We start from the raw sequence: 72089 nt of genomic DNA, 5'->3' as shown, positions 1-72089 counted from the left end.
ATATCAATAATGCCCTCAACATCAATAGAAGCATCTAGAATAACTGCCAAACAATACTCCGCTCTCAAATTAAAGAGTCTTTGGATGTTAGACAATAGTGAGCACACCTTGTCTTTGATTAGAAAGGTGGGCAAACAAGGTATAATAAGGCTCGAGGATGACTCAAATATTTCAAAGACTTTAGTACTACTTTCTTCAATAATAATCTCCACTTTGAAATAAGCAACATCTAGATTCTTTGCAATAGATGCCTCCATTTGAGGATCAACTTGCTCCTCCACATCCTTGCCAACCTCTATGTCCTTGAGTAGACAATACCTAGATGATCTCACTGTCTCCGCCTATTGCTCATCAAAACTCACTAAATACTTCACAAGGGAATAGAAAATGAATGCAATAGACTTCAACATAACCCTACATTTTCCTAAATGCAGAGAGCACACAACATCTGAATCACAAAACTTCTCCAAAGAATGCATTGTACGCCTTTTTGTGAATAATACCTTCTCTATGGGTGACTTGCCACAATAGGTATATGTACAAGAACCTTTGAGTCCACTGACACATTTGGGCCTACTAATTTTCAAACTCTGTATAGTCCTCTGTGCAAAATTCTTTGCAGTAATTAACCACTTGATCAAGATGCCATTAAGGATTGAACATGTATTTGGCAAATGGAAAAATGACAATTCAATGTTATTCTAAATAAGGAAATCCAAAAGCCTCTTGGAGGGGGTTATTTCTATGATTTAAGTGAGGCCTAGGGTCCTCAATGGCGATTTTCCTTCACTTGATGAAGTCCTCCTTGAATTTTCTACACTTCCTATGCAAACCCTCGAGAGTTGCCAAAAAGAACATTAGGGACAAGGCATGTCTTTCTCTTTACTAACTCCTTGGATGCTGTGGAGTAGACACCCCTTTTCCTTTTTAGACTCACAACCTTAGTAGTTGAAATAGGGAGGGAACTTGACTCTTCATACATGCTTCAAGGTTGCCAAAATGGAAAATCAAGAGGAGAGGTAATACTCCGCAATAGCACGAGGAGTGGTAGTGCAAGATCTAATCAATGTACTACTTGTACCATAATGGAATAAAGAGGATTGCTAGAGGGAACAACCACGAAAACAAAAAATGCTAAATCAAGAATAGCAATACATAGAGCAAAAAAGCTAGACAAAAGATTCATGTATGTATTTATAGCCACTTGTATTCATTAGCAAAAAACTAGCCATTTGAAACCCTAGCTCATCCCACGAATAGAAGCTTGACATGTGGCACACAAGGTGGAAAAGTATATGAGGTGGGATTTTTTCATTCTATCATTCACACTCCTCTCCTAGCTTGACATTGTTAACTCCCTCCCTCGTAGCCTCTGGTATCCTCAATCGTCCCTCATAAGAGAGGTGTATTGAGGTAATTTTGTAGTATTGAGGTAATTTTGTATAGCACAATCACACCTGTGGACCCTGACTATCCTCTTTCTCCTAAATCTTCAAAGGGCAAAACCAAGCAACAAGTGAAAGCTACAAGTAGTAAGGGCACTATCCAGGCAACTACCAAAAAGCCTTATGCTAGCTCTACAAAGAATGGTAAGGGCACAACCAAGTCAACCACCAAAAATACTTATGTTGCCTCCACAAAGAAGGTATGCCAAAGCTCTCTCCTGAAGTTGATCCATCTCCTCTAAAGCCTCAAGAGAAGAGGGTACCCACAAAAATCAAATTCTTCTAATAACAAAGAAAATAGCTTGCAGTAGGAAACTAGTGATGATGAACAAAAGTGATGAAGATGATCCCATACCAAAAGGGAAAAGTTCAAAGAAAGGAGAAACTAAAGATAAAAAGAGCGACTAGCCTTGTATTGTTGCTTTGTATATTTGCACCACAGATACATTGCCTTTGTACATTTGTACTTCAATCTTATAACTCACACATAATGGATTTTTTGGATCTTTCTCACACGAGTTCTTCACAACGCTTATGAGTATCATTTGAAAAATACATTTGGAAATAATGTTTGTGAGATAAAACAAGTTTCAAACTTTTTTATATATTCATAGTTCAAAATTCAAAATGACAGAAGGAAAACACCTCATACAAAAGAAAGTGCGTTATATAAGGTGTCTCTTGCATCCTTTAGACTCTAGTTAGAAGCTACATTAACCTCCTTTGCTTCTTGTCCAATTACTAGCACCTTCAATTTTATTGGAATACATTCAACATCAGATAGTAAAGGAACCCAAGTACCATATCTAAGTTTGTACCTCCTATAATCAAAACCCATGACAAGATATTTTTGAGAGATACTGTAAGATATAGCCAAATATTCAGGGCATGCATTGCATCGTATAAAATCACCCTTGTGATCACATTCCGAAAATTTCCAAGATAGTCCTAGAACATTGTCCAAATCTGCCTCTGAAATCTTTCTACCTAGCTATGAAACCTTCATCCTTTGTAAATTCACTTATTTAAAACAAACTATAAATATGTGCAAGCGTACAAACCACGACAAGTTTTTGAAGCTCTTTACTATTACTTCATCACAAGAGTCTCCCAAATTCAAGGATGTAAGGTTTGGTAATGGTAAATACTCAATGTGTCCATATACATCTTTGATAGAACCATACATTGTGCACAATATAGAAAAATCCTACCTTCACTAAAAAAACCTGTGGTTTGATCAACATAGATGATGTTTGCAAATTCTTTATGAATTGCATAGAACATGCTACTAAGATTCTCCATAGGCTGCCATTCAAAACTTGTCAATGGAAAGATATCTAACACCAATAATCCATTGTTTACTTAGTGCTTTAACGGAAAAATATATTTGCATACAAGATTCAACTCAAAACCAAACTTACAATGGCTTTGCTGAGGAAAATGTTTATTTGAAGGCAAATACATTTCCTTCACCATGTAAACACATTGCACCCTAGCAAACCACCCATGCGCTGTGATTTTGAAATTAGTGATACATCCCTTCCAATGATACTTGATATCCTCTTATTCCGTTTTCATCACCTTGTGAAAGCCCTTGCAAGATGGCAACCTCGTAACCCAATCATTTATACTAAACATTATTAGCTCCCATTTTTCATCTACACTTTTGTTAAAGATGGCGCAAGAGTTTCTAGAATGAGAAGCATACTTTGTCGAATCCATGGAAAAAAGGAAGCATAGCCAATGTGCAATGAAGGAAACTCAGAGAGAAAAGGTTGATGAACCCAAAACAAATGTCAACAAGGCTAATGAAAATACACTCGCCACCAAGAAGAATATTCAAATGTGACTCGAAAGTTACAAAATCGATAGTATTAGTTGCATATTGTTTTTATATCATCTTTTGTTAGTGTTTACTAGCTTTATGAGCTTTAAAACTACCAAAAGATATCAAATCTCAAAGATTTCGGCCAAAAAAGAGGAGACAACAATACCATATTTTTGCACATATAGCAAACTCTCATTGGTTCTTTTCTTAATCCAATAATTAACAAAAGTGCCATTTTTGACATATTTTGGCCCTAATGCCTCCTTTGAGCTTTGTCAAGAACTTGAAATAGATGGTGAAGATTTGCAATATGTATATAATTGTAGGTCTTAGCTAGCATATTGGGGCTATCATCTTTCTTGCTAGCTTCCTTTGTATGTGACTCTTCACCCCCATTCATGTTGCATCAAAATAATAGGATGTAGATTTAGTATACCCTCTCCCATCTTGGGATTCCCTCTTGCCCCTGAACACTTGTCATCAAACATGAAGCCCTTGTTTGGTTGTTGGTGTTGTCAAATCCACAGAGAGAGAGAGAGAGAGAGAGAGAGAGAGAGAGAGGAGACCAAAATATAGATTTTTACTAATTAAAGAGAAGGAAAGATTTCAAAGATTGATCATTTGAATCTTTGGTGTACACATAGATCATTTTCTTCACCTGGTCTACATGTATCAGGTCCCTTGCACCCTAAACTGCCTGTCTACTACCCTAGGGTGCCCATCCTAATTACCTGTTTGGGCTATTACCTATGAGTAGCCTATTTTTTCATCGCCTACATTGCATCTAAACCAAAGGCCCCCCACCACACACTTGCTAAGGAGGAGGAGGAGGAGGAGGAGGAGAGGAGGAGGAGGAGGAGGAGGAAGAGGAAGAAGAAGAAGAAGAAGAAGAAGAAGAAGAAGAAGAAGAAGAAGAAGAAGAAGAAGAAGAAGAAGAAGAAGAAGAAGAAGAAGAAGAAGAAGAAGGGGGAGAGAGAGAGAGAGAGAGAGAGAGAGAAGGGGACAAAGAAAGTAAGAAGAAGAAGAAGAAGAAGAAGAAGAAGGAGAGAGAGAGAGAGAGAGAGGGAGAAGAGAAGAAGAAGATGATGATGATGATGATGATGATGATGATGATGAAGGGGACAGAGAAGCAAGAGGAGAAAGAGGAGGAGGAGGAGGAGGAAGAAGAATAAGAAGAAGCAAGAAGAAGAGAAGAAGGGTCTAATGAGGCTTGGTCCGAGTGGGGAGGAAGAAGAAGAAGAGAAAAAGGGGTCTGATAAATCATGTTCCAAGTGGAGAGGAAGGAGATGAAGATGAGGTAGTTTTAAAGAAAAATGAAAGCATTTATTTTATTTTTTATTTGATAAAATTCTCTCTTTATTAATTTTGAAATATTTATTTTGCACATAAATAGAAAAATTGTGAGCCTCTCTTCATAGTCAAAATGAAAAATGGAGCTTTGGTGGGTAAAGGTCTTTGGTTCGAAATCACCAAGCCAAACCTTTAAATAATATATAGAAAAGATTGATACTAGTGACGTTATCACACAGTTGATACAAGTTAGTTCAAGGATGCAAAGGATCAACCCACATTTCATTTTTTATCTCTTGTAGTTTGGGGCTTGTGCCCCTATGTTCAAACCACCTCCTTGATCAAACTCTTGCTTGGACTACAACACCTTTCTTAGATTAATAATTATGCCAAAGATCTGATCTAATAACCCACATTTCATATTCTATCTCTTGTAGTTTGGGGCTTGTGCCCCTATGTTCAAACCACCTCCTTGATCAAACTCTTGCTTGGACTACAACACCTTTCTTAGATTAATAATTATGCCAAAGATCTGATCTAATAACCATACTTTTGGGACTAAGGTTATATTGGTGGCATGATAGTGGATCCTATTGCTATTAGCTAACATATAATGTTCTAAAGTAACATTCTTCACGTTTGTTGGTGTATCATGGTTGTATCATATTCTTTGGGAAGGCTTAAATTTAACATGGCTATTCTAAATTTTTTGTGGTATCGTGGCATCAACACCATCCAAATGGGTAATTATGCTTCTTGTTTGATTTTTTAATTCATCTAGGCAATCCTTACAAGCATGGTGGATTAAAGTGAAGTGCAAGTTGTAGAACAATAGTCAATGTTCATCCCGTTCTTTCTAAATTCGAGCAATCATATTTGGTTATTCTTGGATGAAAACTTCTCGTACTTTTTATATATTTGTAGGAATGTGACTTGTTTTATGCAAAATTTATGGTCAAAAGAAGGCAAAAAGTATGAAAAGAAATAGTGAAAAGTAGGCATAAACTGCTATAAATGTTATGAATAGAGTTCTAAGCCATTATAATAGGTCTAGGAAAATAAACAAGTGATTTACTATTGTGATTAACGGGGCTAAAGTAAAACATAAGTGATTCTATCTCTTGACAAGTACATTTAGCCTAGAAAGGCATGCTTGTAAGAGGTTATTTCTTGGACAGATCTAAAGATATCTTTATCTACTACTATAGGTGAGAATTGAAAGTGTTTGTGTGGCTATAATAGAAGTGACCTCATGGGGTTTTACCAAAGAAAGAGGGTTGTGAATCCTGGGGAGGTCAATCATAAATATATAGATATCTATCATGTGGGTAAAACATAAGGAATTTTTAAGATTCAATTTTTACACATTTTTTATATATAGAAGGGTCCCATATAAAGGGGTTACTTATAAATTGAATAGAAAAGGGTTATGTTTTATTAAGGAAAAATTCATAGATATAAGGATATTTATAAATAGGCCTTGAACACACGTGATATAGAGGGTATACATATAATGAATTACCCAGTGAGGTTGAAGTAGCTTAGGGTTGTGTTATGCATATCTAGGCTATTTTGATAAGGTATGCTACAATATTTCACAGTGTGTCCTCTGTATTTATTATTATAATTTCTTTTGGGTTAAAAGAGTAGTGTTGAGATATCGTCTCAAACAGAGTTTTCTTAAGTTATCATCTTAGACATAGTGTATTTAGCTTAAAGGGATTTATTGCAGTAGTACATAGTTTCTAAACGTTCTTTGTTTCTGTGTTCTACATTATATTCATGAGTTTGTATTCCAATATCTCTTTCTTCCATCTTTCTTCTTTTTCCCTTGATCCCTAGTAGATTTAGGCCTAGACCTTTCAAACCCCCAACATTTGGTGAACGTAACGTAAAAGGCCTACCTTAAGTCTATAACATCGAAGAACCAGGTGAAATTGTTGTCAAAACAATAGCTATTAGAGATTTCATGGTGACTTATGAATTCATTAAATATAAGGATGTGGTTTGAAGGCTTTGTAATAAGAAGTGATTACAAAGATGAAGAAGTATGAAAACAAAAATATTTCCATGTTTCTTCGCTTCTATACAGAGAAACCAAAGCCAGCCATGTACATAGATGATATGTCAAGATAATTTACGAAGGTTGTTTCTTATCAAATCGAGAGCCAAATAGCATCCATCTACATATATTATGGAAATACATGGATTAGTTTTAAGAGAGTCCTAAAAGAGGAGTATTTCATAGAGAATGTAAACAGGGTAACCAAACAATTTTCTTGATTGGATTCATAAACTTACAAAGGGTCCTTTCACTCAAGAACTACAAAGAGAGTTTGAGATGAAGTTTGATCTATTGGATAGTGTAGAGCAACTATCTTTGCTTATAGAGAAAGTTATTTTGTTCTTACAAGTAGCAAACCCTCCATTGCAACTAACGCTAGAGAAACTGTTACAGGATGATACTACAGAGAGTAGGATATAAAGACTAAATGGAAAGACTTGTTGGATGTTGTATCTAAACTAGTAAGGAGACATAGAAGAAGAAAGTTATTGGCCATGCTTAGGCCTATGCCCAGTTAGTCACGGGTGTTAGAGCTAGTGATGATGTAATTGCCTCACATGCCTTTTGTAGATTCTTCAAAAGATAGTGCCATGGATGAAATTATAAAAAATGTATGGGATTTGCAAATAATAGAATCATGATATTCAAGAGAAGAGAATCAAAGGAATATGAAGAGCTAGAGCTTGAAGATGAAGAGAGAAAGCAAGATATTGAAGAAGAAGAAGAAGATTCATAGCTTATGGAAGATGATGAAGATCTATAGAAGAGTAAGTGGCACATGCTAGAGGATGTGCGGCTTTAGAGTGGGTGGATGTCGAGACATTATGTCTAAAGTATGAAAACAAATAGGTTCTTCAATGTTACACAATTGCATTGTGTGTCTATGGGCTGTGTTATTCAATGATTTATGTGACTTATCAAGATTAAGTTAGTGAATCAGTGTGCAATACCACTTCTTATGACATATAAATTATCAAAATTAAGTGTCAAAGACCATTATCAATATGCTAGGGCTTATTTTGAGTGGTATATCTTCCAAGCTGAAAAATATTTAAAAATGATGTGTTTACAACAAAGTTGCATTTTTAGCTATCTTGAGAGGATTTTTGCACTACACAAAATTACATACATACACTTGTCTACCCTTACACAACCTCCATTCCTTCTCATTATATCTAGGCACACCTAGACGTCTTGTTTTGTCTACCTTTTCACAATAGCCTCTAGAAATCTTGTATTTGCGTCTTGCATTAGGTTGGTCTTGATATTTTTCCTTATTTGTCATGAAAGTGTGGCTTTGTGGAATTGCTTGCACAAGTGCACTTTGAATTTTCAAGGGAAGAAAGCCTAATTTTGCATACCTCACTCTTGTGAGTTTTTGAATCAAAGTGTTGCAAAGTGCCTTGATAACTTGTAGGTTTTGAAGTTAAGCACTTGAAGTAAATATCTTAATGACTTAAAAACTCAACAAGGAGCTTGTTAAACTAAGTAACCACCTCATCATATTGCAAGGACCTATCACACATTACACTTAGCACCTAGAGAACCTTGGCAACACACATTGGGCTAAGTACTTGATGACCCTATTCTGAGTTCATAAGTGAAAGTTATAGTCAAAACAAGTTTTAGCCAAGTACAAAAGAAAATGAATTCAAGAAAAGCACTAAAGAAAATAACAAGAGTTTGGAAGGTTAAAAGCATAAAAAGAAACTGTGAAATGTAGGCTTGAACTATTGCAAACATTTATAAATAGAGATCTGAGCCATTGTAATAGGTCTAGGCAAATAAACAAGTGGTGTACTATTGTGATTAATAAGGCTGAAGTAAATGACAAGTGATTATACCTCTCTATGGGGGTGCCTTTAATCCAAAAAGGCTTGCCTATAAGAGATTAATTTTTAGAACAAATATAAGGATATCATTATCTACTACTATAGGTGAGAACTGAGAGTGTTTGTGTGGTTGCAATTGAAGAGATCTCATAGGGTTTTGCAAAAGAAAGAGGGACGAAGTAGTTTCAAGTTGTGTTTTGCACATCTGGGCTCTTTGGCAAGGTATTCTACAATATTTCAAATATTTCTAAGTGTTTCCTTTGTATTTTCTATTACAATTACTTTTAGACTTAAAGAGTGATGTTGAGCTATCATCTCAAATAGAGTTTGTCTAAGCTACCATCTTAAGCACTGTGTATTCAATTTGAAGAGATTTATTGCAGTAGTCTAAGAGTAATATAGTTTCTTGTTGTGTTTTCTCTATTTCTTGTGATCTATAGTATATTTAAGAGTTCTTGTTCCAGTATCTCTTTCTTCCATCTGTCTTCTCTTTCCCTTGATCTTAAAGTCTAGACCTTTCCAACACTCGATAATGGCAAAATATATAAATTTTGTAATAAATAAAATAAAATCAACTTATTTTCATATTGAGTTTTAGTAAAATGCCATGATTAATATAATTTCATAACATTTTCTAGGGTCTAAAATGCAAGTGTTCCTAGTTGATAAAACAAAGAAAACTGTAATGGTGGCTAACCTTATGCTAATTCCACCTCATGTGATGAATGCAAACCTTCCTATGGAATAACATTCCATGGATTTTACATAAAATGCTATCCCATATGGAAAATCTATGCCCATGGGATACCTAACGTGCATATGAGTAGTAGGCATTCGTTAGATTGTCATAAGTAGAGCTAGCCCTGATTTTTGAATCTACCGAGATTCTTCCATAGAATGATTTCTATACTTTACTAGATGCTTATAATACTAATTTTTTATTCTACTTATGTTTTGGTCATGGTCAAGGATTATTTCATGAGTTAAAATTTATGTATCTAACAAAGGAGGGTCATCTACAACATGTGTAATTGAAGGAGTTCCCTTAAAAGGTTTCAAAAAACTAATATGAAAAGAATTATGAATTTGCAAATGAGGAGGAATGCCCAATCTAAATTTATTCTAATCAATATTGTGGAAAATATGGAATATGCCATAATATCTTGATGCTAATTTAAGTTTTGGATGCCTTTCAATGGATTTTAACCTCCTCTTTTCAATGTAAAATTCTAGTGAATCGTCTAAAACTTGTGGACCATTACTCGATTTTAATAACGATATTCTAGACATGGGCTAAAAGACAAAAATAGTATTTGTTCAATAAGGTTGTCTAGATTAATAAGTTTCACGAAACGATTGGCTAATCAAGTAGGAAACCCTAGAATAATAATGATTGGGCAACAATAGTAAGCTTTGGAATAGGGAAGTTTTTACCATGTCTTTTATAAAATGTGCTTTGCTTAGTATCTAAATAGACACATAATTACAACTAGATGCCTAGTTACTTAGACATCTATACACTTAAATATGAAGACACCTTAACTAAACCAAGGACTATTCTCTTTATTTTTTTAAAAAGTCAAAACTTAGAACACGATTCCTCGATCAAAGATAATTGATCTACTCTTCTAACAAGGTTTTAGTGGAAGATCATAGTAGTAATTAACTAGCAAACACAACAAGAATGCATACTTTAAGTAGCACAAACATGGAGAATGACATTTGATGCAACAATAAACTACATAAGGGAACTTGTTTTTCACAAAATGTAATATGAAGACAAAATAAAAAATATGTGCTAGAGAATAAAAAGAATCACTAAGAGCCAATCTCACAATGCTTTTTTTAAATAATAAGATTTGTCAACTAAAGAAAAGAGAGAGAAAACCAAAATCATGAACCAATGTGTAAAACTTGTCCACTAGACCATAGGATGCTCCTTGTTGGGGATAATGAAGATTACATTAAAGCCTTCAAGATGGATGTATGCATTCCTCCTTGTTGTGGACAAGTTGATCAATCCTGCACTCTGATATCAATGTTGATAACCTTCATCATAGAATAGACAAAAATTGAAAGAAAATAGAACATGAACACATTGTAAGAGAAAAGAGAAATCCTATAAGCTTTCATGACACAATATGGGATACAATCTCACCCCATGCATGCATGAACATCTCCCCCATGAATGTATTTATTGATTGTAACAAGATTTTGTGCTCAAAATATATTAAAGGCATATTTATGTCTTCTTGCTTAAATTATTTTTCTTGCACGAATTGATTTTGGTAGAGTAAATCCAACACAACCTATTCTAAATAGCTTTACATTCAAAAATAATATTGTAGCATTTCTAGATTTTTATAATAAATACATCCAAAACAAATGAATTACACATATGCGCATGCAAAGTCCTTAGAATTATGAGCACCTACAAAAATAAAATATTTTCACACTATGCAGTGCACAATTTCCAATAATATTTTCACACTATAAAGTGTATAATTTTCATGCATTAAAATGCATATCCCAAAATCTTAATTTTGCTTCACTCTATCAAATAATATACTCACACAACACAACGCATATAAGTATCCTTCTATTTATAATTTGATCAATATCACACATGCACACTTGTGCAATAAGTCATGAACCATGTGGCAAATATATAAAATCCACAATAAATAAAATAAATTCAACTTATTTTCATAGTGAGTTTTGATAAAATATTGTGATCAATATAATTCCATAACAGTTGTCTTGGATAGAGTCATAGAGGTGCAAATTTCACCACCCATAGTCATCAATCCATGTTTGAGGTGACATCAAAGGATATAGATATGTCAACATGCCAGCGAGTAACTAATCTTAGCTTTAGCATGCCTATGTTGGATGTGTGTTGGATAGATCCATAAGAGACATCATTCAATGATGTTAGCCCTTTTCTAACTTTATAGCTTGTTGATTTGGCCATCCATAATCCATTCTTATTTAGTGTTGTCATGTTTGTAGATGTATCAAATTTTGAGTTTTTGTTTATCCTAGCTATTTGCTATTTCCTAGTTAGATGTTTTTTTTCGATTATACTTTATTTACTCTACTCAATAAACATGATAGTTTTGAGTTTCAAATATATCTAGTTTTTTTCCATAGGACAATTTGACATCTTATAGACATCATCTCTCTCTTTCTTCCTTTTGTGCAAATCAACATGAATGATGAAAAAAACCATACATCTCTATTTCCAATCCATGTAAATAAAAAAAACCTAAAGAATTGTTTGCTTTATAACAAAAAAAAGCATACTTTTGGTAAATGAAGCCTGCTCAATGGTATAGAAATATATACCTTACAAATACTCCCTTCTTCTCTAAAGCAAGGGCTACTCTTATTATGATAAGATGATGAACTATGAATCATTGACAATTTGACCTTATAAAATCTCCCTTTGTTCCCAAAAACAAGGTCTACTTCTTATATCTTGAAATGATGAAACTTATTTCTTGCTTTCCCAAAAGTAAGGGTTGCCTTCCTCTCCCACACAAAATTTGCAAAACAACGAAAAAACCAACTTTTCTCAAACGCTCACATATGGCCTCTTAACTTAAGTAAACCAAAGGATTCAATAGGTATATCAAGAAGGATTTTTCATTAAGGATGTGAGAAGTCCAATATAAAAGCATATGACATTATGGGCAATGGTAATAGACATGTGCTGAAGCATTCTATTTTCATTCATTCCATCTCTTTGTTTAAGTTTCAAAAAGAAAAATGCAAAAGCACATGGGAGCATTGCCCTTTCTTTCTTTCTTTCTTGGATAGCTTAGTTTTTCTTGATTTTGCAATGACCATTTTGTGTAATCATTTACATACAAATAGTAAACCTTAATGAAAAAAAAAATTGTTATTACAATTTTACTCCAAAGTCTTAATAATCTAGCAATGTATATGGTATTCATGGTCTTGATATATGGTTTATTTGTTCTCAACAAAGAAAATCGGGTGGCATTCTCTACACAAGCACAAGGAAATCCACCTTTTTCTTCAGGTACCAACAACTCTAGGAAGTGTGCTAAGATGTAGGTGACAATTGCAATCATTCACATAGGGTACTTCATAATCCTAGATGATCTAGTATACCGCTATAAGAATAACAATAATAATTTGCCTATAACGATTTGTACATATGCCTTTGTAACATGGATTGAAGGAAACATGTAGATCTATTTTTATAGTTATAGTTCAATATTACAAAGGGAATTTATATTGGCCAAGCAAAGATGTGTCTCCTTATGATAGTAGGCATCCCTAGGCATGTAAAAGCTTAGCTATAAATAAAATAGTACTTGAGTAGTTTAACAATATTGATTGGATACAAATAGTAACCCTAGTCGTTCTGGCATTTAGAGTGATGCATGGAGGATTCATGATGCAGTAAATAATGTAAGCATTTGCTTTACCTTTAATGATGCAATTTGAGAGTTTCATTGATGATATCTATGAATTTTACTATCCTATTGTGATTTCCATGAAAATTTTACTCACATGTTGAGCATTTATTGAAAATAATAGATAGATGCACAATGGTTGGAATATATTAATCGAAATGGATACTTTGAACTATGCTTGATTTAGAAGTTGATACGGTGCCCAAATAGGCTATAGAACCAATGTTGTTACACCCATCTCTAATTTCACACTTGCCACCATTTCTTTAAAATAGTGTATCTAAACCATTTCTGCTGCTCCTCCAATAATAGTAAGAACTTGACCCTAGCCTACATCCCATCGTAATAGCAAGAAACCCTCTCTACACCTTGGTAGAAATTTTTTGCCATAAAATATGAGGAGTTTTTAATGTGATCCACAAGATAAAAGAAGAGTTTGAGTTCTGGGAAATAATGTTTGGGAGGATTAAGAATTTTTTCTCCAAGAAAATCAAGAAAGTAAGGTCTTTGTCTTGTGCCACACAACTATCCATTTGGGTGGCAAGCTTAGCCATGTGGCGCAAGAATGTTGTTTCACCAAGTGGCCATTTACCATGCACTCTCCTCCCCTAGCTGAGCCTCTTCCTCAAGACCCCCCCCCCCCCTTCAAAGTGACCAATCCTTGTATGCAACTATGTTCACTAATGTGAGTCTCGGTCTATATGTAAGAAAATCTCTTCTCATCGCTCCCTCATCTTTTTACCATTGTGATGTAGCTCTATCTGCACTAGTGACTTTTTGGGTCAACCCCCATTAGACTTGTGCCCCCCTCCCCCAAAAAAATAGTCCCCCCATCTCTCCATGATGGCCAAGGAATCTATTATTCTATGCCTAGACTCCCTGCTAAGTCTCATGATGCCCTTCATGTTATGCAAAGTGATTGTTCTCTCCCCTCCCTCAAGTTTCTACAAACGAACTTGCTTTACCCTCAATCCCCTGTTTTTCCCAATGCAAGCCCCTAATGGCTTCATCTTCAGCTCCCACTATGCACCCCTCCCCCTTCAAGTCTAGCAATCATTTCTACCCCTACAGATTCTCTTGCAACACCTATTGTTGGCATGCATGGACAATATTTTGGATTGGTGTCAAAAAGTATTCCAATAGGAGGAAAAGTGCAAGAAATCCAAAGGCAAGTGAGGATGAGCGAGGCCCTATTGGAGAAACTTCAAGTGGCAATGTTGCAAGGACTGGAGGGGGAATTTCCAAAAAGGCTTCTGCATCCAAAAGAAACTACTAACCAAGATGAAGCCAAGGTAATTGTACCCATTTTTTATGAATATCAATCTAGGGCTTTAGTTGGTCTATGCCAAGGTTCATGTCCTCGCACACGAGTCCTTCGACCCTACATTAGGGACAACTTGAATCCATTAGGTATCAAGGTTCAGTCAGGTAGTACCTCCCTAACAATGACTTTGTCTTTCTATTTGAGAATAAATACATGGCCATCAATATGATGTCCTATAGTAAGTGTGGATGCTCAAAAATTCTCCAGTACTGTTATTCAAGTTGTGCTTTGACTTTTCCCTCTATGGCCCCAAGCCAATTGAGATCGTTGTCTGGGTTGAGTTTCTTGACCTTCTAGACCCCTATCATCACTATCTAGGCTTTATTGCTTTTTCTTTAGGGAAAGTGCTCAGATAACATCTGCAAACAGACATAAACCTTGGGTGGCATCCAGAATTACTCATAGAGCTCGATGTCACTAGGAAATTGAAAGAAAGAGTCGTAATCTGGAATTTTGGAGGTGAAATCCTTATCAATTAGCCAATGTCTACAAGAACCTTCCCAACAACTATTTTAAATGTCTCGTGCAAGGCCACTTCATCACAGATTGTCCTACGTGGGGACTATTAAATAAGAAACAAGAAACTAAAAATGAATCTCCCTCAACTCAAACAATAGTGGATGATCAAGGCTTCCAAAAAGTTCAATTAGGCCTCCAACAAAAAATTAAATGCCTCAAAGATCAAGAATGGGAATCGATATGTAGCCCTCTTGATCAATATTGAGGACACCCCAACTAGTTCTAGGAAGGAATGCAAACTACCCACCTCAATAGTGAATGAGAAGAGGCCGAGGAAGAGGAATTTGTAAGTGGTATGCAACTTTTTTAGGACCTGAATGGATGAAGTTGGCTATGAAAAGGATATTAATGATTACGATCTCAATAAGCCACTTGACAAGGATGTAGAGTACTTAGAAGCCATGGATGTGGGCTAGATGCAAAAACTACTCCCCAATATCATTTAGAGGGAAAGAAAAATATTGATCTTTGGGTGTACAATTCCTTTTATCCCAATGATCCTAGCACTGGGCTAAATCCACCTTTCAATTCCACTTCTTCATTGCTTACATTTGTTGAGGATGGTGAAAAATGTCTACTAGGTTATTACAAACAATTAGATGGAAATATTCATATGCATCAATATCATTAATCAATGTTATATAGCACTCATCAATCTTTGTTACAATCCCAAGGTTCTTTAAAAGTATTGCAAAAATCCCTACAAGATCAACAAATCAAAGTGTAAAGATAAGGGACAAGACATGGCAATGGGCACGCAAAGAAATTCAACATTGGAGGAGAAGAATGCTTCATTAAAATTGCTTTTGAAGAAAATGGAGAAGGATAAGAACATTTCATAAGCAAATTTGCAAAGGTGCAAGCAAACTCCAATGGGTTATAAGGAAAGAAAACATCGATTACTTCTAATGCTATCACTATCCTTGAATGGTGGAGCACGAAAAAGACATGTGCAAGCATTAAGGTTCATCATTTTTTATCCAAGGACAATCTGAATCTACTTTATTCCCTAAAAATATCTATTTTTTGTTAGGAGCTTTTTCGATGATAGTGGAGGCCAAGGTGAGAGCTTGCAAATGGAGCTTCTAAAGGCATTCTTAAAACGCAAGCATTTGATTGCAATTTTGAGAGACCCTTGATATTGAGCCTTCTAGCTTGCTTCTTGAATGAGGTTCTTATAGATGTTCCTAATATTTTATCTGTAGAAGAAGTTCAAATAGCATGTGACAAAGCCGGGATTAGTCAATAAGGCTATGAGGCCATATACGGTATGATAGCAACGACTGCATTGGCTTATAGCAAAATAAAGTACATGATTTTGCCGTCCATTTCGATCGAGAGCTATAAGACGAGCATGAAATATATCCATTATTGATTTAATATGATTTTTTTTAATCACATGAAAAATGGAAGTGGAGGGAGCTAAAGCTCGAAAGATTTCTTATGACTATGATAACTTCAATAATATTTTTGTTGACCTAGTTAAGTTGCAATGTGCCACGGCTCATTTCTACAAGGTGCAATGCTCGAAAGGTATTGACTTATCCTAATCCAACATTATGGATTCAATATAATATACTTATTTCTCCTAAGTTTGTACCAACTATGATTGCTAGGTTTTGTTTCAACCTTGAATTTTGTTATCAAGCTTGACAAATGCCAATCGTAAAGGGACACAAGCTAGAGAGGGTGGGCCTTACATTGATGAATTGCACCGTGGCCTATGCAAAAAATAGCATGCTTGTCCACCATTTAGTGTGTGCAATCAAACAAGGAAATTTGGTGTCTACCAACAACAGTAGCAAAAATGCCCAAGGAGACCCATAAATTCTTTCTTGGATCTTTCAACACACTCCATATCTGAATATAATTTCCAAGAAAATAAGTGGGGAGAAGCTCTACATGGAAGGAGTCAGAGAACTCAAGCTGAAGTGTATATTCAATTGTGACACAAGCATCATCATCGTTGCCTTGTCCATTTTGCATGAAAACAAATAATTTTCTTGAGGCCATAAATAACGTTGTGTGGAAGGGAGGATCATAGGCTTGCAATAGAAAGGCACCAGCAAAAGGTCACATCTTGATGAGAATTGGAAAGCCTTATTTTCAATTAACATTGAGAATGCCCATTTTTGCACTTAGGATTTCCTCATGCATATATTTGACAAGTTATTGAAGTTTCATATCAATTATGTATACACAATGAAGCCTCCCTCCAGACATGAAGCAACTATTGAGAAAGTTGAGGATTTATTAAATTCATTAGGTGTACATGAAGGCAAGGTAAAGATTAAAAAGGACCAGAAAACATCAAGCCTAACTCATGATGTAGCACAGAAAATATCAATGAGTGGAATGAAGGCAAAAATATTTCTAAGCAACATGACTAACAAGTCATCAAAGTTAAAGTGGGAGCTATGGAAAGATTTATGCAAATACAATGCAGATTTGGAAAGATACCCTAGTCTAAAGAATGCCCTGGCATTCTTTTGATAAGCTAGTGTGTGTAATGCTAAAACCATCAACAGAATGTTCTACTTAAGTTGACTTTCATACAATGGTCAATGATTTTACAAAGCTGGTTGTCAATGCATGGGGAGAACCCACTACATGGTACACCTTCAACTCTACTACTTGCATGTTCTTTAATATTTGGATACATTGATGCTCCATGCTTTTGTAGCACATATCATATGCTCATGGATCATGTTTTTTGGATAAATATGGGTCTTTGGAAATGTGGAACACCCGAGGTATGAAAAAGTCTCATTACTTGGCTCATGATGCATATTTCAACGCCACTTATCATGGAGGTGGTCATGTCAAGGAAAGCTATCTTGTAGAAATACTCGATTGATTCTATAGATACACCTTTGATCGCTCCATCACATTGAAGAATGTTCAGGCATGTAGCATATGGCGCATCGCAAGATGAAGGGAAGGGTCAAAATGGGTACATATATAAAACCACGTGTAAACTCCCTTTAAACCCTAATACTTAGTTTCATATAAATAGAGCTCTTTTAGTTCATTTCCTACTTCATACTTCTATTATTGTCTTCTCTTTTTCTCTTCTACTCCACCTCATGGCCTACACCAAGAAAATTGTGTAACAACATCCACTACCAAGCCAAGGCCAAGGACAAGTTTTCAATTCTCCACCATGGCAAGGCAAAGAGATCCCCAATTTCACCTAACGGGATGACTCTAATACTTGTCATCTTTGTGTCCTTCCCCCTCTTTCCCCCCCCCCCCCCCCCTCACCCATCCATCTAAAGGCTTGAAGACTTGCCTCAATCGGCCTTAGAGTCTTTGAAAAGAGCTCATGAGCAAGAAGATTATTCCAAAGAGGAAGAAGCGAGGATGTGGAAGCTCACGACAATGAGACAGAGAACAATGAGGGTGACTCCTCTATATATGAGGAAGGTGGAAATAATGATGATGAGGGTAACATTGATTACAACATCAAGAATCCCCAGGACAAGATAGATGGCCAGAGGCTACCGGAGATGCAACCAAGGAATGCTCAACAGGATGCACGCCCCAAGCTAAAAACAAAGTGAGCCAAACAACTTCCTCCTTCTCCTTTGTACCCTTTCTCCCCGCTTTAGAACCAAGCCCTACCGAACAACCCCCACCGGAGCCCAAACCCCTACCCAACAAGCACAAGGATAGAAACCATGGTGAGGCCCAACAAGACGAGTCCTAGGGCAAAGGCTAAAACTGAGAAAAGAACTATCACCTAGCAACTCTTAGGGAGATCCACAAGTACCAGAAGAGCACGAATCTACTAATCAGAAAAGTTTCCTTCACACACTTAGTGGAGAACATCCTTCACTCTTATTGCAGTGGAGGCTATCTACAAAACTATAAAAGTGTACCTTGTTGCCCTTTTTGAGGACGTATATCTTTGTGCAATTCATGTCAAGCAGATGACCACCATGCAGAGAGACACAGTTAGCTCGACAGATAAGAGGGAAGAGAGATTAGAGATGCGAAGGGTCTACACTTTTTGTAACACACTGCAATGCAATGTACTTTGTGAACTTCGACATGTAATGAAAAACCTTTGCTTTTTTTGGTGTCTCGAATGTCTCATATTGTATTTATGCATGATAGTGTAATGATTAAATTTGCAACGCCAATTGAGAACTCAACAATTAAGTAGAATGAAAAATCGATTATCAAGCCAACAATCTTGTTAACCTTTTTACTTTGTTGAATGATAAGTTAGCATGCATCATACAAGCGACGAAGTACAAGAAAATTTTTAAAAATTTATCCGTTAAAAATTTGTGGTTCGATAGGCCAATCAACTTAGTTTTGGTCCAAAATGATTAAAAAATGCCATCAAAAATTTGATTTGAGCTGTCCAAAAAGCCCTAAATGCTATGGCGTGTGAATGGACAAGACGGTAGTCAAAAATTGATGTAAGGTGTTCAAAAAGCCCTGGACACTATGGCACCATGAGCAGGATGGCAATTATTTTGGATCAAAACTAAGCCAATTGGCTTGTCAAACGATAAATTTTTTATCGATAAAATTTTAATTGTATTTTTATGCATTTGTGGTACTCTGAAAATATGCACACTGATATCACATAACGTTGGTTCGTAAAATCCTTCAATACTATTTACAGTTGAACCCTAAAAAAAGAAAATATGATTGAGAGATAGATTGCAATATAAAAATATATTTGTATTATACTACAAAGTACAAAGGGCTTTTCCTTAACATGACTATGCTTAATCCTAGAGCTCAATACAAGTTTCAAGCCATCTTTAGGTGCTTGACTTTCTAATGGACCTACTTCTGTCTCTTCTTGGCCTATGGCATAACAACCCTACCTTGATGCTCTCTTGCATGGCGGTCTGGCTAGCTCCTATGGCTTTGCCAATCTCCATGGCAACCAACTCCTTCTTAACAAGAATGATCTTGTGCACATTTGAGGTAATGGTGGTTGCACATAGCACTTTTGATAGGGCCTTCATGATGATAGAGAGTTGAGCCCATCCATCTAGGGTGAAGGTGGCATGGACAATGGTTATGTCACCAATGGGGATCTTGCCAATGTAGTGCCATATGGAGGTATCCTTCCTGAATACTCCCTAATCCTTCTCACGACTTACAAAATCATCGATGTTGAGCACAACCTACATTGACATGAAATTAGCTCAAAATACTATACATAGTAAAATAAAGTATCTAGATAGATTATTGATGCACTTACTTTTTGCTTAGAATTAGCAGCAATCTCCGAGGTTTTAATCAAGTCCACACTTGACTTGGACTCGTCGATTGAGGGGGCTTGCTATGGCACCTATCCTACCACCAAGCTAGCATGCACTACCTCAAACACTTGGGTGCCAACTATGCCATGCTCCGCTATGAGTGTGGCATCTATGTCTTCTAGCTTCGGGTTGTTGTACTCCATAAGCAGATCATCAGACACGAGGGGCAAGTCATTAGGAATTGCCAACATCGGCAATGCCTCATCCTCCCTCACTCCAAAAAATTTCTCCACATCATGGAAAAACACAATTTCTTTGTCATCGATGAAGACTTCGCTCATGTTATCCATGCAATAGTTTGCATCAATGGTAGAGATGACAGCTTCCTACTCACTTGAGCCACCTCCCAAGGTGTTATCCACAACAATTATAGCTCTATCAACCATAAGGTCTAGAGCTTTTTCCTCTTCTACAACCTTTGCTTCCTCTCTAGCATTGTCTATTGGTGAAGGCTTTGAATCAGGGACATCCTTCAGTAAGCCTCCCACATGCTCTCCAGTATCCACTATGACTGCAAGTAGATCCCCACCTTCATTGAGTAACAAAATGAAAGTACCATTCCATGAGAGGTAGTCATTCAATGCCATGCTGATCAAAGTTGTATTCCCTAGCTTGTCGAGGAGTGAGGTGCTTGAAGTAGGCGGGGGTGAGATTTGCACAAAAATGACCTAGTCATTTTCGAAATGCCTCCCTGCCTTTGATATACTTCAAGGGATTGCATGGCACCCATTTCTCATCAGAATCCTGGAACCCGATGGTAGATTCTCGTAAGTATGTATTCATGTACTTGATAGGGCATTGTAGGCTTCGACCATGCCACAATACCATATCATAGTACTTGATATCGGGACAAAAGATCTTGTAAAGATGTGATCCCCAACGAATTTCGTGCCGTCCTGAAGGAATTGTATGAAGCTATTAAGAGTGTGATCCATCGTGAAAGAAGGGGTGAAGGAGGCAAGTCCAAGGGTGCTTGGGAGAGAAGAAGTGGTTAGAGAGTTGGAAAATGAAAATGAGACCAAGTGACTTGTTTTTATACGCCATAGACTTAGAGTTTTAGTTTTTTAAACCACCATTAAATTCTATTAATACAATTTTGAAAAGTTTAAAGTTTAAAAAAATAAAATCACCATTAAATTCTATTAATACAATTTTGAAAAGTTTAAAAAAATAAAATCACCAAACAATCTAAAATATGGAATGTTAGAGAATCTAAAATATGTATAAAGCATTAAAAAATAAAATCCCATTGTGTATTCATCACTAATTTTTTATACATCATTTTATACATAGATTTTGACATGTTATAAGGCACTCGGTAGCATATAATTCTTCTCCATTATTTTGCCCATCTAAAAGAAAAAAATCAATTAAGATTCAAACTATTATGTCCCAACCAAAACAAAAAATTTCCTATATTAAATAATCTCACATTTCTTCCAACACCTTTCTACCACCAACACAGAAGATGAAGCTCTTCGTATATGAACACTTCCCATTGAGACTAGATGCTCCTGCAAATTTAGGAAACTCCAACAATCACTCATTGTGATTGACAGGATCATTCCACCATGCATATGAATTCGAATATCAAATGCTTGTCCCATGTCTTCAATGGACTCCAAGGGAATCCATTAGCTTACTTTCTTCATCCAACTTCGGTAATAGAAGCGCATGTACAATGATGAACATGTAATCAAGTAATGAAATGTAACACTAGAAACCATCACTCTACATGAAAAGATGTCACCTTTGTGCACCCCATCCACCTCATTTTATCCTACTTCAAAATTGAAATTTAAAAATTCCCTTGTTATATTCTTACAAATGAACATGAAGGAACGTTGATGTGCATTAGTACTTTTCAATATATATGTAAAAATATGAATCGGTACAAACCATGAAAGGAATACTGATCTTGAAGCTCCCTCGAGTCTCAACGAGCTATGAATGTCATGTACGATCTTCATTTTTAATGTCTAAAGCATCCACTCATCCGAAATAGGCCATTCCAAAGAATTGAGAGATAGATAATGAAGTAATTAAAGAGAACCGTATGAATCAATTGATATAGGCACTCTGCCCTTTCATTGACTTTGTAGTACACCGCAACGACGAGCTCGATGAGGCCCTATTGCTAAAGGTTGCATGTAGACCCATGAATCCTTCTTGAACAATGTTCCTTCCTATTTGCCATGTTCATCCTTTGTATTGTGTACATAGATAGTAAATATGAAATCATGGGATCACATTTGCTAACATATAGATGACATTGGAATGGTAATGAAAGTAACGAGGGATGTGTGGCTATGGTTGTATGAGCACAGAAAGATGAGAAATTTTGTGGAATTGAAGAAATAATATTACCATGGAAGAAAGAGAAGAAGTTGGGTGCTAGGTGGCTATGGCTAGGAGAATATAGGGGCTTTGTGGCTATGGCTATGCTTAGAAGAAAGAGAGAGGTTGGGTGCTATGTGGCTATGGTGGCTAGGAGAAGCTGGGGGTTGTGAGGCTATGGCTATGTTAGGATAGAAAGATAAGAAGATTTGTGGAATGGGGGTAAGAGAATGACCATGGAAGAAGGAGAGAAGCTAGGTGTTGCGTGGCTATGGCTAAGAGAAGCTGGGAGTAAAGAAAGCTAAGAAGATTTGTGGAATGGAGGTAAGAGAATGACCAAACAGAAAGCATGTCTTATAGAAAGACACCAAAAAATTCATTTTTTAACTATACATGTCATAAGAAAGGTTTGGTGGGAGAAAAAACCATTTTAGGAGGGGGTGGGGAGGAGGATTTTCAAATTTTGGGTCACCTTTTTGGGTGCCCAATGGGACCCACCTGACATGGGGTGGTATAAGTGTGTGTGTGTGTGTGTGTGTGTGTGTGTGGGTGGGGGGGGGGGGGGGGGGGGGGGGGCGAGGAGGGGGGAAGGGGGGAGAAGGGGAGGGGGAGGGGACATGGGGGGACAAGCCTATAAGTGGTAGGGAAAAGGGGAAAAAGGGAACGAATAAAATGTGCACACCATATCCTCTCCTATTGGTCCATCTCAAATCTCTTATCATTTGGAGAGTCATTAACTCTTAAAGGACCCTTTTTGAGTCCATACTCCCCTAATGCTATGGAGAAAACTCCAATCAATCTCGAAAGACCACTTCTAGGCACACAACAATCATGATAGTGGTAGTATAGAAGCAATGATAGGGATCCACAATAGGTTTAAAGCACCAAATGTAGATTTCTAACTAGCGCAAACCACAAGTGGGTAGCTGCATTGCTCAAGTTGAAAGAAGAAATTGTGTTTTGGTCTCGGTTTATGCCACTAGCTCAACACAGTCCCGCTCCAAAATTCAAGAGTCCCTCACAATCATTGAGTGCCCAATCATTCTGATAAGAGACTTCGATATGGTTGAGTCTCTCAATGATTGCTTTGAGGAAAGACGAATGGCCTTAGGAGGAAAAGAATGAAAGCATACCATGCCTTGGTAGATGCCTCCCCCTACACAAGATTTACATTGGCTAATAATCAGAACCTGTTGTAGAGCTATGTAAAGTCAAACTAGATCACTACTACATCTTAGCAAGGCTATTAGGTAACTACTTAGATTGTCATCAAGAGGTCCTATAAACAATTTTACTTTTCGACCACAAGCCCATCCTCACCACATTAAGCCAGACCTGTAATCTAATTGTAGGACCCATTTGGTTCTATACATGCCATGCCCTTTTTAAAGTTCAATACATTCAAAAATCTATTGCTACAATCTAGAATCAATATTTCCCCTCTTCAAGAAGTCCTACACAATTGTAGATGACAACCATTAAGGATTCTTATGAACTCGTTAGGAAAGCCAAGTATACCCTAACCTACATGTAGCAAAGGAGAAGAGCTAAAACCTACCAAGAGGTTATCAGTTAGAAGCTAGGTTTGATCTATGTGAAACTCATCTTCGAGAAAAACTCCTTTCAACCAAAGCAAACATACTGAATAAGGAAAAATTCAAGATGATCAAGCAAAAACAAAGTAAAGAACTTATCCCTCTCCTTAGAAAAGAGGAGGAACCCTAGCCTAACAATCGTAGGAAGAAAATTTGGCAGTTGTCCATGAACACTACTTTAACATCTTAGTGTTATCAACCCTCCAACACTTCTTCAAATTGAGACCAAGGCTAAACTCTTTATGTGCAGAAACAAAGCAATTCCATATAAACTAGCCTCTCTCCTAGACTCTGATATATAAAGCTATCAAATTTAAGGATACCATCACGTCCTTGGATAAGGGCAAATTGCATCACCTAAACCACCTACCTAATGAGTTTTTTCAATAGTTTAAGGGCATACTTATCCTATTATAGAATTATATTTATCACGATATTTTACTCAAATTCACTATGAAAATAAGTTGCTTTTATTTTTATTTTTTTTAATCGTATGATATATGACTTATTGAATAAGGTACACACGAGATATTAATCACATTATGTTTGGTAAACAAACGAAAGGATACTAATGTGTTTTGTGTTTTGGTGAGCTAATTATTAAATGGAGTTATACTGAATTATTGTTTTTGGGATGTGCATTTTGATGTGTAGAAATTATATGCTTCACAGCATGGAAATATTGTATTTTGTAGGACTTTTCATTAGTATATGTACAATGTTATTTTGGATATATTTAGAAGAGAGAGAATATTGTTTTTTATTGTAAAGCTATTAGAATATGGCATGTTTGATTTATTTACACAAAAGCAAGTCGTGTAAGAAAATGAAAAGCAAGAATTCAAAAAGAATGCTTTCAATGTATTTCTAGCACAAAAGCTTAGCGGAATATTATAAATACACAAAAACAAGTTGTGTAAGGAAAGGATAAGCAAGAACTCGAAAAGGATGCTTTCAATGTATTTTGAGAATAAAATCTTAGTTTGATTTATTTACATAAAATCATGTCGTGTAAGGAAAGAAAAAATAAGAACTTGAAAATGATACTTTCAATGTATTTTGAGCACAAAAGCTTAGTTGAATATTATAAATACATGCATGGGGCAAGTACTCATCCAAGCATGGGGGAGATTACACCCAATCTTGTGATGTGCAAGTTTTGTGGATTTATCTTCTCTTGCAATCTCTTCTCTTCATATTTTCTCTCATTTTTTGTCTATTATATGATGAATGCTAGCAACATATCCCACCCCTTCTTGATATTTGGAAGGAGATAGTCTGCTTTGGGACTCTCCTCTCCTTCATCAATGACGGTGTTGTCAAACTTATTCATAAGAGGATGATAAAATTGCTAGGTAATTTGAGATCAATTACTTGTTTGAACATAGTCTATAATTTTTTTGCCAAAACAGTGGCTAGAAGGCTCACCACCCACTTAGACAAATGGATCAAGGAGCAAAAAGGGTTTCTAAAGAGCATATGTATCTTGGATGCTATTATAAACCCATCGGAATGGTTTCACTATGCTCAAATGAATAACCATGACTATGTGTTTGTGGAAATAGACTCTAACAAAGCCTATGGCAAGCTAGGTTGGGATTTCATTCTCCAATCCCTTTTGGACATGGGACTAGGTAGGAGACTCATAAAATTTGTGTATTCTTTTTGGGAATGCCTCGATGAGGATAACAATCAATGGGGATCTCACTCCCCCATTCCTTCTTAAAAGATTCATCAAGCAAGGATGCCCTCTTATTTCTCTTGTTTGCTATTTCAATTGATGGCCTTGGATGGCTAATAGAGAATCAATAGAAAAAAGGGAATATTAAAGGTATCAAATTACCTTAGGGAGCCAAAGACATGATTTTGAACCTATTTGTGGATGACATTGACTCTACATTAAACAATGACCCTCTATCCATTTCCTCCTAAGCATGCCTTGAGACCTTCTCCCTTGCCTCTTGGCTCGAAGATCAACTACTCCAATACAAGGGTTTAAACCCTCCTTAAGGATCTTCCCCCATGGCTATTGGAGGCTAGGTGTAAGCCCATCAAAAAAGGCATTATATTTTGTTTCTTGGGGATCCCCATGGGGTTTGGGGTCACAATGAAATAGAGATGGCAATGGGTGATGGATAGATTTCAAAACAAGCTCAATAAGTGAAATGCCCTCAAGTAGGGCTTTGCATTAAGAGTAGTCATTCTCAATAACATCATCCTACCTTCTTGTGTCTACTTCCTCGCTAGTTGACACTCTCCAAAATCTAGCCTTTTGCAATTGGAGGCCGTATGCAAAATTATCTCTAGGGCAATGTCTCAAATTTCAAAACACCCAAAGTAACATGGAAAACATGTACTTTGCCCAAGAAGCTAGGACTTGGAACCATCAACATACACTCTCTAGCAAATAAACTAACAAGCAAGTGGATGCTAGGAAGTATGACCCATCCCTAGGAGGATTGGGCAATTCTTTTATACCATTCTTTATCTAGATTCAAAGCTTTAGATTACCCAAGGTTTACCAACCTCCCCCCTCACACTGTGATGTTTGCAGACTTTAAATTTTCTCCCACAGGTGCTACTCCATTGGTCAAATAGTTGTGGGCTGCATAGCCAAGATTCAAATTCCTCTTACAACTACATCCTAAACCTAAAACAATGTGCTAGTCTGACATTTATTCAATATGGCTCAATTGACTATTGTTTTGAGCCTGTCAAATCACCTAAAGCAACCAGCCTAACTCAACCAAAAAGGCATATTAGTGCGGAAGGACCTGTGGAATTTCCCCTCTAAAAATTGGTAGGACAGCGGAACACTACAACAAAGGTACATGCTTAACAGGCTGGATATAGACCTCATTACAGAAAGAAAAGCGAGTTGGAATGTTAGTACTACATTGTTCATTTAGCTTGATGTTAAGTTTAATACTGTTTCTTTGGGTGGGAAGATGCAAACTCATCATTATATCTATTGGATACGCAGGAAGGCTAACACGGCTTCCACGCATTTATTACGACAGGGATAGTATTAGTTAAAAGTCATCATTGGGCCTATCTAATAGGAATGGAATGGATATCCCTCTTAGGTTGCCTAAAACTTTATCAGACAGCATCGTTTGGACCCTGAAAGGTCGAGTAAAGAGGGAAACAAACGTTGCATCTATGTGGTATGATGATATATGATTTGAAATGCCAGGATTAAAACCTTAAATTGGCAGGTCGACGTTAGTGGTGAAATGGATGTCGCAGCAGCTACATGTACATGATCAGGTTTGGCAACGCCATCATGCTATCTATCGGATGCCATCATCTCAAATGCTGGACCTCTCTCTCTCTCTCTCTCTCTCTCTCTGGGGCCTTTTGAGACCATCAGTCACTCATCTACTGGCGGAATATTATTCTTCGAAATCCTCCATTTTAGCCCCAACAGGATTAGATAATAGCGCTCAAGCAGTATGCGGTCCATTTGGAAGCGATACAGGTGGTAACGTGAAGAAGCTCTAAATGTTGCCAGTAGTACAAAGACTCAAATGGATTCGATTCATACATAATACAAAAGCTGTGGACTGACGTCCTGCAGACCTTCCAAGACTTCGCAGATGTCCATCATTGAACAATAAATAGAATACAATTAAAAAATCAAGCAGAGGGTATTTGCCCATAAGTGGAAATTTGTACAAAACAAAATTTGAGGCCACCTTGATCTTTAACCTGAAAGACACGTTAGTCTCAATTAAGCCGCATAAGTTCGATATCTCAACCACTGTATCGCAGAAGGATTCCATTGTTCCCGAGCACAAATCCCTTCTTGTCATCTATAAACCTGCACAGCAGCGCTATGATACATCAAAACGGCAACACCGCCTAGCATCTTTGCATTTCTTTCAAGGAGTTGAACTTACTTCACTGAGTACAAGTTTCCTGCGATATTATCTGCTGCCTTGTCACGGATCCAAGATTTACCCCCATCAGAAGTCCTGAGCAAAATGCCACTTCCTCCAGCAGCCCAGGCCTCATCCTGCCAAAAGGACACAAAACGTTCGCACCGAAGGGCAAAAGAAGTGATCGTCGTCACCATACCTTGTGCACATCAACCACTTACAGCATTTTCTCCTTTTTCCATTAACAGCAGGAACCAGAGCATTGCATGATTGAGTTTACTAAAGATTGCTTGGATTATCGGAATCACAGTTTCAACGGTAATTATCAGTTGTACCCTTGAACGCCTGCGAACATGATTATTCGGGAAGTGAAGGTAACAACGTTTGGTGCTCACCTTGGATCGGTATCCTACATCCAAAATGCCAAATCCTCGGCTTGAAATTTGAGCTTCCTCGAAGTCTTCCGTCACCTAGCCAACAATTGGACAAGTGTGCATCTATGAGAAACCAAGCTAATATTCAAAAGCATATCAACATGTAAGGGTCCATCCTTGTTGAGACAACAAAAGGAAAGAAGAATTAAAGTACCCCAGTGCCTTTGCTAAGGTAAAGTCCTCCTCCACGTACAACAAGCCATAAACCCCCGTCAGCACGCCAGCCCATGTTCTGAATCCTTCGGGCACTCGTCCGATTGTGCGGTTGCCAATAGGGCTACAAAGTTTTGCAAAGATAACTCTCTCTCTCTCTCTCTCTCTCTCTCTCTCTCTCTCTCTCGGGATGGTCTTTAAAGCATGCATAACACCTTATTGCAGAAGAGAAAATCTGATGTACACGTATCAGTTCAGAAATTTGTAAATTCTATTTGTGAACTAGATAATTTAACAACGGGCAAACCCGTGGGTTGAATGATTTTGCATGATATGACGAAATCGTTTCTGAGGATGGAGCAACAGGGTTTGAGAGTTTTTCAACGAACCTTGAAAAATAAGTTTTTGTTAGGACAGCTACGAAAGTTAGTGTGTGGGATTAATGAAAAAGTCTGTTAAGGATCAATCAGTATCACAACACTCCAAGAGATCGCATCGTCAAAGTTTTTGGGTAGGAAACGAGGCCATTATTGTGGAATGTCAGGTAGACAGGCTGATTTTCATGCTGAGAGGTTGGCATTTAAGGTTCTATATCTGCAAATTTGTCTTGTTACTCGTGTTAGTCCTCTAAACCATGCATTTGCAACCAAATACTTGTGTTTTGGGATATGGTCAACCTGGAACATGGACAAGGAATTCGAACTTTTCATTTGCTTCTCTGAGAGCTTCCAAGTAAAGATATACTTCAAGCTATGGTGATCTGGTTTTTTGTAAATTTTGCTTCAAAAACTAATTTCTCCATTTGGTAAGGCCATGAATTTACAGCAAGAAATTTTTCTTTCATAGATCTCAAAATTTAACATGGCTGAAGCTAAGCCTCTTGGGGTGCCCTTAACCTCCATATCTTAAGCTTAGTAAAGCCAACAGCCCAAAAGATGACATGGAAGCCAATGCTATGAAGAGAGCCCCTTATGCATCAGCTTGTGGCTCTCTTATGCATGCTATGGTCGCTACTCGTCCAGACATTGCTCATGCAGTGGGAGTTGTCAGCAAGTTTATATCAAATCCTGGCAAACCACATTCGGATGTCAAGTGTATTCTTAGATATCTAAAGGGTGCACAAAGAAAGTGTATTTGCTATGGATAGGGTGCACTTAGTCTGCAGGATTATTGTGATGCAGACATGGCAAGTGACTTGGACACTCGCAGGTCCACTAGTGGGTATGTGTTTACAATTGTTGGTGGGGCTGTTTGTTAGTGCTCCAGATTGCAAAACATCGTAGCATTGAGTACTACTGAAGCTGAATACATATCAGCTATTGAAGCTTCTAAGCTATATGGTTGAGCAAACTTGCAGAGGATCTCGGCATGTCTATGAGTACTCCAGTGTTGGGATGTGATAGCTAGAGTGCTATGTATCTGGCTAAGAATGCCATGTATCATTCACGCACAAAGCATATAGATGTGCGATATCACTTTATCAAACAGATTTTGGAAGATGGTCTAATCACATTGACCAATATCAAAACACAGGACAACCCTGCAAATGTTCTCACTAAAAGTTTAAGCAAGGCTCAGCATGAGCATTGCATACCACTAGTGGGAGTTGGTTAAAGGTTTACTTCGGACCTTTAAGTGGGAGGTTGTTGGGATGTAAAGGTCTTTTATTCACCTCCATGTATTGTACACATGTATTATTATGTTGTACATGTGAATGCACCCTTACGAGCCCCAAGTATAAATACATTTTATTCTTTGTGTACCAACACATTTTGTTGGTACACCCATATCAGATCATACTCTCTCTCTCTTTTATTTTTTACTTTTTTCATAAAAGGATTCTCTCTCTCTCTCTCTCTCTCTCTCTCTCTCTCTCTCTCTCTCTCTCTCTCTCACCTGCACACTTCTCCTACTGCAAATCTTCACGCTTGCTCTATCTGCGCACTCAACAACTGGTCTGCAAACCTTCATACTTACTCTATTCGTGCACTGTGCGTAAATAGGGCAAGCGTGAAGATTTGCAGCAGAGGTGTGCAAGTGAGTGAGAGCGACAGAGAGAGAGAGAGAGAGAGAGTACGATCTGATTTGGGTGTACCAACAAAATGTGTTGATACACAAAGAATAAAATGAATTTATACTTAGGCTCGTAAGGGTCATTCACATGTACAACATAATAGTGCACATGTACAATACACGGAGGTGAATAAAGGACCTTTACATCCCAATAGCTTCCAGGTGCATCTCCTTAGTTTCCATAGGATATCCATTGTCTTAGTCATTAAAATAGGAGGTTCTACCATACTCCAAGGAGGTGGTGACAAATGCTGTTAAGTTTTATATGAGAAAATTGATCTGTTAGGCCTATCTATCCAGAGAAGAGGTATGGCACAAAATTCCAACTTTGATGGCAAAGGTTATGGAGCAATAAAATCCTTACCCTTTTCCCTAATTGAGAACCACCCGCAAGTTTCAAGAGAAGGGAGGGCAAAATTTCTTTTATCTTTCCTTCAAGGAAGAGGAGAAATCCCCCTTGTTGGTAGCTTTTTAAGCGATCATAATCACAAGGGGAATGTCAAACAACTCATCTACATAGCTGATTTGTCTACTCCCCATAGGTAGGTATTGGCAAGAGATGAGCTAGTTCCCAACATTTACTCTTCTATTAGTTGTCTAGAAGGCCCTACTGAGATTGACAATAGAAGATTCAGCCATCATCCACAAATACAAGGAGAGGTTTTTATTGAGGTTGCAAAAGGGCCCTGTTAGGAGTACATACGTACTTCCCTCCATCTTTGTCAACCTTCCTTCATCATTTAGATTGTTGTCCCCTGTCTGGTAGCTGCCACCCATCCATGTGGTGTTCTTTCTTCTCTCCTCTTAGTAGACCACATTTTGTGCACATGATAATTTGGTGCTTACAAAGCAAGTGGCCCAACTACTATCCTCCACATATTCCTCCATCTTCCTTCTTTCCTCAAGACATAATAGCAACAAGTGCACATCAGTTAGGGCATTAAACTAGTGACTAGTGAGAATGTATTCATCTCAGCTAGGCCCAATGACAAGTTTGAATAGTCCTTTGTATTTAGACAATCTAAAACCCCTATCTCTTTCTTGTTTCTGTCCAACAAAACCTGCTAGTGTGGGAGTATGCACTGCAGTGACTGAGAGGAGGGAGGCCTGGCCATAACAATCATGAGCAGGTCAGCCAGCATCTGGAGCCACCATAAAATCAGATCAGCCAAAAATGAAGTGACCAGGCGGCCAAAATCTAGTGCCAAAAGTACAATGACCACATCATATTGAATAAGAAATGTGCCTACCCCACTAGAACATGCATAAGCTCACTCATGAACTAATTATATATGCTAACACCACTCAATCCATTTGCACCATTGGACTAATAATGCATACTTCACTAACTTAGTTGAACCTCATGCAAGAAGTGCTGGAGTCCCAGCATATTTGAATCCTAATCATTGGTCTAGACAGTCGATCTAGTCTGTCAACAAAAGGCTTGTAATGCTCAATGAATGACGAGTTAATGCACTGGGCTATTGCTGTTTCACCCACAGTTACAATTTACAACACCTTTCCCTACAATCTGATCATTGAGGTTATCTTATTGCGACCACTAAGCAGCAAAATATTGAGCTTGACACTGTTGGGAATAAAGGGTTGCCGTGCCTTTTATTGTGTTCGGGTGTGAACGCAACCTTACACTTTGTACTTTATATATATTCAAAACCCAAAATGTGGTACGCTAGTCATTTGCACCGAACATCAAGTGTCATGCTCACTTTCTCACTCTCTACTACTCTCAACTCTTCGCATCTACACTCTCAGCTCAGCTCACGACGGACTCGTTGACTACAAACTGATATCAGAGCACACAGGTTGTGCACGTTTCCCAAAGCTAGTGATGGGCGTCAGGCCGCGTGACAAGCGAGCAAGAACTTCAGGCATCAACTGTCAATGTTCGATACGTGCAGAAGAGGCAGGCGGACTAGACATGCATCAGCCGTCAGTGTTCGACATGTGCAGAAGAGACAGACAGACAAGACGGGCGGCAGGTCGCAAACGTTGCAGGCGACATGGTGCATGCTGCAGGCGACCAGCCCAAGCGACACGACGACAAGGCTGCAAACATGATGGGCAAACACGACGACCAGACAAGCTATCTCATGTGGCAGGCGGTGACCTATTGGACGAGTCACGCTGGTCACGAACTTGACCTATTAGTTATCATTATTTTTTATTTTCCTTAACTTTTGCAGTCATTTTACCGAGTGTTCACACGCAAAGAGACAAAGTCAAATTTTGACCAAGAAAATTGGGGCTTTTCTCGAATCTGGGGATTTTAATGCAAAATGGACAATCTGACTCAGAAATTGTGAAATCAGTGCAGAATTGCCCGTGAAATTTTGGGGCTTTTTCACATTTCGGTGAAATTTCTTCAATTTCAATGAAATTTGTGCACACCAAACCCGAAAAATTTGGGGCTTTTGCAGAATTTCATCAATTTATGCAAGAATTGCTTGCTATATGCATTTCGGTACTCAAATTGATGCGATTTGAACTGATTATCTTCATAAAATTTGGGGCTTTTGACCCAAATTGTCAAATATGTGCTCAGGAATGCCTTTGGAGCAGAAATTGCAGTGAAATTTTGGGGATTTCACATGTAACCGGTGGCTTGGTCTCTAATTGTGTCAAAAATTGCTTGAAGAGTGCAGCAAACCACTTTTTTTTTAATTCTGAAAATTCATTTGCAAATCTGAAAATTTCTGCAATCTTGGGATTTTCATTGCTGGTTGGTACTCTTGTGCATTGAGGTCACTTGTGTCATATTTGGACTTGCCTTTGGTGACTAGTTAGTCAAATTGGGGCTGCAAATTATGGCTGGAAACAATGACAGTAGTAATCTTTTGCACATCAAGAACCTTGAGGGTGCCCATAATTTTGCCATTTGGCAAAAACAATGCTACAATGTCTTGGTGCAGAAAAAACATGTAAAGCCCATCAAAACAAAGGGAATCAAACTAGCAAACATGGAACAAGACGAGTGGGATGACTTAGACGAGCTTGCTCGCTCTACCATTGAGCTCTTAGTATCAGACAACTTGCTCTTCAACATTGAGAAGCTGAATTCAGCATATGCAATGTGGCAAAGGCTTGAAGAATTGCATGCTCAGAATAGTACAACCAGCAAGGTTTATTGGCTGAAAAAACTGATGGACTTTTGCATGAAAGAGGGTACAACCATGTCTATACGCTTGAATGAGTTTAACTCAATTTTCAGTCAGTTGATTGCTTTGGATTTTCATATTGATGAAGAGTTCAAAGCTACCTTCTTGCTATGTAGCCTACCTGAAAGTTGGGTTACTTTCAGGACAGCTTTGAGTAATTCGAATGCTTTGTTATTATACTATGATATGGAGAGTTCTTTGTTGATGAAAGAACTCAATAGGCAGAACAACTCAGCAAACAAGTCTTCAAATGCATTACACACTAGAGGCAGATTTCAGCATAAGAGCAGTTCTGAAAACCGAGCACGCAGTAGGTCTCGTGGAAAGAATGTGGAGTGCCATAATTGTGGCAAAAAGGGGCACTACATTTGGTTATCGAGCAAATTTTGGAGCATAGGAAAGAAACGTCAAAGACAAAGTTTTCAAAGATACTTGGAGAAGGGTAAAAACAAAAACAATGATACCAACAAGGCTAAAAACAAGAACAACCAGCATGCCAAAAAGAGCAATATGAAAATAGAAGAGGTTAATGGAGTCACTCATAATAATGACAGTGATGGTGATGTGCTTCTAGCTTCTTCTTTGGATGCACATGCATTGATTACAGATTCTGAGGATGACATTCACACTTGGATACTTGATTCAGGTGCGTCCTTTCATGTCACACCACGTCATGAGTGGTTCTCTGACTACAATGGTGCTGTACGTGGTGTTGTCAACTTGGGGGATAACTATGCATGTAAAATTGCAAGTATTGGCAGTGTGAAACTGGAATTTCAGCATGGCTCCATGTTTGTTTTGCATAATGTGAAACATGTACCTTAGCTCAAAAAGAGCTTGATCAACACAGGGCAACTAGATGATAAAGGCTATCACACCACCTTTAGGGATAGCAAATGGAAAATATATAAGGGCTCCCGCATTGTTACCAAGGGGTCCAAAAGTGATACTCTGAATCCTTTGCATGTATCTAGTGTGCATGGCCATATTGTCGCCATAACTAAGCAACCAAGTGTTTCTTTGTGGCATAGCCAGTTGGGACACATGAGTCAATCTAGAATAAAAGTGCTCTCTCATTTGGGTTATTTACCCTGTTTGAGGTATGCTGATTTTGAACAATGTGATCATTACATTTATGATAAACATGCTCAAACGTCACACAAAAAATCTTTTTCTCTAAGGTCTTCACCCTAAGTTAGTACATTCAGATATATGTCAAATGCCATGGTAAAAGGGTTATATTCCGGGAGGATATACCAATAGGACAGCAAAGAGTGCCCGTTAGACAGCAACAAATACCTGCTGAAAATGTCCCTAAAAATGCAGGGAATGATGCTGTAAATGATCAGCAAGATCTTGCCCATGATGTCCCACAAATTCAGCAAGAACATGTGCACCTAGAACAACCTGAACCAATTATACAGCAAGTTGTACCTACAAAACAGCAAGCTGTTAATGCAAATTTACAGGCTGAATAGCCAGCAAATATTCACCACTGGGTCTGTAGGCCGACCAGAGTGTGAAAACAGCGAAGTAGATTTGTTCCTGGAGTACACTATGTGGCTGATTATGTCATGTTAACAGATTGTGGTGAACCGTCATGCTTCCAAGAAGCAATGGACAGACAAGATAGTAAGAAATGGCAAAAAGCAATGCTATTAGAGATGGAATCTCTCATGAAGAATGGCACTTGGGATTTGGTACTTTTGCCAAAAGGGCAAAAAGTGCTACCCCGCAAATGGTTTACAAAATAAAAGTCACTTCTTGTTCTTTGCCCAAGTACAAGGCACGCTTGGTTGCTAAAGGGTACAAGCAAGAACATGGAATTGATTTTGATGAAATCTTTTCTCCTGTAGTCAAAAATGATTACTTTGCGAACCATCTTGGGCTCGGTTTCATCTGAGGACATGCAACTCATACAGATGGATGTAAAAACCACCTTCTTACATGGTGATCTGCATGAGGAAATCTATATGCAACAGCTTGACGGTTTTGTTACAAAGGGAAAAGAGCACATGGTATGTAAACTCAACAAAAGTCTGTATGAGCTGAAGTAGGCACCACGCGAATGGTATCACAAATTTGATACATTCATGCATTCTCAGGGATTTCATCGTTCTCAAGTTGATCATTGCTTATATACCAAAAAGGCAACTGATGGCAACCTTATTCTCTTGGTATTGTATGTGGATGATATGCTAATTGCAGGCAAGGATGTTTATGCCTTGGACTCCTTGAAGCAAAGTCTACACAATAGCTTTGATATAAAAGACCTCGATGAGGCAAATCACATTCTTGGCATGCATATACTCAAAGACAGATCAAAGGGTCTTCTTTATCTATCACAACAAGAGTATATTACCAAAGTTCTGCAATGTTTCAATATGGAGGGGGGAAAAGCTATCAATGTACCATTGCCTCCATATGTGAAACTTAGTGCAGATAGCAGCCCTACATCAAATGATGGAAGGCTGAAAAAGGCCAAGCTACCCTATGCTTCTCAGCTGTTGGTAGCTTGATGTATGCTATGGTTGCTGTACGTCCTGACATTGCATTTGCGGTAGGAGTGGTTAGCAGATACATGGCATATCCTGACAAAAAGCATTGGGAAGCAATGAAGGGTATCATGAGATACCTTAAGGGCACAAAGGATTTGTGTATCTGCTTTGGTAAGCGGAAGTCATTTGTTGTTGGTTTCAGGGATGCATACTATACTAGCCATCCTGATTGCAAGAAATCTACTTTAAGATATGCGTTTATGTTCACAGGAGGAGCAATCTCTTGGATATCTAGGCTACAAAAGTGTGTTGCATTGTCTACTACAAAGGCAGAATATGTGGCTGCCACAGAGGCAAGCAAAGAGACTTAATGGCTCTCACGTCTGGTGAGAGAGCTTGGGATTACAGAGGTTCCTATCCTCCACTGTGACAGTCAGAGTGCTACCATGCTAGCACAGAATCTTGTATTTCATGCAAAGAAAAAGCACATATAGGTCAAGTATCACTTCATCAGGGATGTACTTGACAGCAAAGGCATTGAGCTTGTCAAGGTACATACAGATGATAATCTTGCAAACCTTCTCACGAAAGTCTCCCAGTCGAGCGGTTTTCTCATTGCCACCAAATGATGGGGGTTGGATAATATATGTGTCTTTCAGCTTTGTATATGCATAGACTTAGCTGATTCTTTCCTCTACCTTCAGGCACATTGCCTTTAGGTGAGAGGTTGTTGTGAATAAAGGGTCACCGTGCCTTTTATTGTGTTCGGGTGTGAACACACCATTACACTTTGTACTTTACATATATTCAAAACCTAAAATATGGTACACTAGTTATTTGTACCGAACATCAAGTGTCGTGCTCACTCTCTACTACTCTCAACTCTTCGCATCTGCACTCTCAACTCAGCTCATGACAGACTCGTTGACTACAGACACATCAATCTTGATTATGACCTCTAAGAACTCTCGATTCAGGAAGGGAATTATCTGAAATTTGAGTTGGCTAAATATAGATACTTACTTGCCGAGTTCCTCCATTGGCTTACCTAAGTCAGATGAGATTAGGTCAATTTACACAAGCTGCCATCACTTTATGCATATTTGTCACCCCAATTGCCCATATTCTATCCATCCAAATGCCAAGCCGCATGACCAAATCTGCAAGAAGATAACCCCTTTTCCATTCTTATCTTGACAAGGTGCTCTAGTTTCCACTTTGAAAGGAAATACATAGGGTGCAAGAACTCTCCAAACAAAAAGACAAGTCCTCAAAAAAATTACTCCCCTTCTTTCTACAGCACAAAATCCCAAACCAACCTAGTAGAATATCCCCAACAAGAATAGATATTGCAATCAGTCCACATGTCCATGTCTAGTGGACAAGGAGTGAAGTTCCACTGCCCAAGGTAACTCTCCACGATCTTCTACTCCCATAGGCTTTCTCTATGCATGCCCCCTGGTGCTATTGTGCTTTCATCGTTTGGCCACTGCCATCATTTGATACATCATTGTCTACCAGCCAGTACATATGGTACAATCCGTACTACACTATGTTGTACCAATTCATAAGGATTGGTACAATAAAACTGTTGCACTGCTTAGACACCGTGTCTATTTCATCCTTGCACGTTCAATTTGCGTCCCTCCGCATCCTAATTGCATCTCCCCTATGTGGCACTTTTTCCCAAACCACTTGACCTTGGATACAACTTCCCCCAACACTTTTCCAGCTATGCATAGTACATACCTCCCTAGTCCCCTTGGATTCCACATGCAACCAGCTTCAACATTCTCATCGTTCACACACTCTAGCCTTGGATTCTAGCCCTCTAGGCTCTTGGATTCCTCTCTTCTCCCACATGATAAAAGGAGCTTGTCCCTTTCCATCCTTCCACACCAAACCAACAAGCATTCAACCTTCTAATTTCCCTCTCCTAAGCATCACTTGACAAGCAAGCTCTCACACTCTCACCACCCCCCCTCCCCACCACCTTCCTCTTCAAGCATCAAATTTCAATCAATCAAGCACCTCCTACCCTCCATGCCCACTGCACCCCCCCCTCTCTCTCTCTCTCAAGCCTCTCTCTCTCCCCCTCCCCCAAGCCTCTTCCTCTCTCCCAAGCCTCTCTCTCCCTCTCGTGAGTCATCTCTCTCTCTCTCTCTCTCTCTCTCTCTCTCTCTCTCTCTCTCTACAACTTTCAAGCCTCCATTGGCATCATGACACGTGACATACATGAGGCCATCACTTTGCATGCCATCCATGTGGAGGACACAAAGAAGTTCAACTCCCACCATTGGACTTGCAAGTATTGCAGAAAGTACTATACAAGTCAATACAACTTCTTCAACATCATTTGAAGATAGACCACCATTGGACGTGCAAGTATTGCAAGAAGTACTACACAAGTCAACCCGACTTCTTCAACATCATTTGAAGATAGAGGGCAAGTCACTCCATACAAGGAGATCCCTCAAAACATTGCCAACAAGATTCTCACCAATATGAGAGAGGGGATCTATTAGACGAGAAGATGGCACATTGGGACCAACACCTACAGCTACTCATGATAAAGTCTTTGAGATAGGCTTAACTTTGACTGACAACTCCACCATTAGGGGTGCGGACTCCATACCCACATCCTACTCCAATGAAAGACAAAGAACACAGGCTCATGCAGCACCAAAGATGTAAACCACTCTCTATTAAGTCTCCATTAATACGGATGGATCAGTTTCCTTTCTTAGAGAAAGAAATAACAACTTCTAGACATTAAGATTACACGCACTATCACTGAGTGCAATCGTGCTTTTAATATCATAGAGTGAGCAATGAAAGATGGTAAAAGCCATTGTTGAAAGCACGGGGAAGAACTTGAGAATGACAATTCTTGGGACTAACCAACTCAATCAATTTTCACAATGAAAATTGAGAGAGAGAAAGAGAGAGAGAGAGAGAGAGAGTCGACACCTCGTTGAGAGGGGAACTGACCCCTTTCCCTTTACAGAAATTTGAAACAAACCACGGGCACCAAGTACCTGAACCATATACAAAAGGGCTGATTTGCTACAATTCTGAAAATTAGGGTTTCGAAACCCTAATTTTTGCAAACTCCAAGCAAAAAGCTGATTTTTTTCTTAAGTGCTTGAATTAAATCAAGCTAAGTTGAAAGTGCTTCTTAGATGAGAGATAGATAGCACAATACAAAGCATGTGTCTGAAATTTCAGCATAAGAGCTTATTCCAAATGAACAGAGAGACCTCCGATATATAGATGTGGGACTTGAGTGCTCAAAAATGGAAAGTAGAGATTACAAATGACAAGTTTTTTCTGAAATTGACAAGTGTAGGATGTCTCTTCAAAATGGCACATGTCCTATTCTAGATGCGAGATGTTACATTTCTAGAGCAAAAAACTTCTAAACCTTCTACTCTAAAAATCTCTCAAATGGTTAAGAATTTGAGATAGTTATTAAAGACAAAATTGTTCCTTGCGAAATTTTGGAGCTTTTGACACGAACAAAAGTTCCATTGAAGCAAAACTTTCCAAAATAGTAACCTCTTAAATTTTAGAAGTTCCCAAACTTAGATTTCAGAGAGCTTTATTATATAGATCCACCAATTCATTGTTTGTTTCTTTGATCATGAGCATCTAGTTTCACTTTCTGAAATCACTCATTATATGTGTTTCTAGTCAATTTGACTATCTGAGCATAAAAGTCTTAGTCATTCTGAGCTTTCTAGTCAATCTGACCACCCGCCTAAACTTTTAAAAATCACTTGGATATCTCATCAAAGATGATCCAAGTATAATTATAGGGCATTCTAGCCATTGGTCACCCTTAAATAGAAAAATGAATATTTAATCATGGTTTGAAATACTCATGTAATACAAATCACCTTTCAAAGTACATGAGCATCAAATTATTTTGAATCATTGAGCCAATATGTCTTGGTAGCAATTTATATACAAAAGATCGGTTACATCTCTCTCTCTTGAAACCTATCTTATTCTCAAGATATTGCTTGAAGTGTTTTTTATTCTACAACTTCCTCATAAGCTGCAAGTATTTCTAGATAGCCTTTAAAATACTCTTCTAGCGTCCATTTAGAATCTAAATGAGTAATTTTTAAATTTCAAAGAAATTTTCTAAAAATATTTCTGTGAAAGACGATTTTCTTTGGTTAAAGTATCTCCTCCTGTTCATCTACTTTAGGTGGATCCTCTGTTCAGAGTTTCTATGGTAGAGGCCCTTTATAAGCATATGAAAAGCATTGTGAATTCTCCAATTCTCTAGAAATTGTAACCTATAAACGGCCCATAATTTCTTGTTACGAGCTTATTGACTTGGGATGAAAGCTTGTTAGAGCTTCTTAGATGAGCTTTATCAAATTTTAGCCACATCCAATCTCCTTCTTGTACAAACAAGTGCATTCAATGCTTATCTGTTGCTTTCTTCTATTTTTCTTAAGTTCTTTGAATAGCTCATCTAGCTTGGGTAGAAGTTGTATCCATATCACGCACAAACTTATCCACATGAAATATCTCCTCCTTTGTTTTAAGAACAGATAGTAAAAGTGATTTTCCATTTATAATCTCAAATGGTGCTTTACTTGTAGAAGTATGAACTATGTTCTCATAGGCATATTCTACCAAAGGTAAATACTTTTTCCATTGTTGGTTGTCTTTATGGCAATAGCACTTCAACATATCCAATATTATGGGATTGACTATCTCACTTTGACCATCTGTTTGAGGATGATAAAAAGAAAAAAAAGTAAGCTTTATATTCAAATTTTAAAAAGAGCGCGTCAAAAGAGACTAGTGGTTCATAAATCTCTATCACCCACGATGGATTTTAATAATCTATGATACTTAAAGATTTATTGAATAAATATTCTAGTCATATATTAAGACTTTACAGCCTATTTGAATAGAATGAAATAAGCATGTTTACTAAATCTATCAATAATAGTCTATATATCATCATTGCCATTTGTTGATTTTGGCAAGCTAAAAATAAAATCCATAGAAATGGTTTCCCAAGGTTGGCTCGGAATTGGTAATAGTTGCAAGAGCCCTGCACGCTTTTGGCGATCAAACTTAATCTTTTGGCACACAAGACATTCCTTGACAAATTGTTTAATGTCTCATTGAAAACTTAGCAAAAAGAAATACATTTCAAGTGCCTTGGTTATGGCCAAAATATCACAATGAGCCATGTAAAGAGCCGCATAACATTCTTTCATTACTGTAGGCCTCAAAATCCATAACGTTTTTTTTATTTTAAAAATTCCATCTTTAATATCATCGCTTCTCAAAAGCCTTTGGTTTGATCAAAAAATGTCTTAGACTGTCATGGTCCACCGTCTTGATGAGAAATTCTCCACCTAAAAGATAGTGTTTCCGATCTTTTAAAGCTTGAATGATGGCCATTAACTCCTTCTCACAGATAATAGCGCATTCTTTGCTGCAATTTGCAATCTTTTACTTATACAAGCAACGACATGCCCTTTATGGTTTAAGACAGTATCAATGTAATCTCCTGAAGCATCACATTCCACAAAGAATGGTTTTAACAAATTAGGTATAATAAAAACACGTCCTTTACTAATATAGAATTTTAGAGCCTCAAAAGCTTCCTTCTCTGGTTTGGTCCACCAGAATACCATTGCTTTCTTGGTTAAATCGTGCAATGGTTCATCAACCACTGCAAACCATTTAATAAATCTTCTATAGAGCATAATCCCAAGAAACATGAAACTTCATGAACATTAGTTAATTCTCCTCATTCTACAATAGCCCTTGATTTTTTCTGAATCCGTCTAGATCCCATCTTTGGATACAATATGGCCCAACTAGTAAATCTCTTCTAGGAAAAATTCACTCTTTTTGCCATTCACATAGAGTTTGTATTTGTGAAGTTCTTGAAACACTATTTTTTAATGCTTATACTCTTTTTTAATCTTTTAAATGAACCAAAATATTATCAAAAAAAGTACTTGTAAAGTTCCGATGTGCTCTAAAGATTCTTTCCATCATTCTATTAAAGCTTGCAAGAGCATTGGTAAGACTAAATGGTGGCACAAGAAACTCACACAAATCAAAAGTTATCCTGAGTGTTGTTTTATGATATCTTGAGAAGCAATCCTTATGTAATGATACCCATTCTTCAAGTCAATCCGGCTGAATACTTTGAATCCCTCCATTCTATCCAAGATATCATCGATTCTTAGAATGGAAAACCTATTCTGAATTGTAATTTTGTTAAGGACCTTGTAGTCCATAGACATACGCCAAGATTCATCTTTCTTATGCACTAATAGGATTGCAAAGAGCAAAAAGGTGAGAAACTAGGTCTTATTAGACCCTTCTCTAAGAGCTCATTCACTTGCTTCATAATCTTCTCTTGTTGTGTTGGACTCACACAATAGGGTAGCTTATTTGGAGGTGAGCTTCCAGAAATGAGATTAATGTAATCATCTTTTGGCCTCTCTGGTAGTAACTCGTCAAGTAAAGTGTCTGAAAACAATCTTCATACTCCTTTAAGAGTCTCATTCGCTCCTCCTTCATATCTAAGATGGACTCTTCAATTCTAAAATCTTTGTTAGAACCTTTGACAAAATCAAATACGAGAAAATAGACTTTTCTATTGCTTTACCAATTTGTACATGGAATAAGATGGAAATAGAGTTTCTTTCCACTCCCATATCAAAAGATATATTTTTACCCTTGAAAGGAAATCTAAACTTATTTTAATTCCAATCAATGGCTCGATCTATTCTTCTATGCCAAGGTATTCCTAATACAATATCACAATGCCCAAGATCTCCAATGACAAAACTCTCATAATCTACATTATCTCTTATCTGGATTTATATTTTCCCAAGAATGGGAGTAACTTCAGACTCCATTCCTTGAAAAGCAGGCACCTGACATTTCTGGTGTTCCAAACCTCTCCTCTGGTAGATGTAGAGCTTCAACAATCCGAGGATGGATTTAATGATATGTAGCCCCTATATCAAAACGAATGAAAATAAATTGATTAGCGATCTTACCCCAAGCCATAAAAAGCTTCCTTTTTCCTGGCAAAGTTTCATCATGTTGCAAGGATTTCTTAGGTACAGCATTCGCTTGACGTGTCTTTTGGAACTAGTTTTCCTTCTTTGGCTTATTGGGACATTGACTAGCCATGTCTCCTTTTTCACCACAAGATAAACATTGTCTTTCTCTTGTATATTTTGCTAATTGCTGATGTCTTAGCTTTTTTTTGGATGGCAAAGATGATATACCTCCATCCTTATGCTTTGATTCTTGTTTAACTAACTTCTTCTAGTTAAACATCTTAGTCTTTTTCCTTTGTGGTTACTTTTGAGACTTTACCAAGCATCCCTAGCATATGCAATCCTTTATCTTCTAGCGCTACTTCTTGGACTGCTTCCAAAGTATCAAGCTTTGGCATCTTGACAACTCGCCATACTATTGTATGTAACCCATGGATAAACTTCCGTATCTCCATATTGGATGAAACTTTATTAAGAGATGTAAATTTAAAAGAAACAACTACAATCATGTTAATATATGTTTCAACATTGTCTCCATGGCTTTGCTTCAGTTCATCCCATTCTTATTGCACATCAGCTTCAAAGGATGAAGGTAGAGACTTCTTGTTGAATATCTCCTTAAACTCTTTCCAAAACTTGGGTTCCTTTCCCTCTTGAACAACTTTGAGCTACCAATTCAAAGCACGGCATCCTTCAAATGCATTTTAACCATCCTAATGTTTGATTTGCCTGTGTAATCTTCACCACCAAAAGCAGCATCAAATTGTCTGGTAAAAGACACAGCTTTCTAAGAATCTCTCTTACCAAAATCCCCTCTCAACCTAGATATAGATGTCGAAGGAGGAAGAGGAGCCTAATGATAGTCTTCGTGTGGTGCCGAGAACCATGATGAATGGAAGAAGATGACGATGAAAAGGATGAAGCACCCTGCTGGAAGAGCAAGGTAAAAGTCACCGCCATGATAGCATCAAGAGAGATGTTGCACAATCCGTCTCGAGAGGGGTATTTGAACCTTGGAGAACTCTTCAACTCACTCTTAAGGTGAACATCTTTGGACTATGGAACCCATTGGAACCATACTCAATGTTGGTAAAGATTGAGATCTCGGCATTAAGGCCGCAAGAAGTGCAAGGAGTTGTCATCCTGATCCTATGGATTTGTGACCTGCCAAGCACTCCAAACATGGGCACATCCCCAGTACTTCAATGATACCTCTACTTCCACAACCCACGATCTAGTCTAAGTGTGATGAGTTAGTCCATACCCCCCAAAGAACTTCAACTCCAAATGAGGCTAAGAAGAGCCAAAGCGGTGCCATCTACCAAAACTGCACCTGTGCGAAAAGGCAAGTTGAACCGACAAGTTTGTCTAAGTTTAAGGCAAGCAAGAAAAATCCGGCAAAGAGGCCAAGGAAAACAGCCCAAGTACTTGACTTCGCGATAAGGGCAAAGCATCTTGACAAATAAACCAAGAGACCCAAGTACCCAAGGCCCAAGGCGAATGCTAGAAGAACGGAAGGAACTATGCAAGGAACAACCGAATTGACTGCCTTTCTTAAGACATGGCACAACAAGGTGACAACCGGGCCACCACGCCTTGACCCCAACAACACAACAACTTGGGATCGTGCCTACAAAGCTTGGTATGCAAAGCCATAAGTGCCAAACCAAATAAAGTTAGGACTATGAAGCCTCCGCTCCTCAAATGTAATTGAGTCGAGGGTGGACTAGAATGAAAAAGAATAAAAGAACTAAGTCTAGATGGGCAAGCCTGGCCAACGTGATAGGAAAAGCTATATTAAGACCCCCAAGTCATAGTGCGACAAACACTAACCAGCTTGATAGAAAAGGTTACGTTAAGGCCTCGCTAATGAGTCAGATCCTAAATGGGTAGACACTGACCAACTTGATAGAATGAGTTGTTTTAAGACCTTGGAATGAGTCAAGAAAGCCACCCTTAGATTGTTGAGGACAACAATCCATTAAGCGATGTAAGTATACCATGGTGTTACCTACACGAACACCTATATAGGGAGTAATAGTCATTCAAGCTCTGCTTGGGTTATGCTTCTACATGTGATTCCCTAGGCTCAGTGATGATGAACCCTTGCATGTGTGGCGTCACAAGGGTGTAGTCCTGAGATGTGCCTCAATGTTGTATCTTTCTATGTCATGAATACAAAATATTCCTTATTGATATATTTTGTGTGTCTTTCCATTGTGCCATTTTTGTGCCTCATGAGAGGTTATGACTTGTAGTCCCGTGAAGGTCCGTAACATTTGGTCACACCATTATGCGATGTAGGAAGGACAAGGGTTGCTTCTAGGTATATAGTACAATTTGTATGTCCTTAGTAGGACCACCTTACAAATTAGCCACCATATTTTGTTAGCAATCATGTGTATCTTGCACAGTCATCTCCTGCCTCTCTCTCCATGTTCGTGTTTCCTCTTCCTTTGCACACTCACATATTCATCATGGATGTAAAGGACGTCATCTCCTAGGATAAGTTGCAGAGGGAAAACACAATGTCTAGGCTGTTTAACAAGATATGCCATTGGGCATGTTAAGAATGGATGGCTGTCCCAGCCCCTTGGGTTCCGGGGGTGCTATCCTATCTGTCCCCTTGTAAAGGACAACTTATAGGATTCATTTTTCAAAAAAAAATTGGGTTGTTAAAATTTCATACTTTTTTTCATAAAATGTAAAATGTTAGTTTCTGTTTGTTTGTTCCCCTTTTCTCCCACTTACACATATATACTCAGCTCACATCTCAAACACTCATACCGATTCAGCCAGACCACACACAATTTTTTCAAAATGGAAAACACAAACACATGCATAGTCCACACACACATGCTCTGCAATAGTACACATCCATCTACAGCTCCACTCACCATGCATACATCTGGTGAATATGAAGTTAAAATGTATTGCATGTTTGCCGTCCCAACCCCCATTCCCCGCTTCTGGCTGCCCCTTGACCATGTCCCCCAACCCCCTGTCAATATGCCAGTAGGACATAAAACATAATTGTGCTGTTATTGAGTAGGAAAACTTAGGTCTCTAATGCTGCAAACCACCATGGAATTTTTGCAACATTCAAATGTAGGTATATCGTGCATGGCAACTTGCAATCACAGCTCCTTTGGATGCAAAAGTATGTATTCTGTATGACCAATTTTGTCATCTGAACTGCTATAGTAGGTGGCTTTCCATGAAATCCAGCTGATCCTAGATGACTATCCACCCAAATCAAGTATTCTAAATGTGGCTCCACAAGTAGCAAAGAGTTGCCTACCTGATGGTAATCTTACTGCATCTGATGTCAACCAACAAAAAGTGCAGGTAGCAGCAGCAAGAATACAGCCAAAAATTGCAATGCTGATCAACACCTTCTCAAAGTAGATACTTTGTCATGTTGAAACAAGGCTGGTTGAGACTGATGGAAAGTGAAACATGGAGTTCTGGCAATGCTAGCATAAGCTTTTGTACCATATCAAAAGTTGGCTGTAGAACAAGAAATGAAAATATGTATGCATGGCCATGAAACTACATAGATGCGAAAACATTGACATGCCATGGAAGTCTCAAGCGAGTGCAATGTGTTTATGAGGGAATTGTTGAGATAGAGCATGACTTTAGATCATAGTTGTTAGGTATGAAAGGTATGAAAGGTATGGAAAGTGAAACATGGAGTTCTGGCAATGCTAGCATAAGCTTTTGTACCATATCAAAGGTTGGCTGTAGAACAAGAAATGAAAATATGTATGCATGGCCATGAAACTACATAGATGCAAAAACATTGACATGCCATGGAAGTCTCAAGCGAGTGCAATGTGTTTATGAGGGCATTGTTGAGATAGAACATGACTTTAGATCATAGTTGTTAGGTATGAAAGGTATGATACGATACGGAACAATAAAATATGGTACTAAATGATACCTTTAAAATTTTATAAGATATGGTATGCTATTAGTTCAAAAAAATTTAACTTAATCTTTTAAAAATTACAAATAAGATCTCCTCTTTGCTATCTCAACAAGGTATGCATGCTATGTCTCTATAACCACGGTGCAAGTTTGCATCTCCACCAATATTGCTCTAAAGAAGAAAACAAGAAGGGCCATGGATGGGTCCCTTGTAATTGCTCATGTGCAACGCCTTATAAAAGGGAGTCATCACAATTACAATAGCATGGATTTTCCACCAAAATTGCTCATTGAGGCACAAGCATTGCATGGATTTGGCCTCCTCTATCTCATGCTCATTCCACTCATTCCATAGTGTAGACACCACTATCTGGCAAAGGGCATGCCACACCTCATAAAGATGCTCCAAAAGCAACCACGTGAAAGTCAATTGAGTTGAAAAAGGCTTCTTTAACTCAAGCGTGCTATGGTCGTGATACATTGCAAGTACCTTCACCTTTAATGTGAAGAAGATGATGATTGATGTGGCTTTAAGCACTATCCTCTTCACCTACTTGAGCTTCCCGATGTCCTTTATGAGTAAGTCAATACAATGGTTTGCACATAGATACCACATAATTGTGGAAAACTTGGCCTCAAGCAAGCAGCCCATGTGCCACCACTTGGATGCATTGGGGATAATGACTTGCACCACATTTGAGGGGCCCACCTACATACATAGTACTTTTCTCTGAGAGAGAGAGAGAGAGAGAGAGAGAGACTTCATGATCATTTGCTAATACGAAACTTGAACTTGGAAGTTTAAGAAAGTAGCAACTTTGAAAAGGCAATATTCATGGTGAAAAGTGATTGAGTTGGTTAATTCAAAGAATTGTCATTCTCATGTTCTTCCCTGTGTTTACATTGGTATCAGAGTAAGGACTTCTTCTTTGCAAGAACTTTTCTGAGTGACCAGAAATTTGGGCCCTAACTTTCTCCCCATGTCAAGAGGTGAAGAGAAGAATGTTGGTGAACAATTGGAAGGCTCCCAACACTATATTTGTATGCTTCTCTGATTATGAGAAGATACAAAGATACAAGTGTTGAGCTAAAACATGCTTTTCAGCTAATTAGCATTCTTAGACAGCCCCGAAACACAATTAATGAAAAACCCTAAAAAGAAAAGCGGTTCGAGAGAGTTTCATTTGTCCCCTAAAAACCCTAATTCTTTTGGATACCCTTCAACATATATAAATAGACACACTGCTCCCATTCATCCTCGTCCCTTTTTGCAGGTTTCTCACCCTTGTGTGCAGATTTCAGCCATCAATCTACCTCCATGTGGCTGTCTAGCCTTCATGACTGCTGCCACCTCTCCATCAGCCCTTGCAGTGCCTTGGCACCTTCCTCCAAGCTGTCGCCCACTGTCTAGCGTTATCTTCTAGGTTGTGTTTGGCATCCACTTGCCATTGCTAGCATCTCCATCATCTCCTAATGCCTGCGTTTAACCGACATCAGCCAGGCGTCTGTCTCCACACCCTCTAACTGCCTGCGTTTGGGCTCCCTCTGCCTGGCGATAGTGTGGCCACTTCCCTCTCCATCAGGTGATATTCTTTAGCTTGCATTTGCATCCTTATGGAGCTGCCTAGCATCAGCATTTTGCAGATTTCTCACTCCGCACTCCGACTGGTGGTCACAAACTTGGAATCTGTCTCCGATGGACATCACTCTCCAACACTTTGCTCTGCCCTTGAGTATATGTACACTCTTTCATTTATAGTATTCATTCACTTCAGAGTTAGTGTTCTTCTCTCCCTTCTTCTGTTTGTGTTTGAGTTTTGAGTTTTGCATTTAGGGTTTAAGTTTTGCTTTCTGTATTTGTGTCTTTCTCTTTGTGTTTTTGTCTTGATTATACACTCTGTGATTCCTTAGTACAAACCCTAGCGGTTTTCTTCACATGGTATTAGAGTCGGTACTCTTATAAAAAGTATCCTGCAGATATTGTGGAGAGCTTGGTTTTACAGGAGGCACATAATACAACTCATAACCGAATCACAATGTCACAGACACCTTTTCCAGTTCCTATGATGTCCTATTAGGCTTCTCCATCACTGGAGTCCCTGAGATGGGATTATAGACTTGGTGATAAGAACAACACTCCACCTTCACCGTCACCTTCTTTTTCTACTCCTATTCCAAATTTCATCCACACAACAGAGGAGGGCTTTGAGAAGTACTATCATGAGAAGTACAGTGATGTTTACACTCCTACCGGTTTTACTACCATATTCAGACCGGTTGGTGAGGCTAGCCACCTCTCCGATCATGGAGGATATACGGCATTCGAAACGTCTAGCGATCCATCTTCATCATCTCAGCTAGGTCTAGTGTTAGGTTCATAAAATCCTTTTGAGTTGCATGAATCAAAACCCTCGCCTGTTTCTTCTTTTAAGGTACAGGATCCACATTGCTTTGCGTATATGAACTTCAATAGAGGAGACTCTTGAAACAAACGTAATTTCGGTACATCTACAACTTCTATTTCATTTGAGCATGTAAAACACACTTCTCAATTCCCTCCCATCCCACCCTCTTCTACATCATACCTTGATCACCTCTCATTATCTTTCCAAAACCTTGGATTACACTCCACATCCGCATCGCACACACTAGGGGTTGGATCTTCCATCTCTGCTCCTAGCACTTTCTCATTCTATATCCCATTCTCTACCTCTTTGCACCTTGGTACTTCATTAGGGGGAATGTCACCCTTTAACATAGTGCCTCTTACCTTTTCGCAAATGAGCGCACCCATAGCACCTGGGATGACTGCGATGGGCATCCTTCTCACTACCCCTGAATTCACATCTCACATGACCACTTAGATGCAGGGGTTTCCATCCTCAGCTTATGATGTGTCTTCACACTCTCCTTGGGTTATATCTACATAGGGATTCCCATCTTTTGCTCCACGTGTTTCCATCCCACCTCCTTGGGTTGCTCATGTGGCTACCATGCCCATGCCTAGTCAACCCATCCCTAGCTATGGATCCACCTTGCACACTCACCATATGTCTGGTGTTGGGCACTCTGGGGTCCATTCCCAAGTGTACTCCACTCCCCCATCCTACCCACATTACACTTTCCCCCATTATCCATCACCTAGAGTACTACCACTCCTATTGCAACAGCCAAAAATGCCTTCACGGATAAGACTCGTTTTAATGGGTCGAATTTTACCAATTGGTCAAATTTCATGCAACAAGTGCTTGAGTCTCAAGGTCTTTGGAACCTCGTTGTTGGTCTACAGCCTATGCCGGGGACCCTCAACTAGCTCACCCTAACCACATTTGTCAATGGAGAGCTCGCAATGCCACAACCAATGTTGAGCTAATGCAAGGATTGCTTCCTAAGTTTCACTCTCAACTACAACACTTCTCGCTCACGTCAGAGCGTTGGAGTCACCTTCTCGACCACTATGCATCCAAAGATCGTACTCGGCACATAAATCTTAACTTTGAGCTTCAAGAGTTCTCTATTAAGGAAGGGAATGATCTGAAAGTCAAGTTGACTGAATGTAGGTGGTTACTTGCCGAGGTCGCCACTATTGGCTCTCTGAAGTCAGACAACGATCAGGTTACATTCTTCTTGAATAAGTTGCCCGAAAAAATCCAACACATCATCTCACAGCCTAGACTACTGACCTTCGACGAGTTTGAGTGTCAATTCTTGCATTACGTGAGGCTACACGATGAAGTCCACAAGAAATCCTCATCATAGCCTTATTCAGAGCAAAGGGGCTTGGTTACCTTTTCTTCAAGAGGGAAAACCAACTATGGCAAGAACTTGCAAGATGCGAAGGCAAGCCAATCCAAGGGTGACATCTCTTCCTCAGACAAATCCAAAGAATCAAGACCTATCTGGCAGCTACTCCCTAAGAAAAATAGGTTTTGACAAATTGCCAGAGATTTGGCCATGTGGATGAGGAGTGTCGCTCCAAGGCCTAAGGTCTCCCAGCTAAAAAGCCTTAGTACGTGGGGATGCGCACTGTTCCTTTCATGGTTTCATCATCCTAGGAATGTTTGATGTTCTTCTAGCATGGAGGATATAACCTTGGACCGATAGCGAGGTTTGCTTCATCCTTAGCCACAAGTTTAGCTTGGGGGTTTTTGGAGACATCTTCATTCGCATCTCTCATCTTGACTCTAGCAACTTACCTCCATTTCTTAGCATTTGGTTTCGCCGCCTTCTTCTCACTCTCATTCTCCTCTTTCTCTATCTTTCCTTCTTCTTTTCGTCCTTTGTCACCTAGGTCTATCTTTCGCTCCTCTTCTTCCTTCTCCTTCTTGCCTAAGCCTAGCTCATCTTCCATCTTTTCTTCTTTGGCCTTGATGCCTAGATCTATCTTTTCTTGCTATTCTTGTTCTAACCTATCTTCTTCCTTTGGCTTTCTAGCTCTCCACACTCTTTCTTTTAGCTTAGCTCCTCCGCCTCTTTTTACTTTCATTCTTCTTCCTAACTTTCCTCTTCTTGTTTTCTTCTAATTGCATCTTCTCGTTACTCTATCTCTTCTTTCTCACTCATCTTCTTCCTAGCTAACTCCACTTGCTCTTCTATCTCTTTTTTTCTCTTTTCTTATCTCATCTTTTCCTTGATCTTCTCTATGGCTCCCTCTAACAAGTCTCTTTCTTCTTCTTTCCTATCTTCTTCTTCTATCTCATCCCATATTCTCATTATTCTCTCCGACTCTCTTTCTAACCTATCATCATTAAACCTTGTGGGGTGGGTTAATTGTTGGGGTTCAAGTAGTCGGGATCGAGGTATTCCAAGATCTAGACTAAGCTCATCCTCACCCTTCTCTTCTTCTTCGGGTTGTTGAGGTAGAGGTATTCCAGATTTGGGCTAAGCTCCTCCTTTCCCTTGTCTTCTTTTTATCTTCTAACTCTTCGTTTTTCTCTTCTTTATCCTCTATCTCATTATTAAAGCTAAAGAGTTGGCTCCATGTAGTGAATGCCTTTTCCAAGGTGCTTTCATCCTTTCATTCTCATCTTCTAAGTCTAACTCCTCATCTAATTCCTCATCATCATCTTCATCAAAGGTATTCTGTGCCTCAAAGGAGGATGCTAAGCTGGCCTCATCCTCAATCTCAACGGGCGGAGGTGTTCCAAGATCAAGACCAAGCTCATTCTTCCCCTTCTTAAATTCCATCTCTTCTAAGGCTGGGTCTACTTCCAACTAGGCTGCAACCTATGGATACAAGGTCTCATCCTTCTGACATGTCCACCTATCTTCATCGTCTTTCTTGTATCCTAACTCTATAATATCTCCTATCTTCAAACTCACATCCATTCTCCATCGTCTCTCTTAGCATAATAATCTAACAAGATAATCTCCTTTTGGGTGGTAGTTGATGGGAAAATATTTAGGGTAATGGTATCCATCTTCTTCAAGGGGGTATTCGTTGTAGAGGTATTGATCTTTGGGGTAGCCTTCTTAGTAGTAGCAATCAGCTTTTGGTTGGTCTTACTCTTCTTCTTCTTCTTGGGAATGAGATGTTCCAAGATTGGGGCTGAGCTCAACCTCTCCCTTGTCTTTTTCTTCTTCTTCTTCTCCTTCATCTGACCAAAACTCTTTGTCTTCTATCACTTGCATCTTCTTTTCTTGGCTCTCCTTTGGCTTCTCTTGGTTCTTTTGCTCTTCTTTGGCTAGCTTCCATCCATCTTCAACTCTTGGACCCTTTCGTCCCTCATTGGCTTTAAGTATGGTTCAGCCCGCCCTTTGGCTTCTTCAGATCCAAAGGCAATCTCCCAATCCCACCTCAGCGTGATTTCTCCTTGTAGCTATGTGTCGAGGCCTTGAGTCATCTTCGCTTACCATAGCCCGGCTCTTTCTCGCACCATGATCAATGGCTTCTGTGCTCCTTTCCCCCATATGATCTAGCTCTAGGCCTACAATTTAGCTTCCCTTGTTCATTGATCTGCACCACTACAGTAATTGGCGAATGTCTAACAAATTATCCTTTAGTAGTAACACACCTCATACATGATTGTAGAGTGACAAGCCAACATTCAATTTTCCAACTTCACATCATGAATTCTAATATTGAAAGAGACCTTGGCAAGTTCCAATTTCCCATTGTATCACTGACTTGAAGCACATAGAAAGAGTGACAGAGTAGACTCTAGAAAGTCTAAACCCTAGGAGGAAAAGTGCACAAAATCTCCCATAAACAGGCTAAAAATGGCTTAAAAACAGTCACTTATTTGAATAGACAAGATATGAACACTCCTCTCAAATAGGTGCATCGTACAGAACTTGTCCAGATTGTACTAGTATGACTGTATTGTACAAATCAAACAGAATGGTTTTGTATGTGTACAGAATGCAACCATGGTCTCTCTAGCCTAAAGCCCAGTCAGTAATAAGGCAATGGCAAATAGTATACAATCATTTATCCTGCCATTCCTCCTCTGTGCGCTCACTAGCTCCCCCCTCCCTATGCCACCCACCCCACCCCCAGGCCACTTGGGGTCCCTCTCCCTCTTGTCCATCCTCCCTTGCACCCATCAATCCCACTAGCTCCCTCCTCTTTTCTGCTGTTCCTCAGCCCTTGTGTCACAACATATACAATCGTATGTTATTCATATGTGACATACACATATCACGCAGATATCGAAAAGAACAATAAGCTATCACAAGGAAACCATAGAACTTAAAACACTCGAGAGAGAACCCTAGAAGTTACCTGGCCAGGTTCCCAAGTCAAGTAAAAATTACCCCGACTAGAAACTGCCACATAATCTCCATTTACTGATCGGTTTATAGTATTAAAAGTGCCAGTGTAATAGCTTGCTCCACTGATTCCACTTGACACTGTGCTGCAACACACAAGCAAATGCATTTGAACAACAGCAGTTTAGACATGCTCAGAAGTCAAAATTTTCTCATTTATTATTCAGCGTAAATATAGTTCAATTTACTGCAGTATAGAAAATCCAACAGTGTTGCACTACAATCAAAACAGTTGCCTGGTTATCAAGTAGGCCACATATAGTCCAATTTACTGCAGTAAAGATCTTTTAAGGACCACGATGCATAAAAGTCCAAATGTGGCAAGACTATCAATCAGCCAGAACATATATTCAGACACATTTCTAAGGATCCTCCTGAGCAAATGTGTAAGAATTTATTGCAATTACGTGTTTGGCATCCTATAAGGCACTTTGTGTGCACAAACGCTTGCATTCAGCAGAGTCAAAGGCAGTAATAGACCTAGATAGTTTTGTTGTTTATTCAATCTGGTTCCCCTTAACCTATTCCAAAGGTGAAGAAACAAAACACCTTATACAAACATGAAAAAACAGATTGAAATGCAAAGTACTGTCATTTCAAGTATGTTTGGTGTACCACCTTTGCAGGTGTCTGCAATCTAGGACCCAACGTGCAAGGAAAAAGAAGAGGAAAGAAGGTAGAGAGTCAAGGAAGAAAGCCTTTAAAAAGGGCCTGAAAAGCTCTGCATTTTTCAACGGACGTGCTGCGCCCAAGATGGATTCAGTCATCCTTAATCACAATTGACAAGAAGATGAAACTTAAGACAAGATACTGATGATTGTGAGAGTGCATCATGGTATACCAAGCTCAATACAATGCCAAGAAACACCTCTTAATTTCAACATTCTAGATACTACATCCACTTCTTACAAGTTCCATTCAAGTCATGGCCTAGTTCAACAAACAACAAAATTATCTGAGAGAGAGATGAAAACTCTAGTATTATTGTCCACTGAATCCTACAGAGCCACAAGAAATGTTAACTTGCCCTAGAATAGACACAACCCTTGGGGTTATAGTTAAAGAAGAGGTCAATAAGAAAGTCAAGTGCAAGCTAATGGCCAAGAAAGCTCTGCCGGGCACAATGAACAACTTTAGCCTTTCTTTGGAGGAAGCCAATCTCAGCCAATATCTGCCTCAACCAAAAAGCATATTGGGCTCCAGAACAAGCAGCTCTATACTCTGCCTCTGACATCTGTAGAAGAAGAGCAATAGTAGGCTGCCGAATGCTGTTTCAAGCAATGGCACCTATACACAGAGTAAAGCAGAAACATGTAGTGGACCTCTGAGTGTCTAAATCACTTGCACAATTTGAATGAGTCCAACTTATCAAAGAGGCTCCCTGCCCTGCAAGTTAACACCATACCCACAAAACAGCTTGCCTGTGGGATTGAAGAGGCCTCTGCATGATGTAAAAACATCTAAACAGGTATCAATGGGCCAAAACAAGGACCCAACCAATCTCCCGCATCTGGTTGGCATCCATCACTACACCCTCCCTAGTCTAGGGACAACTTGGACCCTGGGTATCATGTAGGGCCAGAAACTGCCTTACAAGTAGTCATTCCAAAGGGTGTCAACAACTCAGCCATACACCTCAGATGTGAGATGCGAGAGTGCACAAGTAGTTTGGCTTTGCATCTAAAGTCAAATTGAAATGATGTGCTCACAATTTAGATATTCGCGTTTGTTGTGCTTGTTGCAATATCTTTTAGCTGCTCCAGGTTTTTGCTTGTTCTCTGTAAGGTGTTCAAGTTTTCTTCATATATCACATAACATTCAATTTTGTTAAGTTTAGTATATTGTTATTGTGTGTTTCTAATGTGTTGTTCAGTATGTTTGTGTAGCCTGTTTCTAATGCATTGCACAATACGACTGCTTTAAAGAACATTTCTAATGGAAGGAAGACATCAATTAACAATACCTTTTTACTGGAGTTTACAGAAAACAACTCCTTATCTTTTCATTTTAATGTTGACAAACAATCAGCTACTATATTGTCCGGGCAGATTGACAACAAATGCATCGGGTGTCTCTATGTCTCTATTTCTCATTATCATCTTGCATATCACCATGGTCAAAAGATGACGTACCAATGAGACAGTATGGTTTGCGGGGAGGAACATGGAGTGAACTTGGCAAACATGGAGAAGAGAAGAGAAGAGAGAAGAAACTCTGATGAATGGAATGATGATCTGAATCATGGAGTGAATGTGATACAAGGGAACAAGGGTGTCATAGCACAAGGAAGATGATGAAGACAGCCACGAACCACGAACCGCAATGTCCTCTTGAAGGGGTGTGAGGGTAGTGGAGAGGCTGGAGAGAAGAGGTGACGGACTAAATGAATCAGCCGTAAGGAATGAATGAGAGAGTGGCATATAAATAGGCACAGTTAATCTAGGATGGCGCCCCTTTTTGGGACTGCAAACCCTAAACGCAAAATGCAGAAACGCAAAAACGCAAACTAAGGGTGAAGGGTTTCTCAACAACCATTTCTCTCATGACTTTTCTTTGATTGGCTTGACAATTTCTCACCATGACCTAACCTTTATTCTCTTAAGGGTTCTTTTTCCAGCTTGGAGGATGCTTGGATTACGGTTTTCAACTGCTAGCTCTTCACATTTGGCTTCGACCATGTCCCAAGCTTCATGGATATGCTCTACATCTTTCGTGATCCTAGAGGCTTCTCCAAAGAATAGTGATTCCTGGCATGCTTCATCAAGTTTTCTTGGTGGCTGCTATCCAATGGCATTGGTAGTCACATCTCTAAGCTACACAAATGAGATGGTGTCATGTTGCTCCAGTGGTGGTCATGCAGACTGATTTGTGGTGGCGATTGGTGTTGAGAGGGTCACCAAGTTCTTTTGTGGCAAGGCCAGTTTCAATCAATTCACAAATAGATGGCTGCTACATTGACTCTTGACCCCTCAAAGTGACTCAGACGATGGTGGTTTCAACGGAATGCTAGCTTGGAGCAGGACCTAGTGGGTTTGCATATGAGAGTTCTAGAACCATCTGATCTCCTCCACAATGACACTTAATTCTCCTAGAGTCTTGGCCAGAGAGGACTGATTATGAGCATACGTCCACCAAGTTTCAGAGATAAGGGAAATAAAAACAAGAAAAACCAAAGTTTCGGCCAATCTTGGAAATATGGGGAGGAGTTCCAGTTTTTTGCATTAAAAACATACGTAGGTTCTTTATATATCAATGCATGGAACACTATGGAGACAGAGCAGGTTGTACACAATGGAAGAGAAAGAAGAAAGAGGAAGAAGAAGAAGAAGAAGAAGAAGAAGATAGAGGTGAGAAGAGATGATGAAGGGGGAAGAGAGGGAGAGGGAGAGAGAGTTGATAGAGGCACACCTACTATAGCACAGAGAACAAAGGCAAAACAAGAGTATGGTAATGGTTGTGATGTAAGGTAAGAGGGGGGCTTGCCATATATTCATATGATGCAGTGAACCTTGAGAGAGGTATTCTACATGCATTGGATTAGACTAATGGTTCAAATCCTGGAGTTGATGTGACTTCTAAGTACATGGGGAGATATTTTGAAAGCCAACAATGTAGTGCTCCTCGTTTGTTTCCACATGGGGGGAACTCTTTCGACATGATGACTAAATGGGAAAATCCATGGCCAAAGTGTGCTTTCTACAAAGCTATTGATGATAGGCAACAAGATTCATTATTTCCACTTTCTATGATTCGGGTTTCAATGTGATCCACATTGACTTCATGCTTCTTGTTTATGCATTTTCTGGATCGGGAGTTATGACCTAAAGCTCGAGCCTTGGAGTATTTTTGGTGGTGCATTCGAGTGCTTTAAATAAGGATCCTTATTTAAAAAAGGTTTCCCATCTTCCATAATTATATACATAAAAGCATAGTTCACGCTAAGTGAAACATGTCGATGTTGTCCTAGTAGACGTTGTAAACTTTGTGACCTCTTAAAGGCCTAAACTAGCATGGTGCCTCGAAGGATGACTATTGACTAGACCCACTAGCCTCTAGTTCATCCTAAGAAATTATATTTTGTAACTCAGGCACACTCTCAACAAATCATCTGTTTCTTTTGGCTTTAGCATGATTGGCTCAGCTTACATGTGACAAGCATATTTGGTGAAGGTGGGGAAGGTTATTGAGATGAAAGTGGGGTAGGAAGCCTCCATAGAGTCAGAAGCAAAGGTAGAAACTAAGATAGATGGATTGAATCCTATGCAATGGGTTGGAGCTCCAGAGAAGCACCACCTACAAATCATTGGACCACCTACTAGAGTGTATATTGGACAACATCCTCAAGGAATTGGCATCAAACTTCCCCCTTTTCTCCCTTGGAATGTGCAAGCAAGCATCACATCCAAATACCTGAAATGAGCAATTGACAGCTTATGCCCCAAATAAGCCTCATAGGGAGTCATACCTTAAACAACATAGTGAATCAAGTAGCCCTGTATGCTCCGACATAGAGTGGTCTGTCTCCAAATTGTCACATTTTGTCTCTCTACCACACCATATTTCAATGGTGTGTCAACACTAGTTTACATAATCTAAATTCCATGGAATAAACAAGGCCACTAATATTGATGGGACATAAACTCACCACCTTGATCTTATTATTGTTCTGACCTCATGAGTAGATTGTCTCCCCACTACACTCCTCCAATCACAGAAGCTCTAAATTGCCTTTAACTTGGCCTTTCAAAAGAAAGCCTAAACATATTTGGAAAAATTGTCAACAATCAACATGTGGAAAAGGGCCTTGCAGAAAGATGGAGTGCGCATGGGGCTACAGAAATCCATGTGAACAAGCTAAAAGAGTGGTAGCTTGGCAAGAAGCCATGCGAGACTAAGAGGTTACCAAATATTGGGTTGTGCCCTTCACCACCTTGTTCCAATTGCATACTAGCCAAGTAGCATAGGGCCTATGGGAAGGCTTCCTAGTTCGAGTGACCATAATGGGTAATACTAAAGAAGGCCTATAACCACCAAGGAAGTTCTCACTGCAAGGGTCGTGAGCTTATAAATCTCACCCTTTGGAGACCATCCCAAAGAAGCTGCCACGTAGCCTCATTCTCCAAAAAAGTCCCAAACATCTTGACATGGAAAATCTAGAACATAAGGGCCGTAAACATTGACTTGCAGCCCCTGCAATCTTGAAATAGAGGTATGGTGCCCACATCACGAATTTCATCCAAAACATGATGGCTAGATGAAGATCTACAACCAAGTGGCAGAGAAAGGACAAAATATATTTTTGTGACTTCAAACCCTCTCCCACAATCAAGATCATTCAATCTACCACTCAAGGAGGTGCTATATGAGCCCTAACAAAAATAGTTGATGAGAAAAGTACTAGTGATTCTAGAGCGAATGCTTCTCCATTGTTGGAAACACAATTCAGCTAGAAGGAAGAGACAAATCCTTGCCAAGTTCAAGGACTAAGGACTTACCATTTTGTTAGATAAGGATTTCTTCCGAGAGCTCCCAAAGTAGTTGACCAAATATGTAGATACCATGTAGCTACCAAAAACAAGCTAAGTGGAAGGGCATCTCACATGTGCCCACTAGCATTTGGGCCATGTGGACATGTCTTGATGCGTAAGAGTATGGGTCACAAGTCTACATAGACTGAGCATAATAGGCAGAGCTTGGTCTAGGCTAGGTGTTGCCTTTAGCCAACAAACAATTCGTCTATCCCTTCTTATCCTTTTGAGATCTTGGGATGACTCGTAGTTTGGCTTCATTACAATCTATATTGAGTGAGATCTTTAAAAACAGTTGTGTGTCATTTAGAACCCTAGCTCAGCATACATATCGGTTAGAAAGCCATGTGTCAATTGGAGAAGCGAGTTTATAAATGACACTTCCTTGACTAGCCGGACACAAATTTGTGGAATTGATAGGCTGCTTGTGATTGGATTGAAATTGAATTTGTGTTTAGTTAGCCTGAACAATGTGCCTTAGTCTCCGAGTGTGCGGCTTCCTGTTCATGTTTGATGTTCCAATTTCCTTCAGGCACTGTACAGCAGTTTGGCGATCAGTCCATGCCCAGATCTGCTGCATTTGACTCGGCCTTTCATTGGCTTAGTGCTGGACACTTCCAGTTCCATCCACTATTCCTCCCAGGTTCCTTCCAGCCTCATGTTGCCTGCTGCCTGCATTTTACCACCTTTGACACCAAAACTGTTTCTTGTTTTCTTTAACTGATTCAGGCCATACTAAACATTAAATGCTGTTCAAAGGCCGAGCAAATGTACCGATTTAAAGTGGCTGAGACTGTTTCCTCGACAGCAGCCTTCCAGTTATAGCCAGCATTTGATGTCACATAAATCGCACCTTCATCTGTGACCATCTCAGCACTTTTCTCACCAGTTGCCTTGATGATGACCTACATGCCACACGCCATGTGAGCCAAGCAGTTATATTTCCCTGCTGAGAAAAAGAAATACCAAAGAAGTTCATAAGCATGTCATGATTGAGGACTGACTGGTGTGCCAGGAAGCCTTGAACTCAGAGGAATTCTCTCCCAGTTATTGCCAGCATCAGAAGTATGCAGCAGAATTGCAGGTTTGCCAACAATCCACCCTTCCTTGCCATTGAAACTTATCGAGTTAAATCTGTAATTAAAATCTTCATCTTCTGCAGATGGTATTGAACGAGGAGTCCAAAATTTTCCACCATCTTTTGTTTCAAGAAGTGTTTGCCGTGTCCCTAGAAGAAACCCTGATCAAGGCATAAGAGAATCAGCCATTAGTTTACACCAAAAAGGTACATTCCTGATGCTTACCTATCTGCAGTGCTGAATTCTAAATACAATGCATGTTCTAGAAAATATTTGTGCTCATTCCCGTCAACAAAAAGCTGCAGAATTGTATGAGTGCGATCAGACCGCCCATATTTGACTAGGGGAACACAGTTTGTTCATACGCAACGTCACAAAACGTTCATACTAAACAATCCAAAGTTAATAGACCATAGTGTCTCTCATGCGACTTTCTGAAATGGACAGACGTGTTTTACTACTTTGCAACCAGCGTATGGTTGTCATGAATTGACAGTGGCAATCGTCCAACTGTTCAATGGAGCACTGGCCTATGTTCATGCTTCAAGAGCATTTCCTAGAGTTCGCAGTTCAAGGCATTGCAGGCTAAACCTGGATGGTGATGATCATTAACTGTTCGAAAAGTATAACTCTCAGCTCCGTCGAAACGTGGATTCGTCTGTGACAAGCAGGCACGCTGCTTGTGACCGGAACTGGTGTTTGAGTGAGAGGGACAGCAGAAATGACATTTATGAAAGCATTTAATCACAATATCAAAGGAGAATCTAGCCAAAGAAGGAAGTGAACACCATGATCAGGATCGTCTGGGACAAAGGCCACATCTAGGAGGACGACCCCGGGATCCACCGGAAGGGGCACCATCTCCCATTCCGAAAGCAGCTGCTCCTCAGCCCTGGCTGGGCCTCCGAACCATGAGGAAGAAGCTAGAGAGCAAGAAAGCGCAGCCGAAGCCGAAAGAAACTGCCGCTTAGTCATTGCCGGTACGGGACCTTCATCAGCATCTTCGCTGCTGCTGCTGCTACAGCAGCATAAAGTCGCTTTCTCTGTTTTGGAAGAGGATGAATGACGAAGGAAAAGAGGTAAACGAGAGGACGAAGCAGGCAACTTGAACGAAGACTGGAGGAGGTGCGAAGAAGAGAACGGGTCAATGCTGTTGCCGGAGAGTTTGAGGTGCAATCCAGCCATCGCCATTGCCATAGAGATAGCCTTCGTGCTAGGGGGTGGGACGACGCTGATGGCAAGCTCTTGCACTAAACGAGGCCTTATCCACATGTGCGCACAGGGTAGCCCAAGGATGTGTGTGTATTCTTTTTGCTCGAGTGGTGGCGCACACCAGTTTCTCGAAGATTTCGTTCCAAAGTGACACCGGAGCGTTCACGGAAAATACGCATTCCTTCATGAACGACATTTTGCCCCGATGTGACCAAACAAAAAGAACAAAGAAAGAGAAAAAAAAACTTCTTTTTAAACATCTCGAGGGTTTTCACCAATTTATGGAATTTATTTGATACTAAATCAGAGTTTCTCATGGGCTAAGTCCCCCCCCATGTAAATACTCTTAGAGCCACACATGGCTCTTAAGCACATGGCAAGTGTAGCCAAGTCCCAAGGCCATGCCCATGTCCAAAGCGAGAGGGATCTAACAATAGCAATGAGAGAGAATGGTATGTTCCAATGTCACAAGAGAGACACTCTTGCTGTTGGTATGTTCCAATGTCACAAGAGAGAATGGTATGTTCCAATGTATAATATAGCTTGCTTGTCTTTAATGTGGAATGATATTATATTATGGAAATATGTATAGCCTTATGTGAAGAGTTCAAGCTCTACTAGAGCTTCTTAGCTTAAAAGTAAAAAGCTTACATGCATTTCACCCTAAGCAATTCTATGAACCACCAAGAGAACTTGTCTAAATTATCAATTAAGATCGAGAAAAGACCAAGTTGCACTCTTAAAGAGAACTAGGTTTCTATTTTCCCTAATCTTTTGAATAAGATCACCTCTTATTGCATGCAATGCATAAAAAATAGCATGTGAGATTCATCATTTTTGATCGAACAAGGTATGCTTATGAAGAATGGCATCATGTTACTAGGACCTATTAATTTTAGAAAGCTTACCACCAGTCAAGAGCTTTATCTCATAAATCCTCCAAAGGAGTAATTTAATTTTAACAATGTGGCCAACAATCTAGTAAGAAACAAACTTCAAAATTTTATCCATGAGAACATATTATTATGCAAAATCTAATATGAGTGAACCTTTACCATCCAATCTTTCTCAACCAAAGGAGAAATAGATCTAAGCCTCAAGAGTATAATCTAATATGAGTGAACCTTTACCTTCCATTCTTTCTCAACCAAAGGAGAAATAGATCTATTCTCAAGAGTATAACTTTATACTTGGCCATATGCTACCAATAGAAGTCCAATTCGATTCTAGGTGAAGGAGGACAATCCTCCTTATTTTCGATAACTATTAGAACCAACCACTCCTCATTATATAAAGTGAAAACTTCCTCCTCAACTCATCTCGAGCATATCAATCCAACCTATTAGTATTCCAAATATTGTTTCATCTTTGTAGACCTTTCAGATGAAATGTGAAGGCTTTCTTAGCATTTAGCCAGAATAGGACTCTCTCATCAACAATTGAAAATGTTTAAGAGCCATCTAGATATGTTTAAAGATGAGCCTACTCTATCATTAAAAGACCACTTTTTAGCCAATAAGCATCTCCTCCAAGCATCAACTATTAGTAGAGCAATTTCAAAAACAAATATCTTAACTGTGTTATCCAAAAACAAAGTCTATGAAACCATTGCAATTTTAGCCAAAGCTTTCCTCTCAAAGGGGTCACCAAGATTCAATGCTTCAATACCATAACCCAATGCCGATTAGAGACTTAAATCTTTTGAAGCCCTTAAGACTAAATTTAGTGCCTCTTTCGAAGAGGGACCTCAAACCAAAACCTCTCATGCTTCTATTAGTAGTGATTTGTGCCCAAAAAAATTACGCTTAGCCCTGATGACTATCATTTTTTCATATAAAATATTTGAATAATTTCTAAATTCCTTTCCAAACAAGCTTACAAAAGGGGATGCACCATAGCTACACAAATAGTGAACTAAATGATATGTTGCAACATGACCAACTTCCCAAAAAGGGACAAAGAAACCTAACCCATGCTCCATTTTAACTGAATTATTTTGCATCATCTAGTTAAATCCTTTTTTCATTAACAACTCGAGCCTAACATAACACTTAAAGCACCTGATTGTTTTGCTAAAGCTAACATCCTACAAATTGCCTTTTGAACACCCAAGTGCAAGCACACAAGTGGAAGCAAGAGCTATGGCAAATGGAGCAAGAGAGCAAGAGAGAGGCATACCATATGTGGAAACTCTAATAGTCACAATATGTGACCAGCCTTTCCTTATTCAATAGTCATTGAAAGAATAAAGAATGAAGCAATAGTGATGGCACTCACCACCTGCAATGTATAGGTACGTGGGTACATTCTAAAGTGAGTAACTCTGGGCAACTAGGCATATGCACCTTTACCCCAACAACCTCCCACTTAAAGGCGAACATGTCTTAGTGATGAGGAGTAAAAGAAGAAAAAAGAGAAAAAGTACAACATGGACATAGAGTACAATAGGATGAGGAAAGACGTTATCTCATCCTATGCCCATCAACCTCTTAAGGCATATCATTCTATTGGGAGACTTTTAGTGAGCAAATTGCAGGATTTGTATTTGTAGGAACCTTGACAAGCTCAATGGACTTGTCTTTTACTACCTCCTTGATGAAGTGATAGCACACCTAAATGCGATTTGTTTTCCCACGAAAGACCTGATTACCGACCAACTGAATGGCACTCATCAAATTCAAATGCAATGTAGGAGTCATCATCGTACTAAGATCTACAAGCATGTGGCCTAACCATAGGGCCTCCTTGCAAGCCTCAGTGGTTGCAATGTACTCATCCTTGGTGATAGATAAGGCCACGCATTTTTGTGCCCTAGACATCCAAAAGATAGCATCTCCAGCATAGGTAAAGACACACCTAGAGGGGGACTTCCTATTGTCTATATGTCATGCATAATTTGAGTCAGTGTAGCCCACAACTCCTATACCATAGCTACCATAACAAATACACATATTTTTTATGCCTTTCAAGTATCTCATGATATCCTTCATGGCATCCCAATGTCTCTTGATAGGTGTAGCCATATAATGTGATATAACTCCCATTGCAATTGCCATGTCAAGACGAGTGGATATCATGGTATACATCAAATTGGCCACTATGGATGCATATGAAACCTCAACCATCTTGGTCCTCTCATCATTTAATTGTAGGCAATCAATGTGACTAACCTTCACATGAGAAGGCAAAGGACAACCATCTCATCATGTGACTGCAGACAATCAACTTGACTAACCTTCACATACGTATGGAATCTCAGCCATCTTAGCCCTCTCATCATCTAGCTGTGAACAATCAACCTGACTAACCTTCACATGAGAAGGTAAAGGACATCCAATAGGCTTACCATCCTGCATATTAAACCACTCAAGTACTCTATGTATGTACTCCTTCTAGAACAAGTAGTGAAGTCCCTTGGAGCGATTACGTGTAATGTGTATGCCAAGTATGTGTGAGGCATGTCCCTAGTCCTTAATCTCGAAGCTATTCTTAATTTAAGTCTTTAAAGCATCCAACTTAGCATGAGCATGCCTAGCTATAAGCATATCATTGATATAAAGCACCAAGATAACAAGGCTACCATCACAGGTCTTCTTCTGTATCAACAAGGATACATATCACTGTGGAAATACCCCTGCAAATGCATAAAAGCATCAAACTGATGGTGCCATTCCCTAGGTGCCTACTTAAGCCTATACGGACTCTTTTTCAATTGCACACTAGGTGTCCCCTGCCTTTATCCACAAAGCCCTTAGATTGCTACATATGAATCTTATCATGCAAGTCCCCATATAAGAAAGTGGTCTTCATATCCATCTGATGATAAAGATCCAAATTCAAGTGAGCAACTAAGGCCAAGGCCAAGTGTAGGGTAGTCATCTTGACCACAAGAGTAAGACTTTATTGAAGCCATCACCATGCTCCTACTTAAAAACCTTTTGAACCAATCTAGCCTTATATGCTAGCTTAGGGTGACCAGGGCTACTCTTCAGCTTGTACACCCACTTGCATGGTGATGCACATTTCCCATCAAGTAAGGAAACTAAGTCCCATGTATGGTTCTTCTATAGCGAATCAAACTCAAATTACATAGTCCACTCTTAAGAATGAGAATCGCCTCTATGTATAGCCTCCTCATAGGTAAGTGGCTTAGCAGAGTCTATCACCATGCCATGATCTATAGAGAGTTCCCCACTTGCATGGTGATGCACATTTTCCATCAAGTAAGGAAACTAAGTCCCATGTATGGTTCTTCTATAGCGAATCAAACTCAAACTACATAGTTCACTCTTAAGAATGAGAATCACCTCTATGTATAGCCTCCTCATAGGTAAGTGGCTTAGCAGAGTCTATCATCATTCCATGATCCATAGAGGGCTCATAATGATCAAGAGTACGTGAAGCTCTAGTAGAGAGACTCAAAGTTGGCTATGGGTCCTATACGACATGTCCTCTCTATTTAATAGCATGATCCTACCCAACAAGCAAGCAAATCATCAACAATAACTACAACAAGTTGTCTCGACAAGACTAGTTGTATAGTAACAAGAAGCTCCTCTTGAAAGACCACTCTATGTACCTCAACTACTTGCTCATGCAACTTATGCATCATTCTCTCTTCATGAAACACAATATCATGGTTGAGGATAACTTTCTAAGCTTGTGGATCCCAAAGTCGATAGCCTATCTCACTTGCATCACCATATCCAAGAAAGATGCATTTGACAAATTTATTATCCAACTTATTATACTTGTCCTTTTTCCAGACTATAACTCCTCTACAACCTGAGAACCAAGAGTAGTGCATGGGGATCTTTTAGTGATATGCACACCAATAGTAATTGCTTGAGCCCAAATGTGCTCTAATAAGCCTGCATGACTAAGCATACTACAAACTCTTTCTTAAATAGTCAAAATCATGCACTCTACAATACCATTCTAGGGTAGCGTGTATGGGGTTGTCAAACTGATGCTTAATACTCTCTTCTCGCAAAACTACTCAAATGCCTTAGAGATATATTCATTCCCATTGATAGACCTTGAACATTTCAACATATATCCAACAACAAGAGCAACAAAGTACTGAAATGTAGCCAGAACATGCAATTCCTACTTAATAGGATAAGCTCAAATCTTACACAAATAATCATCAATAAATGTTGCAAAGTACTTCATTGTTTGATAGGGTATAGGACCACATACATCAAAATGCACAAGAGCTAGAGGCTCATCCATGCTAGACTTTTATGAGTGTTACGTGTCTACCTACCACAAAGACAATGATTACATGAATCAAATTTCAATTAATCAAGAGGCAAAAGATATTGCAAATGAGTAAGTACTTTCATTTCTTTCAAAGATATGTGCCCAAGGTGACAATGCCATAAAGATAGATGTGATAAATTAGTCATAGCCAATACATAGTTAACAAAGCTAGATACAAATAGAGGATAGAGGTTGCCGGCCTTGGCACCTTGAGCAAAAACAAGGCAACCATAGGTAATCTTCCATGCAAAATCACCAAGGGACATGATATCTTACATTATCCAACTATCCAACAAAGAGAAGCCTTTTGGTCAAAGCCAATACATGACGTATATTATAAAAAACAAAAGAGTTGCATGAAGCAAACTATAGTCTAACATTCCTAATGCCAATGATATCCAATTGAATATCATTTCCTAGTCTCAGAGAACCTATAATGTGGCAATAGATATAAAATCTATCTTGATGTGGAATAACATGGAAAGAAGCCCCCGAATCAAGCAGCCAATAATGAGAGTAAGTAGATGAAGCATCAGTCAACTAAGTAGCATTAAGAGACGAAGTAGCTAAGATATAGTTATCATCAGACTTAGACCGCACTCCATTTATCTCTTCAAGTCGCACATTGGACTTACTAGGGACAATGTTATGATCATCAAATATTGCATTATCATGCACTTTTCCCTTGTCTTTCTCATACCTATCATTACGCATTTTATGGCACTACAACCTAATATGACCCTGTTGCCCACAATAATGACATGTCAAAGAGGACTTACATGTGCAGGACTTATTATGAGATTGCCCATGAGATTGAGACTTGCCTTTGTTGGGCTATGTAGTGGGAGCTCATGATCAACTGCTAAGACCCATAGATCGCTTATTGTTCAAGCATTTCAAGCAAGCTTTAATGGCTATGTCTCACCTAGCCGACACACCTTTGATCCCATGGATATAGTGAGCTTACCTTGATGCCCAAATAAGTGGCCTCCTCCCACAAGCACTCCGATAGCTCCACCATCCTAGTTGCAAGCTCAAGCAACCTCATGTCTCCTCCTTCGAGCTCCATCCTCCATAGCCATACATGAGTCAAGAGAAGAGAAGAGAAAAGAAGAAGAAGAGAGGAGAATATGGAGAGCTTCTCCACCACGGTCCCTCACCCTCACACACTCACTCACATTCTCACACTCCCTCTCTCAAGCACAAGCACACACAAGCAAGAAGGAGAGAAGAAGAGAGAAAGACGAAGCCACTTTAGCCACACACCAAAGAATGAACTTCTCATTCACTTTTTGAGTTTATATATAAGCCCTAAATCCCTTGGGCACCCATCCCCTTTTTAACATGGCTGGGCATCTTGCCAAGGTCCTCTTTCCCTATTTCCTTATAGTTGCCTTATCCCTTCACCTATACCTGTCTAGATTTTACAATTCGCACATGAGGGAGCCTTGCACTCTTTTACAAAATTTTGGTAATGCCTTTGTATTTTAAAATGTGCCTTCACCTTCGACTTGACCTTTTGTGCTTTTGGCCTCTCCTCTCTTATTTGTTTGTGATGCCAGGAGGCATATCCCACGGTGGATTCCGTGAGACCATGGTGGATTCCGTGAAGTTTTTATTCCACGGTGGATTTCGTGAGATTTTGCGAAGGATTCCATAAAACTATACTTATTTGTCAGGGCTCGTACACAAGGTGGATTTCTTGTGCGAGAAGTTGACGGGGACGCATGTCCTTTTCGAGTGTCATGTTTATTTAATGTGCACATGGGTGATTCCATGGCTGGTGATTCCACAAAATACATATTAAATTAATGGACATGTATGAGTTTAGAGTGCACTCGTAAGGTTAGGATAGAGTTCCAACCTATTTATTTGTTTTGTAGCTGAAGATTGATAGTATTCACTTTTGTCGGTTTAATTTTATTGTTTTCTAACAATTGTGAATGCTTCATTTGATGTGTAGGGTAGGCACCGTTGGCGTTGGGAAGCATCAGGCAATGGCATGCATTCAAATTACCTAGAAGAAATTATCATTTTTGATGGGCTCGTGCCTTATCATTAAAGGCATGGCGCAAATATTTATTTAGGCGCGCTTATTTATTAAAGCGATAGATAAACATTTATTATTTTATATGCGCATAGGCACTCGATTTAAATATTTCATTATTAGACATTGTATTGGGCACATCCCGATTTTTGGGATGCCCAACCGCTTTATTTTTTATTTGGACAAAAGCAAACACAAAAACCAAAGTATGCTAATTGTAAATTGGGCTATTTTTGAGCTTGGAGATTAATAAATTTATAAATATATGCCTTGTGGAGTGCTCATACGAGAGGCATGGGGGGAGATTGTACCCAATTTGTGTTTTTGTCTCATGTCGTGCAAATCTTTCTTCTTGCTTTATGAGCTTTTGTAGAGTTTTTTGTTCTTGGGGACCTTCCGGAGTTCACTACGCACGTATACAGCATTCGATTTACACACTAGTGGTATCAGAGCAAAGCTAAGATCAAGGGATTCCAATCGCTTACCATCTCGCGCGAAGGCAAAGCTCCTGGAATCAATGAGCTCTACATGCCGACCGTCAATACTAGCGTATTCCTAGCGGTGAAGAACCCCCTATTGTGCTGTCAGATCATGAAGGACCACTCCTAGGTGGCGGAGGACCACTTCCCAAGCTCTTTTGCAAGTTGTTTTCTTCTCAAAGAAACAAATAAGAAAGTTTCATTAAGTTTTAGCTTACAAGCTTAATAAAGCTTAACAAAGGCTTAAGCTACAAAAATCCAACGAATTGCGACGGCAGTATGTACTGGTCGTTGTCGATTACGATGACGACATGCCAGCGTCCTGGTCGATCAGCTAAAAACCATTAAGCTTTCATAAATCTTAAGGTTATAAAGCTTATTAAAGCTTAAAGATTTCAAATCTCCAATTCCTTCCATAGTGGGAGTTCGCCCCCAATCAATCCCATACCGGTTTTGCAATTCCTACAAGCCCATGTTCACACCTGCACCTTAATAGAATCGATTTCCAGCAAGCAAACTGACATATGTAGACTATTTCTTATTTGGAAGAAGACCGTCGTCAATTATCGTACCCGCAAAAGAAGCAAGATCGCAAAAAGCCATATTTTTTTTTAAAAAGCAAGCCTTGTAAACCCAAAATTTGAGCTACGCTCATCCCTCTAACAAGATTTCGAGTATGTGAGGTTGTTTGAGATTTTGCAAGATGTTTTATCAAAACATGGAAGATTTTATGACCAAAGGTGATTTGCCAGAACCAAACATGGAGCAAAAATTACACCTCATTATGATGCAACTTCAAGAAGAGCGAAGAGCACGTCAAAATTTGCAAGTACTATTGGCTACACTTCAACGATCCACTGTTGATCAAGATGGAGCGCAATCCAAAGATGTTATTTGATGTACGATTGACGTGACACTCGAAGCACAGTCTCTCAGGAAAGAAGTCAAGATAAGTAAAATAAATTTCAAATTTCGTACTTTTAATAAGTAACACGACGGAAAAATTATTCTCACTTTTATCAGTTAGTTTGATGATTATTTCCATGAAGAGTAGTATGTTGAAAAAAATTAACTCAAAACCATCTAGTAGACAGAGCATCATTATGGTAGATTGTTGCCCACAAGAGTATTGATTGTCCCACTACTTGGGAGGCATTTCAAAAGAAATTTTTGCAAAATTTTCTTCCATCTCAATTCCATGAAAAAGCAATCAAACAATGGGATCTTCTGCAACAAAGAGATCATGAATCCATTCGGCAATACACTGAGCATTTCTGGAGTGCCTTACTACAACTTCGAATGCTTGAAGATGTTCCTGAGGCAATCCACAAGCGTAAGTATATGTCTAGTTTGCTTGGTCACTTCTATGTGGAAGTAAACATGTTCAAGCCAAAGACTTTGGAGGATGTGGTTTCTTTTGCGCATGATACTGAAGATAAGATTCATGGACGAGAAAAGTGGCCACAACAATTTCCAACTAATGCTAACTTTGGTACAAAGCAATTCAATTTTAACTATCAAAGATTCAATCAGAATCGCGTTGTTTCTTTTTCTTTTCGTAAACCTTGGACTCGACCCCCTGCTTTACCATCAAACACAAATTCAAACCCTAAGCCATCTCTCGAGCCAAATCCCAACATACCCAAATTTTCAACCATTACCAATAATGTTTCCAAAGCAAAGTCTATAGTTTGCTACAAGTGCCATCAACTTGGACACTTAGCAGTGAATTGTCAATCCAAGAAACCAGCTGTTCAAATCAATTACTTGGGAGCAACTGAAGATGAAGACCATGAAGATATGCTAGAATTTACTAAAGATGATGAAGATATCAACGATGCTTCAGATACTTTACCAAGTATGCCAAATCCTCATTCATTATTAACTATGAAATGTTTTGTGTATGGTCAAGAAAAGATTGTTTTGCATGATGATGGAAGCACACATGATTTTATTTCTGCAAAGTTGGTAAAAGAGTTGAATTTACCGATTGTTCTAACTCATTATTGCATAAAAGCTACATTCTTAGGCATTAGATACAATGGTACATAAAAAGTTCATGATTTAGAAATTAAAATTGGTGAATATTTTGAGCACATAAAATTTCTTAGTTGTACCTTTGCAAGCTAGTGATATCATTTTAGGAATACCTTGGCATCACAAATATAATCTGATATAGATTATTCCACACATTCTATGAAAATTTATTCTAACGGAAAACAAATTACATTATATGAAACACACACCTTTGATAATTTTCCCTTGCTTAGTCACACACAAGCTAAACGTGCATTGAGAAAAGGTAGCAAATCATACTTAGTATGGATGAATGAAATTGAATCTAAGAACATGAACTATTAACCTGAGGACTCATTAGGCCCAATAGTTCTCCTTTTGGTGCACCTATCGTGTTAGTCAAGAAGAAAAATAATACCTATAGGATATGCATTGACTATCGTACTTAAACAAGATCACTGTTAAGAATAGATATCCGATTCCTAGGATAGATGATCTCATGGATA

General features: G+C 38.9%; 1 protein-coding gene across 1 annotated transcript; it reads right to left on the bottom strand.

Moving 5' to 3' along the window:
* Window positions 1-27488: 27488 nt before the first annotated feature.
* HCF136 (photosystem II stability/assembly factor, chloroplast (HCF136)) lies at window positions 27489-61916 on the bottom strand. Its single transcript, XM_087694552.1, has 8 exons — window positions 61353-61916; window positions 60490-60725; window positions 60260-60390; window positions 53911-54043; window positions 28444-28566; window positions 28251-28325; window positions 27877-27992; window positions 27489-27797 (listed from the first exon to the last, which is right to left on the bottom strand). Exons 1-8 carry the CDS (start codon window positions 61834-61836, stop codon window positions 27731-27733), a joined length of 1365 nt encoding a protein of 454 aa, XP_087550678.1. The 5' UTR covers window positions 61837-61916; the 3' UTR covers window positions 27489-27730.
* Window positions 61917-72089: the final 10173 nt, after the last annotated feature.

Source organism: Lygodium microphyllum, chromosome 15, assembly GCF_053477565.2.
Source record: "Lygodium microphyllum isolate KBCC chromosome 15, Lygodium_microphyllum_v1.1.10, whole genome shotgun sequence".
NCBI classification, from domain to species: Eukaryota; Viridiplantae; Streptophyta; class Polypodiopsida; order Schizaeales; family Lygodiaceae; genus Lygodium; species Lygodium microphyllum.
This window is presented reverse-complemented; position numbering and strand designations above follow the sequence as displayed.

Coding starts and splice junctions, on each gene's coding strand:
- HCF136 (XM_087694552.1), bottom strand. CDS start 61,836: ATGTGGATAAGGCCTCGTTTAGTGCAAGAGCTTGCCATCAGCGTCGTC. Junction 60,726..61,352: donor CCCAGACGATCCTGATCATG/GTGTTCACTTCC, acceptor TGCCTTGATCAG/GGTTTCTTCTAGGGACACGG. Junction 28,326..28,443: donor ACCTTAGCAAAGGCACTGGG/GTACTTTAATTC, acceptor ATTGTTGGCTAG/GTGACGGAAGACTTCGAGGA.